The sequence below is a fragment of the Microcaecilia unicolor genome, chromosome 8 (genome assembly GCF_901765095.1).
Source record: "Microcaecilia unicolor chromosome 8, aMicUni1.1, whole genome shotgun sequence".
Lineage (NCBI taxonomy): Eukaryota > Metazoa > Chordata > Amphibia > Gymnophiona > Siphonopidae > Microcaecilia > Microcaecilia unicolor.
Window position 1 is genome coordinate 197,998,127 of NC_044038.1, and position 72,089 is coordinate 198,070,215.

General features: G+C 44.4%; 1 protein-coding gene across 2 annotated transcripts; it reads left to right on the forward strand.

The window, feature by feature from the left end:
• The first annotated feature begins 2,573 nt into the window (after nucleotides 1-2,573).
• Nucleotides 2,574-58,752, forward strand: PTK6 (protein tyrosine kinase 6). Of its 2 annotated transcripts, XM_030212172.1 has the most exons (9): nucleotides 2,574-3,223; nucleotides 24,834-24,955; nucleotides 26,451-26,614; nucleotides 30,218-30,377; nucleotides 33,214-33,372; nucleotides 34,685-34,866; nucleotides 34,991-35,144; nucleotides 43,431-43,595; nucleotides 58,532-58,752. In XM_030212172.1, exons 1-9 carry the CDS (start codon nucleotides 2,877-2,879, stop codon nucleotides 58,537-58,539), a joined length of 1,461 nt encoding a protein of 486 aa, XP_030068032.1. In that variant the 5' UTR covers nucleotides 2,574-2,876; the 3' UTR covers nucleotides 58,540-58,752. The 2 variants fall into 2 exon arrangements, with proteins under 2 accessions (XP_030068032.1, XP_030068031.1); XM_030212171.1 differs by lacking the exon at nucleotides 58,532-58,752 and having other exon boundaries at nucleotides 43,431-44,238.
• Nucleotides 58,753-72,089: the final 13,337 nt, after the last annotated feature.

Below are 72,089 nucleotides of genomic sequence, written 5' to 3' on the forward strand. Positions count from 1 at the left end.
TCCAGTGGTCATCTGGTCATTTAGGGCACTTTTTTGTGGCTTGTTTATTAAAACAGGTCTAGTTGAAAATGACTTGGTTTTAGTCTTGGATGTTTTCATTTTGTTCCATTATAGCTGAAAAAGGTTCAGGTCTTAGGAACGCGCAAATCCCTCTCTTGATGCACCTCCATGAGATTTGGACACTGCAGATGAACAGCGTAGAAAGAAGTCTGGAAAATGGGTTTCAAAAATACCAATGTGGATGTTTTGGTGAGAAAAATATCCAAATGCTGTTTTATGCCACTTTTTAGACTTTTTTTCTCTCTTGAAAATGAGCCCCTTGATCTACTAATGCTCCACTTCTGTGGTGTATCTGAAGTAGATTACTAAATATTCCTAACAATTTCACTGTTATATTCCTTGGCCATTTTCTTCTAACTTAAACTTACATGTTATGGTGTCTACTTTTATTGGACAGTTTTATAAATCATACCATTAACATTTGTTTTCATTAATAGTAAAACACACAAAACAACATAAAATTTACAGGAATGTAAAAATAGTCCAAAGAGTGAAGGAGAAACTCAAATTACATAGTCGTAAGACTGTTTTCATGGAGAATGTGGTAAAAGCAGTTAGCCTAGCAGGGTTTTAAAAAGGTTTGGATAACTTCCTAAAAGAAAAGTCCATAAACCATTATTAAGATGGACTTGGTGAAAATCCACTGCCTATTTTTAGAATAAGCAGCATAAAATGTATTATACTGTTTGGGGATCTTGACAGGTACTTGTAACCTGGATTGGCCACTGTTTGAAATAAGATGCTGGGCTTGATGGATCTTTGGTCTGTCCCAATATGGCAATGCTTATGTGCTTAGGAAGGGAACCTGGTGGATAGGTAAACTAGAGAGACAGCTGGGAGTAGGAAGATAACTTAGGGGAGGGATTGAAAGGAGAGGAGAGTGGAAGTGAGTCTGGGAGAGGGGATGAAGGAAGAAGAGACACAGAGAGGGAAAGCCTGGTGGGATAGTAAGCCCAGGGGGGAGGATGGGAGAATAACAGCCAGCATGGGATGGACAGGGTGGGTGGAAAGATCCTGATGGGGATAGACTGAGAGAGAGCAGGGAGAGAGACAAAGAAACTGGTGGGGACTTCCTGATGAAGGGGGGTGGGGGTGGAGGAATGAGATAGAGAGAGAGTGCGGTCTGAATGAGGTTAGTGTCAGGGGAACAGAGCAGTGGGGAGAGGCTGGAGATAGAAAGTGAATGAAGGGGATGTGGACTAGGGGTTCCTAAAGCTTTTGGAGGTTGAGAAGTGCTCCACCTACATAAAAAGGTTGGGAACCCCATTCTAAATGTTCAACTGGTTTCTCAGATTTTAACAATGTGCCAACAGCACACTACCTGAGACACAAAAATAAGGAAACCTTTTGCATGTCACATCTGTGTGTGGGTATGATAGATTTCTAAACCATACCAAGTATATTTGTGCCCCATAATAATCTCCTGGAAAAGTCCCTGTGCAACTACCGTCACGAGTGTCTCAGTATGCACTCACAGGAAGGGGATGGAGCATGTTGAAAGGGTGAATTGGCCACAAATCATAGAAGTCATTTCTAATGAGAATGAGGCTGCTTATTATAGAATATTTGAGATTTGCACAGGGACTTTTGTATCACCTGTCAAGCACCAGCTGTACTTCCAATCGAGGGCAGCTGTGGTAGGAATCCAGCAGTGAATGATGTTGGCACTGACTGCTGATCAGAACGTCCTTTGAACCCGGAAGCAAGGAGGGCCAATGAAGGGGGTTCAGCAAGCCCAACCCTCATCATTTAAGTTTTTTGCATAAGGGCACACGTTTTCCAAAAGGAAGATTCACTGGGAGCAGTAGGTGGTGACTGCAAGTTGACGTGGCACATTACTGGCATGCTCCACATTCATTCGCCCATTAACACGTCCCCATTCTATTTGGGATTTGTATTAGTACATTACTGTACATAAGAGGTTGGGATTTATTAGAGCAGAACAGGTTCAACCAGTCCCTTCCTGCTTGATCCTGTGTTGAGAAACCATATTCGGTAAATAAAGAGAGAAAAACAGCACAGTCCTCTGATCTGGACAGCAATCTGTGCCAAGGACAAGTGACCATGCAGATATTACCGAATTACACCTGTTCTGCAGTTTTCAAGGCTTTTGGCTGGCTTTTATTTATTTATTTTATACAGAGGGCTATCCTCCTTCCAAAGAACTCAGGAAAAGTCCTGTCCGTAGTACTCAGTCTGAGAATGATTAATGTTAGCAGTTTTCCTTGATCTTTGTTATTCAGCACTGTACAAATAACATATCGCTTTAAAATTACTGCCAATATCAGGGGACTGTCTTCCAATGAGAAGCTATTCCTACACTCTGCAGCACAACCAATGCACTTTTGTAATCTGGATTCAGCCTGGGGTAGGAGAGGAGGCAGTGAATTTCTTCCACACCTTCACTCCACCCAGGTTGAGACACCCAGTCCCTTGTATGACTGGAACCAGTAACAATCACCCGTCTTTATAACCTGTACTTTCACTTTACTTTTCCTTTGGTTGACTTCTGCCCCGTCTTGCTTACGTGGTGAAGGTGGCTTGTGCAGAAATCTTTTCATCCCAAACCAGTTTTTCCTAAGGTGAATAATTCTGCACTTCCTCCTTTGATAGAGGTGCGTCAGGAGGCACTGCAGGTGAATTAAGGAAGTTTAGTGTTTGTTACCTGCACCATCCAGACTGCAGCGGGGCACACCACCCAGCTCTTTTAGCTTCCTTAGCAGGAGAAGAGGAGTCGATCCCCAGACTCTGTCTTGTGATTTAAAAAAAAACCCTGTCAGTGCTCAGCTATGTGTTGCCAAAGATATGTGAACTAGATGGCAGAGAGGCTTCAGAAAGCCTGCCCCTGCTTGACATGCTGCTGGAACAAGTGTTTTAAGAGCAAAGAAACTAACTTTCCTGATTCAACTCATTCGTCAATGGGTAGCCAAGATTCCGCAGCAAGGAGCCACAAGCAGATCAACCTACACTACGTCGGCCTCTGGGACTTCAGCGCCAGAACAGAAGAAGAAATTAGTTTTATAAAGGGAGACCTGTTCCAAGTGTCAGAAACATGTGGAGACTGGCTGAAGGCATGTAAACTAGACTCATTTGGGAGAGTTATAGGGGAAGGTTTTATTCCCTATAACTATGTGGCACAGAGGGAGGCAGTAGAGGCCCAATCGTAAGTACATCTCGTTTTGTATATCTTGCCTAGTGATTGCAGTGCTGTGATTGATAAGCTTTCTTGTTCTGAGCACAGTCACCAAGGCCATCCTTGAGGGCTGGGGGTGAATCGGAGTTCACTCCAGGTGATTAACTGTGGGACCACCATGACTCTAAGGTCAACACTGATCATTACGCATCTTGTAAGCTAACGCTCATGGAAAATATTTACCACAAGAAAGGACTGCACTGACTGTCCAGAAATGTCACCAAACTCAGTGCTTTGGAATGCCATCTCAACCTGGTTTATTCATGTACACATTACATTCCACTTCCACTGGTTGGCTGGCGGGGGTCCCCAACCCCTGCCAGCTGAAGACTTCATCCAGCGCTGATCTGTGGTAGCACCACCGCTTTTTTGCCTGCCCTGCTCTCTCTTCCCCTCGTGTCCGGCACGGACACGAGGGGAAGAGAGAGCAGGGCAGGCAATGCGGCAGTGCTGGACAAAGTGTTCAGCTGGTGGAGGTTGGGGACCTCCACCAGCCAAGATGTTACAGCGGCAGCAGTGGGTGGCAGAGGGGAGGCAGCGACGGCAGAGGGGGCAGTGGTGGAGCAGTAACCAAAATGTGCTCCCCCACACCTTGAGCTCTGGCCCCCCTCCCACCTCAAGGTCTGGCTACGCCCCTAGTTCTAAGTGGAATACAAAGAAACTTTACCACATCTTAAAGTCACAAGAGCCCTGGATTGCTGTGTTTGAAAATACTTGGGCCACTGTAAAACAGATGACAGCTGATGAACCCCTGCACCTTTAAGGGATTGGCCTGGTGCATTTAATGCTGCTACTGTGTCACCAGTAACACATCTTTGGAGAGGGACAAGGAGATACCCCTGAATTACTGCTCTCAGACTTTTCAAAGCAAATCTCCTCTTCCTCTACCTGCCCCTGACTCCCAAACCAGAAACTTTCAAATTTACAGCAATTAGTGTAGCTCTACTTTTTTTTTTTAGGAAAATCTGACTATAGGCAGAACTGGATGGTTCACCCTAGTGAGCAATGCATGCCCACATGTCACCAGTTTTCGTCCTCTGCATCCTACTTTCCAGCTGAACGGATAATATCCGCCACTGTTTCTAATGGAGATTTCTAGGAGGTCTGCAGGAATCCAGTGTTTATCGTGTTCTTATTCTGTTTATATCCTTGCACACTGAATGTCAGACATTTGTTGTGCTTGGCTCTGATTAGTTTCTCTGTGTAGGTAGCACTTCTGTACCTGATATCCAGCTGATTATGGGAACTGATAGAATTGAGAACAATGCCAGCAGAAGTCAGGAATCTTTAAATCTGTGGCTGTGATCAGCAGACTGTAACCAGGGAAGGTACTTCCTCTCTGTTCCATGATGGGAGAGCAAGACACTTCTCATTCAGAGCCTCTTCCATCTTGTGTCTGGGGAACCCCGTTAGCGAACCAGGCCCCATGTGTGGTTGTTTATATTTATTGACTATTTGATATACCGCAATTACATTAACCCATTAGTTCCCAACGTTCCCATATGGGATTTTATTATGGGAACATTGGGCACTAATGGGTTAAATAGTTCAAAGTGGTGTACAAAACAATTAAAATAAAAAAAAAATGAGAAGGGAACTCCAGATAAAAATAGGACAGTAAAACCAGTCACACAAGAAGGCACTCGGCCAGGTAGAGGAATACTAGGATAGTCCAGAATTGTATGTGCTCAGGGTCTCCGCCAGGTCACTCAGTCACTGGGGGCTATCTAAGGGAACATTGAAAGGCAAGGAAAAGAAGTGACTTTTCTAAAAGGATTTGAATCTGGGGAGGAAATATTCTGATCTAAGAGGGGGGAGGACATCATTCCTCAGTTTGGGGGCAAGAAAGTAAAATGTGGAGGATCTGGTGATTTCGTAGTGAGCAGATTTTGGGGAAGGAAGAGCTAATCAGTTGGCATCTAATGAGTGTAAGGAACAGGTAGGCATGTAGAGGATGATAACAGATGCTGGATAGGAAGGGGACCCAAATGTAGGGTTTTATAAGCAAGGATCAGAATTTTAAACCATGATCTATAAGGAAAAGGCAGACAGTGAAGCTGCAGATACAAAGGAGTGATGTGATCACACTTTTTGGCTTTCAAAAAAAATCATGCAGCAGAGTTCTACAGAGATTGGAGGCAACGGAGTTGGCTATGAGGAATCCCGGCACAGACAGAATTACAATAGTCAAAGCATGAAATGACAAATGAGTGAATAAGCATGTGCAAAGAAGGAAAATCCAACAACTAATCAAAGGAAACCGATTTTAACAACTTGGGAAATCTGTTGTTCAAATGAGAGCCATGAGTCAAAAATGACCCCAGGGTAACGGAAGGATAAGACAGAAGTCACAGAGTGATTGAGAGGGTTGGGTGCAAGCCTATCACCCAACAAGCAGTAGTCTTGGCTGATTTAGGGCTAATTTATGAGTGTTTAACCAACCAGACAAGGCCTGTAGAGCAGCATTCAGGGGGCCAAGATCAGGGGCTGAAAAAGAAGTGGGAAAGATGAACAGGATGTTGTCTGCATAGAAGTAAAAATGGATGTTGAAGTCCTGAAAGAGAGTTGCTAGGGGACTAAGAAAAATATTGAATAGCAGGGGAGAGAGGACAGAACCCTGGGGTACTCCACATTGAAGGGAAAAACTTTGGGACTGAGAGCAGGATGTAGAGACAGTGAATGAATAGTTGGAAAGGTAGGAGGTGAACCAGGCTAAGACAGCACCTTTAATCCCAATGGCTTGTAAACGTGCGAATAAAGGGGAGTGATCCACAAGGCCAAAGGCCACAGATAGGACAATGGAAACTAAGAGAGCAATATGACCTTTATCTAGGGTGGCATAGAATTCACTGAGTAGGGAAGTGATAGTAGTTTCAGTGCTGTGGCGTGCCCGAACCCCAGTTTGTCTGGGATGCAAGACTGAGAGGCCACTGATAAAGGAGATTAACTGATCGAGGACAAGTTTTTCCGTAATTTTGGAAGCAATGCACTAATTGGAGATAGGGCTGTAGGAACCCAGGAAAGAGGAGTCAACTGAGGGGCTCTTTAAGACCGGTGTGATAATAGCTTTTTTCCAGATGAAGGGGAAAGATCCAGAAGTAAGACTCACAGGCTCATTTTCGAAAGAGGAAGCCCATTTTTGACACAAATCGAAAGATGGGCGTCCTCACAGGGTCGCCCAAATCGGTATAATCGAAAGCCGATTTTGGGCGTCCCCAACTGCTTTCCATCGCGGGGATGACCAAAGTTCATGGGGGAGTGTTGGAGGCGTAGTGAAGGTGGGACTTGGGCGTGCCTAACACATGGGCGTCCTCGACCCATAATGGAAAAAAAATGGTGTCCGTAATGAGCACTTGGATGGCTTTATCTGGTCCTGTTTTTCTTACACAAAAAGGTGCCCAAATTGACCAGATGACCACTGGAGAAAATCGGGGATCACCTCCCCTTACTCCCCCAGTGGTCACTAACCCCCTCCCACCCTCAAAAAACATCTTTAAAAATATTTTGTGCCAGCCTCAAATGTCATACTCAGGTCCATCACAGCACTATGCAGGTCCCTGGAGCAGTTTTAGTGGGTGCAGTGCACTTCAGGCAGGCAGACCCAGGCCCATCTCCCCCACCTGTTACACTTGTGGTAGTAAATGTGAGCCTTCCAAAACCCACCACAAACCCACTGTACCCACATCTAGGTGCCCCATAGGCACCCCATATAAGAGGCTTGGGGAGGCTAAGCCTCCCCAGCCAGCCGTCCTCCCACGTGAGTCTTGCACCCAGGGCCGGCCCAACAACACGGTAACCATGGCAGGGGGGCACTGACCTCTGGAGGGCGCCGCCACGCCATGCATACCTCGCCCTCCGCTCCCATGTCCTAACTGCCCGCCCTCTTCTCTCCCTCAAGATCCCTTTCCTTTTTTTTTTCTTTTAAATTTTACCTCCGAGTCCGGCAGCACAGCAACAGCGTCAGTGAAAGCACTCTCAGTGAAAGCGCTTCCCTTCGCTCAGTGTCCCGCCTTCTTATGACATCATGACGTCAGAAGAAGGCGGGACACTGAGCGAAGAGAAGCGCTTTCACTGACGCTGCGCTGCCGGACTCGGAGGTAAATTTAAAAGAAAAAAAAAAGCAAAGGGATCTTGGGGGGAGAAGAAGGTGGGCAGTTGGGGCAGGGGAGAGAGGGAGATGGATGGGATGACAGGGCTCAGGGAGAGAGGGGAATTGCTGGATATGGGTGAATGGAGGGGGCAGGGGAGAGAGGAGCATGGATGAACATGGATGGGAGGGCAGGGCAGGGCTCAAGGAGAGAGGGGAATTGCTGGATATGGATGAATGGAGGGGGCAGGGGAGAGAGGAGCATGGATGGGAGGGCAGGGCCCAGGGAGAGAGGGGAATTGCTGGATATGGATGAATGGAGAGGGCAGGGGAGAGAGGAGCATGGATGGACATGGATGGGAGGGCTGGGCCCAGGGAGAGAGGAGAAATTGCTGGACATAGAGGGGAGGGGAGGGGAGGGAAGAGAGAGGAAGGAGATGAGATGAGGGAAAAGGAAGAGAGGAGAAAAACTGCACATGGATGGAGAAAATAGGCAGAAGCTGGATCCACTGGACAGTCAAGTCTGCGGAGGACTCAGCTTTTACTTACGGATGTAGGACAAGAAATGAAGAAGAAAGGCGGAAAGTAAAGAAATAAATGGAAAAGAAGCCCTGGAAACGGAGTTAAGAGGACAGATAGCAGCAGAGTCGGATACTGGACCAGCTTGATCAGAAAAACAAAGTCACCAGACAACAAAGGTAGAAAAGATCATTTTATTTTCATTATAGTGTTTGGAATATGTCCACTTTGAGAATCAGGTGCTCAACATTAAAAGTTTATATTTATTTACTTATTTATGGCATTTTATCCCACATTAAACATGAATTAGGGTGTTTTGTGCCTGTACATGAGAATTGTGATATTATAATCCCTTGTTTCATATTGTTGACGGTCTGCATTTTCCATATGGGTGGTGTATTGGTGTATTAGGTTCTGCCCAGTGTAATATTTATGGTACAGTAAGGTTCTGAGTGTGTTTTTGCACAAAGTTGTGCATAATGTTTTGCAGTTGAGCGATTGTGGTTAGTATATGCTTTGAGCAACCACTTTATTCTTTGACATATGATACATATCTAATATCTAAATTTAATAAAAGGTATTAATTGAGACTTTTATTTTTATTTTTTTTTCTGTGTGTTATCAGACAATTATGGATTTAAGCTCCACCCCTGGCCCCACCCCTAACCCCACCCCCTTTAGCCTCCCCAAACAGTTGGGCCACCGACCACCTATGAGGTGCCCCCTTCACCCGTAAGGGCTATGGTAGTGGTGTACAGTTGTGGGTAGTGGGTTTTTGGGGGGGTGGGGGGCTCAGCAAACAAGGTAAGGGAGCTATGTACCTGGGAGCAATTTCTGAAGTCCACTGCAGTGCCCCCTAGGGTGCCTGGTTGGTGCCCTGGCATGTCAGGGGGACCAGTGCACTATGAATGCTGCACTATGAATGCTGGCTCCTCCCACAACCAAAGGGCTTGCATTTGGTCGTTTCTGAGATGGGCGTCCTTGGTTTCCATTATCGCTGAAAATCAGAAACGACCAAGTCTAGGGATGACCATCTCTAAGGACGACCTAAATGTTGAGATTTGGGCGTCCCTGACTGTATTATCGAAACGAAAGATGGACGTCCATCTTGTTTCGATAATATGGGCTTCCCCGCCCTCCACTGGGACATTTTGTGAGGACATCCTCAGCAAAAAATTGGGCGTCCCTTTCGATTATGCCCCTCCACGTGAAACAAGATGGAGGAGTAGGGGTTCAAGACTGTGGCGAACCGTATTGTTGATGACAAAACCAGAAACAGGGATTGGAAAACTAGCAGAAAGAACAAAATGCAAAACACCCACTGTGACCTTGTTAGCATGCTGCACCAATCAGGGCAGAATGGCCTGGATATCCACAGATGTGGGGGCTGTAACATAGGCAAGATCACTTGCTGGGCTGATTAGCACGGTGGGCAGCTCCACAACTAGTACTGATGTGCTTGAATTTGCAGTCCACAAAAGAACAGGTGGACTTATTATAGTGCCAGCATAGGTCTAATGGCCACTCTCCACCGGAAGCACTCTGGATGCTGACCGAGGAATGAAAAGGACAAGAACCCCCTATTCACAAAGTATCTGAGGCCTTAAAGGGGAAGGAGGAACTGGAAGAATTGTGCATTCTGGGTCCCCCAGGACAAGTGGAGATTTTCCACCATCTTGTCCCTGAATTTCTCATCATAACCGAGCCAACACCAACCACAGTAGCACTGGTAAACGTCTAAGATGGTGTTGGCATAACGCAGCAGTAAACCATACTGAGTCGATTTCTCGTTCCCCCAAATGTTCACCAATGCAAGAAAAAGCAGACCCAGTTCACTATGTTTTTTGATACATTCCTATTCTTGGAAGCAGCTACATCTGTCTTACTTCTTTTTGGCCCTAGCCTTCCTTCTCTCTCTCATCCATCAATTTAAAGATGTTAACACACATGCGCTTTTTGATATTTTTGTGCGTAGACTTAGGAACTGATTCCCACAGTTCGGTTAAGGCCACTAAAGTTGGAGGACCCCTGTCAGCCCCATCTGAAACCACAAAATGAACTCTACGCTCAAGAGATCTATCTGAATCAGATGAGGGAGAAGAAGAAGTGCTAGAACTAGAAGAAGAAGAGGATGAAACCCTGCTCTTTCTGCCTTCCCTTTTTTGGATTTTGCAACAGACCTACTTTTTATTTTTTGATTTATTGACAGACAAACGAATAGAAGTAGGCCCAACAGGAATGGCAGTAGGTGCCACCCCCACCTCACCCGAAACATTAGCTGTTACAAGAATTGCACTGCAGACTGACCCGCGGTCAGAGAAGATATATCCTGCAGGTGATGGATGCCATACTGATGCAGAAGGACCCAGAGCAAAATGTTCAGCAAAGGCTCCACCAAATCGCTGAACAACACCTTGGCCTACTTCTGTCTCAGACTGACCTGTAAGGAAAAAGGAGAAGCGGGAGCAATATCCCAAGAAGGGTGATGCTGTTGCCTAGCCCTACCATTCCAACCCCATCCACGTGTACCAAAACCCTCCCGAGGAGAAGGAGGATAGTCCTACTCACCACAATCCCACCACTACTGAGAACAAGGGTAGTCAAGCTATGAAGGAGGAGAACCCTGTACAGAAGGACGTCACAGGGTCATCCTCCCTCTCCGGAGGGAAAAGCAGACACATTAACATAGTAAATGAAATGACAGTCCATCCAGTCTGCCCAACAAGATAAACTCATTTTACATGGTATGTGATACTTTATATGTATACCCGAGTTTGATTTGTCCGTGCCTTTCTCAGGGCACAGACCATAGAAGTCTGCCCAGTACTGTTCTTGTACTAAGTTCTGAAGCTAACATGGAAGCCCCTTAAAATTTACACTCCAGCCCATCCCTATCTATTCAGTCACAATCAGGGCGTAGACCGTAGATGTCTGCCCAGCTCCCATTTTGTTTCCCAATTACCGGCTTCACCACCCAATCTCCGCTAAGATTCCACAGAACCATTCCTTCTAAACAGGATTCTTTTGTGTTTATCCCACGCATGTTTGAATTCCATTACCGTTTTCATCTCCACCACCTCCCGCGAGAAGGCATTCCACATATCCACTACCCTCTCTGTGAAAAAATACTTCCTGACATTAGTCCTGAGTCTGCCCCCCTGCAACCTCAATTCATGTCGTCTAGTTCTACCGCCTTCCCATCTCCAGAAAAGGTTCATTTGCAGATTAATACCTTTCAAATATTTGAATGTCTGTATCATGTCACCCCTGTTTCTCCTTTCCTCCAAGGTATATATGTTCAGGTCAGCAAGTATCTCCTCGTATGGTTTGCAACGCAATTCCCATACCATTTTTGTAGCTTTTCTTTGCACCGCTTCCAGTCTTTTTACATCTTTAGCAAGATATGAACACAATACTCCAAGTGGGGCCTCACCAACGACTTGTAGAGGGGCATCAACACCTCCTTTCTTCTGCTGGTTATGCCCCTCTCTACGCAGCTTGGCATCCTTCTGGCCATGGCCATCGCCTTGTTGCATTGTTTCTTCACCTTCAGATCCTCCAACACCAACACTCCAAGGTCTCTCTCCTGAGCCAAGCTTACTAATCTCTCCCTTCCTATCTAGTATCTCTCTTTTGGGTTTCAACACCCCAAGTGCATTACTCTACACTTCTTGGCATTAAATTTTAACTATAACTTATGAAAACCACCAACATTCATTAGTAATCAAACAATCTATAAATGATAATATTGTGCTATATTTTTTTCTTTTTTTTTTTTTAAATATGCAATAGTGCTCAGTGAAAAAGGGCTGTCCTGCAGGACCTGTGCACAGTAAAACTGTGTTAAACTGCCCAATATAACATCATAGCACTCCAACCTCCCTCTCTATGTATCATTAATCAAGTTTGCTGATTGCAATATCATATTTCATTAGCATCTACTTTAGAGGTAGAAGAGCAAAAGGGCACTCTACTTATCTTGAGGTGTGATACGATGTGCCCAACAGGAGTAAGGATATTGCAATCAGCAAACTTGATTAATGATACATAGAGAGGGAGGTTGGAGTGCTATGATGTTATATTGGGCAGTTTAACACAGTTTATACTGTGCACAAGTCCTGCAGGACAGCCCTTTTTCACTGAGCACTATTGCATATTTAAAAAAAAAGAAAAAAAATACAGCACAATAGTATCACATATAGATTGTTGGTTTACTAATGAATGTTGGTGGTTTTCATAAGTTCTAATTAACAAATACAAGTAAAACCAGATGAAAATACATACCCCAGAGACTGTCACTATTAAATTTTAACTGCCAGACTTGACCATTCTTCTAACATTCGGAGACCCCTTATCATCATTTCTACTCCCTCCAGGGTATCCACTTTATTGGCTATTTTCATGTCATCCGCAAAAAGGCACACCTTTCCTTCCAACCCTTCAGCAATATCTCCCACAAATATATTAAACAGAACAGACCCCAGTACCGACCCCTGAGGAACTCCACTGCTCACCTTCCTTTCCTCCGAGCGGATTCCATTTACCACCAACCTCTGCCACCTGTCAGTCAACCAGTTTCTTATCCAGTTCACCACTTTCAGTCATAAATTCAACCCTTTCAGCTTATTCACAAGTCTTCTTTGGGGGACGGTATCAAAGGCTTTGCTGAAGTCCAAGTAGATTACATCTAGCGCATATCCCTCATCCAGTTCTTTGGTCACCCAGTCAAAAAAGTCAATAAGATTCATTTGGCAGGATTTTCCTTTGGTAAAGCCATGTTGCCTCGGGTCCTGTAACCCGTCGGCTTCTAGAAAGTTAACTATCCTTTCTTTCAGCAGCGACTCCATTATTTTTCCTACCACCGACTTGAGACTTACAGGTCTGTAGTTTCCCACTTCTTCCCTGTCTCCACTTTCGTGAAGAGGGACCACATCTGCTCATCTCCAATCTCGCAGAACCTCTCCTGTCTCTAAAGATCTATTAAATAAATCTTTAAGAGGTCCTGCCAGGACCTCTCTGAGCTCCTTCAGTATCCTGGAATGTATCCCATCTGGCCCCATAGCTTTATCAACCTTCAGATTTTCCAGCTGTTTAGTACACCTTCAGATTCTCCAGCTGTTTATAAACTCTTTCTTCCGTAAACGGCGCAGTATCTACTCCATTCCCAGATGTTCCCTCGGCAGCCAACCGTGGTCCTTCTCCAGGATTTTCCTCTGTGAACACCGAAGAGGAATAATTGTTCAGCACGTTCGCTATCAGGCTTATTTTCAAAAGAGAAGGGCACCCATCTTTTGACACAAATCGGGAGATGGGCGTCCTTCTCCCAGGGTCACCCAAATTGGCATAATTGAAAGCCGATTTTGGGCGGCCTCAACTGCTTTCCGTCGCGGGGATGACCAAAGTTCATGGGGGCATGTCGGAAGCATAGCAAAGGCGGGACTGGGGCATGCTTAACACATGGGCGTCCTCGGCCGATAATGGAAAAAAGAAGGGCGTCCCTGATGAACACTTGGCCGACTTTACGTGGTCCTTTTTTTTTTACGACCATGCCACAAAAATGTGCTCTAAATGACCAGGTGACCACCAGAGGGAATCGGGGATTACCTCCCCTTACTCCCCCAGTAGTCACTAACCCCCTCTCACCATTAAAAAAAAAATTAAAGTATTTTTTCCAGCCCCTATGCCAGCCTCAGATATCATACCCAGCTCCATGACAGCAGTATGCAGGTCCCTGGAGCAGTTTTAGTGGGTACTGCAGTGCACTTCAGGCAGGCGGACCCAGCGCCACCCCCCTACCTGTTATACTTGTGGTGGTAAATGTGAGCCCTCCAAAATCCACCACAAACCCACTGTACCCATTGGAGCCGACTCTGTGGGTGCTATGGGTGCTTGAGCACCCCCAATATTGGAAAATTTCCTTGTATGTGTCCAGGGAGGGATTATTTCCATTGGGCTTAGCACCCCCAATAATTTTGAAAAGTTGGCTCCTATGACTGTACCCACATCTAGGTGCCCCCCTTCATCCCTAAGGGCTATGGTAGTGGTGTACAATTGTGGGGAGTGGGATTTGGGGGGCTCAGCACACAAGGTAAGGGAGCTATGCACCTGGGAGCTTTTTCTGAAGTCCACTGCAGTGCCCCCTAGGGTGCCCGGTTGGTGTCCTGGCATGTGAGGGGGACCAGTGCACTACGAATGCTGGGTCCTCCCATGACCAAATGACTTGCATTTGGTTGTTTCTGAGATGGGCGTCCTTGGTTTCCACTATTGCCGAAAATCGGGGACGACCATCTCTAAGGTCGACCTAAATGTTGAGATTTGGGCGTCCCTGATCGTATTATCAAAACGAAAGACGCCCATCTTGTTTCAATAATTCGGGTTTCCCCGCCCCTTTGCGGGGACGTCCTGCGAGGATGTCCTCAGGAAAACTTGGGCGCCCTGTTCGATTATGCCCCTCTTTATCTTCATTACTTTCCACATAGCCATTCTCATTATCTTGCAGTCTCGCAATTCCATTCCTCTCTTCTCCTTTCTCCTATATATCTGAAAAAGGTCTTGTCACCTCTCTTTACATCTTTAGCTATATTTTCTTCCGCTCGCGCTTTCACTAGCCTTATTTCCCTCTTTGTTTCTTTGAGTTTAATCTGATAATCTTTTCCGTGATCCTCTCATTGCGTTCTTTTGTATTTATTTTATTTTTGTTACATTTTATTATTTATTTTATTTTTGTTACATTTGTACCCCGCGCTTTCCCACTCATGGCAGGCTCAATGCGGCTTACATGGGGCAATGGAGGGTTAAGTGACTTGCCCAGAGTATTTCTTGAACAAAGCCTCTTTTGTGTGGGGAAATCTTGCCTGACCAATTTACTTCAATTCTTTGAAGGAGTAAACAAACACGTGGACAAAGGGGAACCGGTTGATATTGTGTATCTGGATTTTCAAAAGGCGTTTGACAAGGTACCTCATGAAAGGCTACAGAGGAAATTGGAGGGTCATGGGATAGGAGGAAATGTCCTATTGTGGATTAAAAACTGGTTGAAGGATAGGAAACAGAGAGTGGGGTTAAATGGGCAGTACTCACAATAGAGAAGGGTAGTTAGTGGGGTTCCTCAGGGGTCTGTGCTAGGACCGCTGCTTTTTAATATATTTATAAATGATTTAGAGATGGGAGTAACTAGCAAGGTAATTAAATTTGCTGATGACACAAAGTTATTCAAAGTTGTTAAATCGCGACAGGATTGTGAAAAATTACAAGAGGACCTTACGAGACTGGGCGGCTAAATGGCAGATGATGTTTAATGTGAGCAAGTGCAAAGTGATGCATGTGGGAAAAAAGAACCCGAATTATAGCTACGTCATGCAAGGTTCCACGTTAGGAGTTACGGACCAAGAAAGGGATCTGGGTGTCGTCGTCGATAATACACTGAAACCTTCTGCTCAGTGTGCTGCTGCAGCTAGGAAAGTGAATAGAATGTTGGGTATTATTAGGAAAGGTATGGAAAACAGGTGTGAGGATGTTATAATGCCGTTGTATCGCTCCATGGTGCAACCGCACCTTGAGTATTGTGTTCAATTCTGGTCGCCTCTTCTCAAGAAAGATATAGTAGAATTGGAAAAGGTGCAGCGAAGGGCAACTAAAATGATAGCGGGGATGGGACGACTTCCCTATGAAGAAAGATTAAGGAGGTTAGGGCTATTCAGCTTGGAGAAGAGACGGCTGAGGGGAGACATGATAGAGGTATATAAAATAATGAGTGGAGTGGAACAGGTGGATGTGAAGCGTCTGTTCACGCTTTCCAAAAATACTAGGACTAGGGGGCATGCGATGAAACTACAGTGTAGTAAATTTAAAACAAATCGTAGAAACCTTTTCTTCACCCAACGTATAATTAAACTCTGGAATTCGTTGCTGGAGAAAGTGGTGAAGGCGGTTAGCTTAGCAGAGTTTAAAAAGGGGTTGGATGGTTTCCTAAAGGACAAGTCCATAAACCGCTACTAAATGGACTTGGGAAAAATCCACAATTCCGGGAATAACATGTATAGAATGTTTGTACGTTGGGAAGCTTGCCAGGTGCCCTTGGCCTGGATTGGCTGCTGTCGTGGACAGGATGCTGGGCTCGATGGACCCTTGGTCTTTTCCCAGTATGGCATTACTTATGTACTTATGCTCTTATTTTTTCAGCTACTTGTTTGGAGAACCATATAGGCTTCCTGCTTCTCTTGTTTTTGTTTACTTTGCTCACAAAAAGATCAGTTGCCATATTTATAGCAGCCTTTAGCTTGGACCACTGTTTTTCCACTTCTCCTGTGCCTTCCCACGCCAACAGCTCCTTCTTCAGCTATTCCCTCATTTTGTCAAAATCAGTACGTCTGAAATCCAGTACTTTGAGTTTTGTGGGTGCGCACTCCGCCTTCGCCCGTATATCAAACCATACGGTGTGATGATCACTATTACATAGGTGGGCCCATTGCACAGGGAGGGCTGATTGACAAGTGCAGCAGCACCAGCAGTATGAGAGGGAAAGGGAGATGGAGAGACAGAGGCAGAGACAGAGAACACATGTGTGGGCACAGTCGTGGAGGCCTTTTTTGATTTTATTGTAAGGCAAGTGGGGATGGAGTCAGCTGCAAGTGCCACACATGCCACCTCTTTGGAGTGGTGGAAGGTCAATGCAAAATTGGAAACCAAGAAAATAGCCATATCAGAGGGAGGAGAAGCCCTTACCTGGTTGGATGACTCTTCATCAAAAGAGTCATCTGCCGCTAGAGAGAACTCTGCTGTGTTTTGTACAGCACCACCTGACATGAAGACAGTTGTAGAAAGCTGGTGTGCAAGCCTCCTCTGAGGAGCAGGAAGGAATCCTGTGTCTCAGAGGTCCTGAGTTTTATATATCCTGACTAAACTCATCCCCAAAGACAAAGGGAAATGCTTCCATTATGGGGAGACTTTTCTGCTGACCATTTTAAAATTAGCTTGGCCCAATCAGGCCATGACTCCATCCTAGCTTCAGGCACTTGCCAGACCCTGAAAACCCTACCCCCCCCCCCCCCCCCCACCATGTGGCCTTGGTGAGCTAGGCCCAACAAAGCCCGCTATAGCCACCAAGGCCCATCCTTCAGGAGAGAGTTCATACCCCCTGTCAGGAAACACCTAGCACCTACCTGGGGTCAGCCCTACAGCCATCTAAAGGGTCTGTCCCACACTGCTCAGGCCTACCTGCACCTGTGCACGTGCCCCACACTGGCATACCCTCCACACCACCGCACTGGGTTTCTCTTGCCTCTGGGTGAGTCTCTCACCCACAGGTTAGTCCCCATTGGTTTCTAAGGACACTGGGGCCACAATCCCAGGGGTTCCACAGTTCCTAGAAAACACCCACAGACCGAAAATACAAACCACCAGGATTCTTAAACAGTCCTGGACAATAAAGCTAATAAACTAATAGGTTTATAATGAGAAACGTGGAACAGTGAAAAAAACAGGTGTAAATACAGTGGCGTACCAAGGGTGGGGCAGTCCATCCCGAGTGCGCGCTGCAAGAGGGGTGCAGGGAGCAGCTGCCCAGCTGTCAGCTCCACTGTTTCCCTGCTCCTTCTACTGTTACTTTCTGCTGTTACTGTTGCCACCCCTCTCGGCTGGACTGTAGTGATGTGCTCCCAGATACCTGTTGATTGTAGTCGTGGCCAGTGGCGTACCTAGGGTAGCTGACACCCGGGACCGGTCATTTTTTAACACCCCCCCCCCCCCCCCCCAAATCCAGTACTAGGCATGCCGAGAATACAAAACACTCAGGACCTATAGAGCAATTCTACCATACCATAAGCAGTCATTTCTACGAGTCACACAAGGAAAAGGAAAGCATCTTAAACACTACAGTGAGCACTAGAACATCAATTTACCTATTGTAAAACTAAACCAGACAGAATAGTACAGATCGTAGATCCTGCACAGTCAATGCCAACTGAAAGCCATGTCTTTTTCACAAACACAGATACACCCTAATCCACTATAGAATAAGTAATCATAAACTTTCTATTTAGACAAAAATTAAACTGAACCCCCAATGCCAGACTCTGCATACAATGCAACACCACAGAAACAGAAACTGTCCCCTAGTACTGTGCAAAATATAAAGACAGCAGATGTAAATTTGAAAAAAAACCCTAACAAGTACCAATCACCACTTTACAAATTAACAAATAGAAATAAAACAAATATAGAAAGTAAAATAATACCATTTTATTGGACTAATACATTTAGCTTTCAGAGGCCAAAACCTCCGTCCTCGGGTCAGTACAATATAGTGCTGTTACAGTATCCTATCCTGACCTGAGGAAGGGGGTTTTGTTCTCCGAAAGTTAGTCAAAATGTATTAAAATTAGTCCAATAAAATGATTACCTTATTTACATGTTCTATTATAAACATTTAACACATCTACAATACTTTATCCTAAAGCAAAAAAAATAAAAAAATATATTTTATTTACAGTTTGTTGTCTCTGGTTTCTGCTTTCCTCATCTTCTTTCCATCCAGCATCTGTCTTCACTCTCTCTCTCTCTCTCTCTCTGCCATCCAGTGTCTGCCCTCTCTGCCGTCCCTTCCATCCACTGCCTGCCCTTTCTCTTTGCCCCTTCAATCCACCATTTGCCCTCCCTCTCCCATCCATCCAGGGTCTGCCCTCCCTCTCGCTCCCCCTTCCATCTAGGATCTGTCCCCTCTCTCTCTCTGCCCCTTTTTTCAGCCCCCAGTTCCAGCCCCCTTCTCCCCTCTGAACACCCCCACCCCAGTCCCCTTCTCCCCTCCCCTTCTCCTGTCTGAGACCCCCACCACAGTCCCCTTCTCCACTCCCCTGTCTGAGACCCCCACCCCAGTCCCCTTCTCTCCTCTGAACACCCCCATCCCAGTCCCCTTCTCCCCTCCCCTTCTCCCCTCTGAGATCCCCACCCCAGTCCCCTTCTCCCCTCCCCCTCCCCTGTCTGAGATCCCCACCCCAGTCCCCTTCTCCCCTCCCCTTTTCCCCACTGAGACCCCCACCCCAGTCCCCTTCTCCCCTCTGAACACCCCCACCCCAGTCCCCTTCTCCCCTCCCCTTCCCTTCTCCCCTCTGAGATCCCCACCCCAGTCCCCTTCTCCCCTCCCCCTCCCCTGTCTGAGATCCCCACCCCAGTCCCCTTCTCCGAGACCCCCACCCCAGTCCCCTTCTCCCCTCTGAACACCCCCACCCCAGTCCCCTTCTCCCCTCCCCTTCTCCCCTCTGAGATCCCCACACCAGTCCCCTTCTCCCCTCCCCTGTCTGAGACCCTCCACCTCAGTCCCCTTCTCCCCTCTGAACACCCCCACCCCTATCCCGCTCTCTGTTGGAGTTCCCCACCCCAGTCCCCTTCTCCCCTCCCCTCCCCTTCCCTTCTCCCCTCTGAGATCCCCACCCCAGTCCCCTTCTCCCCTCCCCTGTCTGAGACCCCCACCCCAGTCCCCTTCTCCCCTCTGAACACCCCCACCCCTATCCCGCTCTCTGTTGGAGTTCCCCAGGGTTCTGTCCTTGGGCCCCTTCTTTTTTCAATCTACACCTCTTCCTTAGGCTCCCTAATCTCTTCTCATGGTTTCCACTATCATCTTTATGCCGACGACACCCAGCTTTATCTCTCCACACCAGAAATCACTGCGGAAACCCAGGCCAAAGTACTGGCCTGCCTATCCGACATTGCTGCCTGGATGTCCAACCGTCACCTGAAACTAAACATGGCCAAGACGGAACTTATTGTGTTCCCACCCAAACCCACTTCTCCTCTCCCTTCACTCTCTATCTCAATTGATAACACCCTCATCGTCCCTGTCTCATCTGCCCGCAACCTTGGTGTCATCTTCGACTCCTCCCTCTCCTTCTCTGCGCATATCCAGCAGATAGCCAAGACCTGTCGCTTCTTCCTCTATAACATTAGCAAAATTCGCCCCCTCCTCTCCGAGCACACCACTCAAACTCTCATCCACTCTCTCATTACCTCTCGCCTTGACTACTGCAACCTACTCCTCACCGGCCTCCCACTTAGCCATCTATCCCCCCTTCAGTCCATCCAGAACTCGGCCGCATGTCTTATCTTCCGCCTCAACCGATATACTCATATCACCCCTCTCCTCAAGTCACTTCACTGGCTTCCGATCAGTTACCGCATACAGTTCAAGCTTCTCCTACTCACCTACAAATGCACTCGATCTGCAGCCCCTCCTTATCTCTCTACTCTCATCTCCCCTTATGTCCCCACCCGTAACCTCCGCTCTCTTGACAAATCCCTCCTTTCAGTACCCTTCTCCACCACCGCCAACTCTAGGCTTCGCCCTTTCTGCCTCGCTTCACCCCATGTTTGGAACAAACTCCCTGAGCCCATACGCCGGGCCCCCTCCCTACCCATCTTCAAATCACTGCTCAAAGCCCACCTCTTCAATGTCGCCTTCAGCACCTAATCACTACACCTTTTCTCAGGAAATCTAAACTACCCCAACTTGACATTTCGTCCTTTAGATTGTAAGCTCTTCTGAGCAGGGACCGTCCTTATTTGTTAATTTGTACAGCGCTGCGTAACCCTAGTAGCGCTCTAGAAATGTTAAGTAGTAGTAGTAGTAGTAGTCCCCTCCTCCCCTCCCTTTCCCTTCTCCCCTCTGAGATCCCCACCCCAGTCCCCTTCTCCCCTCCCCTGTCTGAGACCCCTACCCCAGTCCCCTTCTCCCCTCTGAACACCCCCACCCGAGTCCCTTTCGCCCCTCTCCTTCCCCACCTCAGTCCCGTTAAAACCGGCGAAGCAGCGTCGCAGGCAGCGCCTCGTGCCCTGCTTGTAAAAAAAAAAAATCAAATCTCCTTCCTTCTCCTCATCTTGACGTCTTGACGTCGACTCGGGCCTTCCAATCAAATTGATTGGAAGGCCCGAGTCGACATCAAGACGTCAAGACGAGGAGAAGGAAGGAGATTTGATTTTTTTTTTTACAAGCAGGGCACGAGGCGCTGCCTGCGACGCTGCTTCGCCGGTTTTTTAAATTTGCGGCGCCGCGGGAACGGCCACGGGAGGCGGCGGGAGCGGAGCACCCCCCACCCACTGGCACCCGGGGCGGACCGCCCCCACCGCCCCCCCCCCCTTGGTACGCCACTAGTCGTGGCGAATATCCAGGGAACACACACTCACAGCCGAGGGAGTGGAACAAATAAACTAACCTTGTCCTTTACTCTCAAAGAATAAAGGAGGAAAAGTATCTAAATTTAGGATTTGTTCCTGAAATGGAAGAACCACACCTTCAGATATGCAAATTATCTTTTTCTTTATTGGATACAAATGCAAGCAAATTTTCATTCAAATAAACTCAAATTCACAATTAATGTGTGGCTTAATAGAACTGCAATAACATATTCAACATTCAAATGTAGAACTACATGTATACCCTTAACTTTGTCTGTTTCACCTAAAAAGGCAGAAAAGAACCTTTTCAGATAAGTATTTAAATTGTCTTTTTAATCAAAATCAGATATTTGTTGTTATACTCTTTCCTTGCTATTGATGTCAGAATTTGAATCTTTATGGGTATTATGGATGTTTGTGCAAGGATCTCACTTGAACCCAGAACACTTAAGCATGTCAGGAAAACATGGATTTTTTATATTTGATGTTGTTCTGTTCTTTAGTTTTCCCTTAAAATGTTGTAAACCAAAAAAAAACAAAAACGTATATCTCCTTCAACACCCTTTGCAAATTGTCACTTAGCTGTGGTTGAATTTATTTAGGTGAGGTCTTTCTTGCGTTGGAGCTCAGCCGGACATTCTGAAGAGGAATATTTCACCAATCTCTTCTCCCTAAACCTCACTTATAAAGAAAATAATTCGGGAAGCAAAACCTTAGAACTGCCTGAGCTGGATCAGGAACGGACTCTACTCTGGTGACAATTAATCAGTTCTCAATACTGTGGCCACACTCTCTAATTGAAATAAAATAAGTTAAAGGTTTTCTCACTACAAAACCTATTTCTCACTGTTAATTCCCTATTATAAACTGTTGCAGAAGAAGACTTTTGCACTGCCTTCAGATCTCACACAGTAACCCATTCCATATTCAAATGGTGATACAACATTCCATCTCACAGACTTCACATAAAAACATAACATTTCCCTTCACAGCTACCGGATCTATCTGAAAAATACAGCACACTCATACAAAAGCAGTGCTGGATTTTCTTTAATCTGCAGTCTGATTCCAAACCCTGTACTGAACTCAGAACTCTCACCAACAACACACCTTTCCCACAGACACAGCTTAATGGCTTCTTTTTCCAAATATCAACTTCACTTCTCAGTCCCTGTGTCATACTTAAAATCCTTACACACTTTTTCCTGACACCCTTATAGGCTTTCTCAAGTAGTACAATTCCCACCACAAATCAAAGCCTCTCTCACCCTAAAATGCTATACTGGAACATTCACACTCACCTCAGCTCACTTTCAATATCAAAGTACCCTTTTTCAATGTCCCTGATTTCACTTTAAACTCATAAAATATACTTTACTTTTCTTAGATTTCACACACCAAGCAAACGTTTTATTCTTTCTCACTCTCCATGTTCACAGCCCTGGTCAGGGTTGCCATATAAAAAAAAAAAAAAACCCACACAAAACTGCTCAAAACCCGCCCAAAAACCGCACACACCCCACCCCCGATGTCATCAACCCTGCCCCTTCCGTCATCACCCCACCCCCGCCGTAATCAACCCCGCCCCTTCCGTCATCACTCCCGCCCCCGCCGTCATCAGCCCCACCCCTTCCGTCATCACCCCCACCCCCACTGTCATCGCCCCGCCCAATACGTCAACAAACCCCGCCCAATACGTCACAAACCCCGCCTCTGTCGCCATTAGCCCCACCCCCTGCCAGCCGAAAAACTGCCCAAAACCCGCACAGAAAAAAGAAAACGAGCCCAAAAAACCGCAACCCGCTGCGGGCAAAAGTTTCCAATTGGGCGGGAAAACTGCCCATCTAACAACCCTGGCCCTGGTCTCTCTGCTCACTGCAGTCTCCCTAGCAACTCACCCCCCCTAGAGGAACACCTGACATCACTCAACCAATCAGCTTGTCAGCTAAAGACTGTTTTTTTTTCCTCTGATCTGTTTAGAATCTCCCTTCCCCATAGAAGTAAATGCAAAACTTCCTATACAGAGAATTTCAAAGTCAATTTTAACCTGACTTGTACCCAAAACAGAAAGGAACATTTTAAAGTACAATCCCCACCTAATCCTGGTTTATTTCTTGAAAAATAAAACCACATTTAAGAAACATCTCACACTTTCTTCAGCTAACTCCATTAACAATTCCCAAACTAAACTTTAAACCTTTTCCAGCCAGCACCATCCACCAAAACCATGGAACATCCCCCCCCCCCCCCCCCAGAGCCCCAGGAAAAAAAACATTTAATATATGTTACCATATATTACATTACTTCCTGTTCTGGGGCAGAGGGAGCAGGGAATCAGCGGAGCCACAAGCTGCGTGGCTACTCCCAGCACCCCAGCAGTTAGGAAGAATGCACCTGGGGGGGGGGGGGGGCTTGGAGGTGATGCGCGGGGGGATGACGATGGTGATGCGCCAGGGGGACGCTGCACCTGGGGGGGGGGGGGGTCGTGCTGCCCCCCGGGGGGAATGGACGACACTACACCCGGGGGAGGGGGGTGCGCAGCGGAGATCCGCTCCGGGTGGCAGCTGACCAAGGAACACCACTGTATAAATAGCAAACAATAACAGGTAAATTAACAGGTATCAACATTAAACTAACTAGACACTTGGAAAATAACTGTTCACAGGTTTTGAACAGGGTCTCAGTTGACAGATCTTTGCCCTCCACACTCCCTCTCTGAGACTGGGGATTTCCAGCATATACTGGTTGGATTTTGAACTTCAGGGCCAATTAGAGCCCAGAGCATTAACACTGAGGTGTATTTGGCCAATAGAGTGCAAATTACTTTCCCTCAGGTCTTCCTCTCCTCAGGGAAGGCAAGCTGAGAAATAAACACTCTGCTACTGCTAAAATGCAAAGGTCAGACACCACCTGCTGGCCAAACAAGAAAAATGCACTGAGGAAAAAAGGTGTTATAAAAGAAGATAATGAATCACAGACATAAATCCCCTGTTTCACCACACCCCCATTAAATGTTGGGCTCTGGATGTGCCGTTTGCCCTGGTGACTTACTACATCCTCTGGCAACAAGTTCCAGAACTTAGCTATGTATTGAATGAAAAAATATCCTATATAATAATTTGCACCTCCAACGTTCCATCTCTGTCTGGCTGCCTGGGTTCGTAACATCTCATGACGTCAGCCAGCCTCCAGCGTTCCATTCCATCTCACTGCCCTGCCCTTGCGTCAAAACGTTATGACATCAGAGGGCGGAACAGTGAGAGGGAAGGGAACGCTGGAGGTGAGCTGACGTCAGGATGTTACCAACGGAAGGGAAGCCAGCCAGGCCAGCCAGAAAATTATGAGGTACAAAGGAAGAGAGAATCATGGCACACAAAGGGGAGGGCAGGGCAGAGCAGAATCGATGGACATGGATGGGATGGGAGGCGAGGACAGGAGAGAATCGCGGGACACGGATGGGAGGGCAGGGAAGAGGAGAATCGCTGGACATGGAGGGGAGGGGAGGGCAAGGGAGAGACAAAAATATTGCTTACAAGAGAGCCTTCCTAGGGCCCGTTTAATTGTTGAGGAAACAGGCTGGGTTCCACTAGTTTTCTATGATTTGTTTTTGGTTGCTTACTCATTGGTATTCTATTATGTAAAAATGTCCACAATTAAGTGGGTTTGAATCCCATCTCTGGCTTTTGCTCAGAAGCTGAGGAGCAGGTCTTACTGTGGGGAACATTGTGCTCAGTTGCCCACCTGTACTTAACAAGTGGAATGGTTGTATTGTTTAAATGCATAACTACTGAATTCTCCATCTCTTTCCAGATGGTTCTTTGAAAATTTATCCCGCTCAGAAGCTGTGAAAAAACTCATGTCACCCACCAACAGGACTGGAGCCTTCCTGATCCGAGTGAGTGAGAAGCAGGGCTTCAAATATGTGCTTTCAGGTAGGAAGCTGAGCCTGGTTAGCAGTCAGTTGTGGGTGCCAATCTCATCCTACTGTACACTTGACATGGGGTGGTCCCTGTGCAGCTGCTTATCCCAGCTCCAAAATGCACTAGATGGGAGTTTCATAACATAGGAGTGGGGTTAACAGATAACCGATTGCAGCCTCACTCCATTCCATCGGATCTGGATTCCATCCTGTTGTCTAAGTTTCAACTCAATGCATTTCAGCCACTTTCACCAGTCATGTTTGTTCTAACAAGCTACACAGGGTTTTGGATATTCATGCAAAGCATTTGAAATCTTGTGGAATTTAGGAATTTGACTGGCATAAAGGAAAGGGTGAGGTAAGCATATTGGGATTTGATATACCACCTTTCTGTGGTACAATTAAAGTGGTTTACAATTATCATATACAGGTACTTTCTCTCCCTGGACAGTGGAGGGTTAAGTGACTTGCCCAGAGTCACAAGGAAGAAGCATGGAAACTGAATCCAGTTCCCCAGGTTCTCAGTCCACTACATTAACCATTAGGCTTCTTTTCCACCTTATTTCAGGGTTACTTAGGTATTAAAAATCCTAGGGCTCAGAGCCAAGAACTGAGCAGGTAGACTCTGGCATGATGCAAGGATGTGGATACGCCTTCAGTGACACTTTACAGATACTGTGTGGGTGTGTGACAATCCCAGAAAGAAGCCTATTCCAGAGTATCTGGTTCTGTATTCCCTCCCTCTGCTGAGTGAGTCAGACCTCAGGATACTGAATTGACCGAGGCTTAACAGGATCCAAACCCAGATTCTTTCTGCAAGTGTGCTGACCGAAGTGACCAGCAGGGAGATTTTAGAGAAAGCTCCCCTTCAATCCCCACCAAAGTCTCTAAGGCAGGACAGTTTACATTTTGCATTTGATTGGGGGGGGGGGGGGGGGGGAGGGGATGAGAAAATATAACCTGACAGTGAGGCCAAAGAGGCAGAGTAGATGTAGAAACCCCAATATTGAAGGTCTCTCTTACTTTCTCCTCTCAGATGGATGAGACATCACATCTTTAGTTCCTGCAGAATGTCATAATGTCATAGTAATGAATATTTTAGACAGAAGCTTGGTGCACTCTGGGTTGATGTAATAAAGTAGGCTAATCATTGTGCTCTCCAGCAGAACTGGAGGTACTGGAAATCCTCTGGTGTGTTGTGTGTAATGAGTATCCTCATAACACACAACACACAAGCCCTGGCTTGAAGGAAGCCTTCCCTGTGTCTTCCAGGATAAGATGTCTTGACCTTTCCAGTCTGTTGTAAAATACTTTGTTAGCAATGGTAGGAACAATGATATTTCATGGTGTTTAATGGAAGAGGAAGTAGCCAGTCTTCTTTAACTAGAGAGAAGCCTGACACAAGAAATAAAGATGTTTTTCTTAGAAGAGACATTTAAATATATGCAGAGTGGCCAATGGGGATATGACTAATTTTCTTATTCTCATTTATGCCTTGGAACTCCTAGTTCGAAATGAGGAATCTGTGAAACACTTTAAGATCTTTCAGAACAGCCAAGGAGAATTCCACTTGAACACCAAGTCCAAGTTTAAAAAGTTGGAGGACCTTATTGAGTATTATAAGAGCACAAACCTTTCTGATGGACTGATTTTGACAACGCCTTGTTTGAAGGTAACGTGGAGGGGCATAATTGAACAGGGCACCCAAGTTTTCCTGAGGGCATCCTCCCCGGACATCGCTGCGAAGGGGCGGGGAAACCTGTATTATCGAAACAAGATGGGCAGCCATCTTTTGTTTCGATAATACGGTCAGGGATGCCCAAATCTCAACATTTAGGTCGACCTTAGAGATGGTCGTTCCCAATTTTTGGCGATAATGGAAACCGAGGACGCCCATCTCAGAAATGACCAAATCCAAGCCATTAGGTCATGGGAGGAGCCAGCATTCGTAGTGCACTGGGCCCCCTCACATGCCAGGACACCAACCAGGCACTCCAGGGGGCACTGCAGTGGACTTCAGAAAAAGCTCCCAGGTGCATAGCTCCCTTACCTTGTGTGCTGAGCCCCCCAAACCCCACTCCCCACAACTGTACACCACTACCATAGCCCTTAGGGATGAAGGGAGGCACCTAGATGTGGGTACAGTGGTGGGTTTTGAAGGGCTCACATTTACCACCACAAGTTTAACAGGTAGGGGGGGATGGGGCTGGGTCCACCTGCCTGAAGTGCACTGCAGTACCCACTATAACTGTTCCAGGGACCTGCATACTGCTGTCATGAAGCTGGGTATGATATTTGAGGCTGGCATAGAGGCTGGAAAAATATTTTAAATTTTTTTTTGTGGGAGGGGGTTAGTGACCTCTGAGGGAGTAGGGGGAGGTCATCCCCGATTCCCTCTGGTGATCATCTGGTCATTTAGGGCACATTTTTGTGGCTTGGTCGTTAAAAAAAATGGACCAAGTAAAGTCGGCCAAGAGTTAGTCAGGGACGCCCTTCTTTTTTCCATTATCGGCCGAGGACGCCCATGTGTTAAGCACGCCCCAGTCCCGCCTTTGCTATGCTTCTGACATGCTCCTGTGAACTTTGGTCGTCCCTGCGATGGAAAGCAGTTCAGGATGCCCAAAATCGGCTTTCGATTATGCCAATTTGGGCGACCCTGGGAGAAGGACGCCCATCTTCCGATTTGTGTCGAAAGATGGGTCCCCTTCTCTTTCGAAAATAAGCCTGTTAGTGTCAACCACACATTGCTTTGCATGAGTGGCTTTACTGACAGGCAGAGTAGGCAAGTGCCTATAGGCAGTCCATCCTGCTGTCATCATTCCCATCTTGTGGGAGGGTGCAGATGGGGGTATAAATCCACTACTACATCTATTATGAAGGAGATGTCTTTGCAGTCTGTTGAGATGAATGGTATAGGGAGATGCCACTGAAATCTATGAAGATGGATAAACTACTTAGGAGAGTGAGACCACTGAAGTCTAATAAAGTGCATGATATGGTTAAGAAAGTTATTGTTTCCTATTGGTAGATTGCCCTGGCATGAGGGGGAGTTATGATGCGCCATGATGAATCACAGCCATTAATTACAAGACAAAAGTCCTGCTTTATAATGTGACCTCAAAACTTTCACCAGAGCCTATAAATTTATGTATGCATGTATTTATTTTGACATTTAGACCCCTTATTATCCTGAACATACTCAAGTTCAATGTGGTTAACAATAAATCAACAACAGACAAGGTTTACAAAGCCATAAACAAAAATATCAAATATAGACCATTGATGGCAAGTTGCAATCGAAGATACTCCATCAATGAAGAAACCTCTCAAAGAGGAGTTATCAGTCTTTTACGAAATACCAAGTAATCAGGCTGACCCTTGATTACCATTGGCAGTGAATTCCACCACTTAGCACCCTGGTATCTAAAGTTAGCAGAATGAACTGACTTATAATGCAATCTCTTGCAATGTGGAAGATGAAGGTAGTCCCTAGAACCTGAGGTTATATTGTGTAGAGGAACAGTTATTAAGGGCTGCATATAATCTGGTGTCATGTCATATAATATTTGAAAGACAAAAATACATAATTTAACAGTAATCCTGGCTTTAATGGGCAAACAGTGCAGCTTGCACAATAATGGAGTGGCTCTATCAAAACACGATACCTTGCGGACAAGCCTAGCTGCAGTATTTTGGGCTATTTGTAGCCTTTTTAGGACACCCTCCTTACATCCAGCATAGATGGAATTGCAGTAATCAAACTGAGTTAAAACCAAGGATTGAACTGTCTTAAAATGTCTAGCAAGAAATATGATCTGATTCACCTCAGCTTCCAAAGAGACCTGAAGGATTATTTCATTACTGAGGAAACCTGAGGCTCGAACGTGAGGTGGCTGTAAATTAATACACCAGTATCCTAAGCGTAGAGTCTAGGGGGTACGACATGTCAATAGTAAAATTATTATATGCGGTATGATCAAAGGTGTTGGTTACCACAAGAAATTTAGTCTTATCTCTATTTAACTTAAACTTAAATTCGGAAGCCCAGGATTCCAACAAATCCAGACCAAGCCTAATCTTAGGGACAATTTCTGGAAGACCAGTGTTGAAAGGGATATAATTGGAAACAATTATAAACTGATTATTAATTGATTAGTTAATAATTGTCAATTATAAATGGAATAGTTCTACTACAGAACTTTGTGAAAGTACTTTAAAGCACATTACAGCTGTGGAACCCAGTCATGTGGCAGAGGGTGGTATGGGATGGCTCTGACAAACAGAGAAAATGCTGATGGGAATCAGGAGAGAAGTACTGGAGCTGATCATGATAATGGGGCCAGAGTTCCAGTAAGGAACCTCATGGGCTTTGAAGACTATAGAGGGAAGATCTACTGTACAATATTCAGGATGTGTCAGACTTAAATTAATCTATTTATGTATTTATTAGAAGTGGGCATTTAGCACATTAATTAATTCATTTATTTCAAACATTTATATTCCATACTATCTTGCCAATTCTAGGCGGAGTATATCAGTACATATATAGTTATAAGATAACGTTGTTAAAACATATATAAGACATCATAAAAGAAAAATACAGTAACAAATTCTACAATCAATACATTTCATCAGATTATAACTATCAAAAGGTAGAGCTGCCTGCGGCAGACCCAGGGTCCTTTAACTAAATGGTGGCAAGAAAGCACTAACGTGTGCTTCCCATGCACCAAAATGCACTAATCGTCCAGAAGTAGTTCAGATATCTGCACATGCTTCCCCGGCGCTAAAAAATACTTAGTATTTTTTTAATGCTGGGGTGTGTTTGGGGGGCAGAGAGCAGGCGTGCCCAGCTCTAATCAGTTAGCGAAGCTACTCTGGCACATGCCAACTGATTAGTGCATGATTAGCGTGTGAGCCCTTTCCACCTACTAAATAAGTGTTGGTAAGCTTACGCGCTAATTTGGAAATTAGCGCCTGGCTATTAATAGAAGACATGGACATGCGGCCATTTTACAGCCGTGCTAAAAGTGGCCTCAGCGTGTGGGGAACCTCGCCCTTTTAGCACAGCTTAGTAAAAGGGCCCCTAAGTTTGTGTCTGATGCAATGGGGGGAGGGGGGGGGTTATGTGACTTCTCCAAGATCACAAGGAGCACAGTGGGGATTTGAACCAGACCTCCCTGGTTCTCAGCCACCTGCATAAACCATTAGGCTACACAAAAATAATTACAGTGCTGTACTAAAATATGACTTCATTTATTTATTTTTAACATAGCAAGAGCCAGTAGTTTTGCCAATCTCCACAACAGATGACTGGGAAAGACCAAGAGAAGAATTTACCTTGATGAGGCACCTGGGAGAAGGGAACTTTGGGGAGGTTTTTGAAGGACTCTGGAGACAGCAGTTTAAAGTAGCCATTAAAGTCATCAAACGAGGTGAGCAAAGAACCAGACAGCACCACTGAAAATCTGAAAGTATTGTATCTGATAGTGGAAGTGACGTTTCCCACATTCTGAATGCATTTCTCAATCCAACATAGTGATTCCACTCATGGCTACAGAGGAGCTCATTTAATTTGGGGTGGATGAAGTAGGAAGGAAGAGGCATTCGGTGTACCTTCCAAGTGTTACTGTAAAATACTGAGAGATTGGATTTTCTTGTACTTTTCAGTTCCTTGTTTTCTATAGGGGATCTGGTTGTATAAAATCATATCTGTCCTTCCTACTAACATTTGAGTTCTCTATTCAGTTTCATTCACATTTCCAGACCTGCTAAGTCCCCGGCGTTCAGTGGGAGACTCCCACTTTGGCGGGTCATCTCTTGCACTCCCACCAAAGCGGGAAAGTCTCCCACTGAGACACAGTGTCGGGCCAGGAGGTCTACTGCCCCTGCTGCTGCTTCTCCCGATGAGCAGTAGCGGCCATGGCAAAAGAACAAGAAAAGCAAGTGTGGGGCCGCAGCAGCCTTCAGGCATGCATTGTCGGCTCTACTGGTCCTCTGCCTCCGGAACGGGAAGCTGACATCAGCAGGGGACAGAAGACTGACATGCATCGCATGCCTGAAGGCTGCTGCAGCCCTGCGCTTGCTTTTCTTGTTTTTTGCTACTACCACCGCTGCTCATCGGGAGAAGCAGCAGTGGCCAAGAAACACTGTGATAATGGATGGAAGAAGAAGGGAGAAAGGGTATGGAGAGGGAGGCAGGAGGTGCTGAATGGAGAGAGCAGAGGAGAGAAAATGAGTGGGGATGCTGGATGGAAGAGGGATACAGAGAGAAATGAGTGGAAAGGTGGGGAGAGAAAGCGGGTCATGGAAAAGGGCAGGAGAGAGACAGAGAGCAAAGCTGCTGGGGAGAAGGAAGGGCAGAAAGAGTGAGACCCTGGATGGTCAGATGAAGAGAGAAAGAGGAGAGATACTGGATGAAAGGAGAGAAAGAGGGAAGATGCTGGAAGGATGAGGGCAGAAAGAGGGAAGACACTGGATGGAAGGGTAGGGAGAGAAAGAGAAGAGACACTGGAAGGATGGGGAGAGAGGGGACATGCTGAATGAAAAAAGAAAGAAAGAGAGACTGGAGGAAAGGAACGGAAGAGAAGAGAGAGAGAGAGAGAGACTGGGTGGAAGGATTGGGAGAGAGGGTAGATGTTGGATGGAAGGATAGGGAGAGAAAGAGAGGAGATGCTGAATGGAAGGGTAGAGAGAGAAAGAGAGAAGCTACTGGATGGAAAGGGAGAGAGGATAGAGTTAGTGAAAGACAGAGAATATGAAGAAGGGCATAGGGAGAATAAGGGTGAGGAAAAGATGAAAAGCCATAGGTAGATGACGTAGAGGGAAAGAGAGAGGCAGAAAAATAAATTGAAGAAACAAAGAAAAAGGTGAGAGAAAAATGACAAATGGACAGGAAATCCTGGGAAGAGAGTTAAGAGAAGACGAAGGAAAGCAGAATCAGGATACCAGGACCAACACAATTAGAAAAAGTAAATGGCCAGACATCAAAGTACAGAAAACAATTTTATTTTATATTTAGGATAAAGTAATGTGGTAGCTGTGTTAATAATGGTTAATAAATGCAAATAAAATAGAAAATAAGGTGACACCTTTATATTGGACTGATTTTAATACATTTTTGAGTAGCCTTCCAAGACCAACACTCACTTCCTCAGGTCAGGAGAGGATACCATAACAGTATTGTCCTGACCTGACCTGGCCTCTGACAGCTAATTGAAAAAGGTATTAGGCTGATACATTAAAAATGTATCATCTTATTTTCCATTTTCAAGTGCCTGAACTGAGCATAAGCAGGAGGACTGGCATTAGCGGCTGAAGCATGTTGCCAACTGCTGCACTGCTCAAATAGCACAGTAGGAAGCTTATGCAGTGGACCTCTTCAACTAGTGGAGCTTGGCCGCTCCACCAGAGATTCAACCAGTGCCACAATTTTGGAGTGGGCTTAAGCTCAAAATGAGGGGGCCAAGGCCCCTTTGCATTATGTCCCTGGGGGGAATAAATGCTGGATAGGGGGTGTAATAGAGTGAACTGAAACACTCCTTACCCATCCCTGCTGCCACTGGTGTAAATAAAATATTTTCTGGAATGGCCATGGAACTGAGGTGTGCTGGGGGCAGAGCAATGAAGTAGACTGGGTGGAGCCAAGGCAGAACAGCTCTGCATTTCTGTCACAGAGGATAGTTCACCCAGTGACCATCAGTTCACACTTCTGTGCTCTTCATACCCTCCCCCCAACACTCTTTAATTTCCTCTGGGAATACAGACCAGGTCAGCTGAAATCTGAAATCTTGGGGGGGGTGGGGGTCAGAGTACAGTGTGATGTCATCAAAACTTTTGAAAGCTGTCTTGCCATTGGTTAGTGCCTGTGGTCAAAGAAGGATGCTGGACATCATGAAATGTCCATGTCTCTTTGATTTACACACAGTTGCTGTGGTCAGAAGAGAAGGATTCATGCTGTCTTACAGTCCATGATGCAGTCTGAAAATGAAAACTTGCAGTCATACCTGCCTCTGATTAGATAAAAGGTGTTGTGCAATGCTCAATGATGACAGCTCTGATTTTAAATCCATAAATGATCTGAATAGCAGAGTAAAACCCTTCCCTTGATGCCTCTTCAAACCCATGGCCATAAACAGAATGAGCTTGGATATGACAAGCCCTTGTTTGCATTGCGTTGGGATCCACTCCCAAATGATGTTTCCACAGGAATAAACATACATGTGGTTACAGCTAATCCTGTTTTACACTTGTATCATTCATGTCTTTTAGACTTTATGAAGGAAAAAGATTTCCAGGCAGAAATTCAGATCATGAAGACCCTGCGTCATAAACATATCCTGTCTCTCTATGCCACCTGCTCTGTGGGAGACCCCTATTACATCATCACAGAATTTATGACAAAAGGGAACCTTCTGGACTTAATGCGAAGTAAGAAAAACATCATGAACAACCTCTCAGGGACTTTTTCACTCCACAATGTAGCATATCAATATCTGAATACACTGCACTGAATGGAACTAATCATTTCCAAACTAAAGACGTTCTCTTGAGTTTAGAAGTCACAGTAATGATTAGCTCTGAAGCTTCAATGAACATTAATATCACCATTATTTCCATTTACCTGTGTTTGTACATTTTTGAAAGCAAGAGATAATTTAAACAGAATTAACAAAAGACCTGGTCATCTTAAGGGCATTAACAGCCTAGTAATTTAGTAGATGCTTGGGTCTGTAAAAGTTGGGGTTAATTCAGATTATGTTAACATGTCATGTTACTTGTGAGGTAGACAAATGAAATCTGTACCTCTTAGGACTTCGCCAACAGCACTCTAAACATTTCTAGAGTTTTTCTATATGATCTGAAAAAGATTCTCCATTAGCTAATTGTAGTACGGCTGATCATGTGGGTGAGATGTTTCATACAGAGGACCTGCTTTGTTAACTTAGCTGGCACAGCCTGTACAGTCTGGGGGGTGGGTGGGCAGGAACCTTCTTCTCTGCTTCTAAGACAGGGGTGGTCAGATGTGGTTGTCAAAAAAACCTGATATTCTAATCAAACCTATATGTGTTTTTAGAGGTCTGGAGATTACTCTCTGTTCTAGAAGAGCCAGTGTCTCCAAATGGGTTACTTTTGCAGATACTATGACAATAATGAACCTCACCCCTAAGCAGGGATACTTTGGGGTTGATCTCAGTCTCTCAAATGTCCCACATTGCCTTAATTGTATAGTGTCAAAAAAGTTTCCTTCTGGAGTTCATAGGATGTAACACATACGGGGAACATATCAGCATGTACTTTGGTTTATGGTTTATTCTAATTTACTATACCGCTTGGCTTATACAAAACACAGTACTTTGAAATTATCTGATTAAAAACAAGTGGCACATGATACAAGTTGAACGTACAAATAGTAGGTGATATTGGACAATTTCTGCTTTCTGCCACATTTTCTTGGTCTTTAATCACATTGTTTGACGCTCTAGGACCTTCTCTTTATCTATACAATGGCCATTGGCACTTCTATTATTAATGCTGTTCTTGTGTGTTACCCAGTTTCTTTGCAGTGAGGTTTTTATTAGTTGGAACTGGAATGTCCTAGGCAACTGTAACTTCTTCACTATGAGTGCCCCCATATCTCAGCATCTGCCAGCATTCTTTGAGATAGGTCAGGCATTGCTTATCTCCTCAGCATCCTGGTGGTTAAAAAGATCTTCTTATCTGCTTGTTCACATTTCATTAGGTGCTGAGGGGAGTTTGTTGCAGGTAAATGATCTCATTGACATGGCATATCAGGTAGCTGATGGGATGGAATTCCTAGAATCCAAAAACTACGTCCATCGAGACCTGGCTGCTAGGAACATTCTTGTGGGAGAAGATTACATCTGCAAAGTGGCAGATTTTGGGATGGCCAGACTTATTAAGGTACTAAAGCATGGATTAATCCCACTGGGGGGGGGGGGGGGGGGGGGGAAAGCATAGAAGGATGTCTCAATAGGGAGGACACGATATACTGGTTATATGATGCTGTTCTTCTATGTGTTTGTAGAATGAATTCTACAAGTCAACCTCCTGTCATATCCCCTATAAATGGACTGCACCAGAAGCTCTACAGTACAACCGTTTCTCCACCAGATCAGATGTTTGGTCATTTGGAATTCTTCTGTATGAGATTATAACCTGTGGACAAATACCATATGCAGGTAATTTCAAGAGTTTAACCAGTTAGCTCCTGCAGGTTTCAACATATCTGGAACATGCTTCTCACCTAGCTTACAACTATCCTATCCTAAATGTAAAGGCAGCCTAAAGACTTGGTGATTTTTCACCATTAGAGTAAGGTTTTTCAGTTTGGCAATTGTGGGGGACATTTTAGAGCCTTAGAGGACAAACAAATGGTGGGTGGAAGGTGGCATTTTATATTTATTTCTGGTTGACTTTGTTGTGGATTGTGTTTTTATGTGTTATGCTGTTGTCTCTGTTTATGTTTGTCTATGCTTTTGTTTTATTATGTGTTTATTTTTAATATTGTTCACTTAATAAAATCTTAATAAACATAAACAAAAGCAAGGAAATGGGGAAAACTGTCAAATGCTATCAGAAACAAACTCCCTTATTTTGGAAGAGAAGGCCATGCATTTTGTCAGGCTCTGTTCCCTCCCATACATGAGTATTCCTACATTTGCCACTCTCTGGTGGTCTCATCTCCACAGCACAAGTTTGAATGAGGCCTGGGAAAAACCTGATAAGCAGCACTAACCTAAGAGGCCACACTAGGGCTAGTGCTTGGAACCTAGCCCCATGCCATAAAGCAATCTGGATCCATTTCTGGTGCTATTTCCATCCCAATGCACATTGCTGACTGTTGCCCTGCCCCCACTGATCTTTTTTCTTAACAGTGTATGCTCAGCTGTATTTTGGAGGCATCAAGATGACCACCTTGCCTTGGCATTCTGCAAATTATTCTTGCTTATGGCGTTAATTTAATTTAGTTTAATATAGTATCTCTAGACTTCTTTAGCCAGTTGCATGGTGGAAGGCAGTGTTGAATAGCAAGAGTCCTAGACAACTACACTGGACACTCCCAAACAGGAAGATGTCCGTGACAGAGCCTCTGACTCCCTGAGTGCAGAGTAATTGGATGGGGCTGGAGAAGCTCTAACAACAAGGGGAATCAACCAGATATTAGAAGAAGGTGAGGAAATAGGAAGAGTTTTGTATAAGCCTACAAAGCAGAGCTTTTCATTTGCTCATTTAATGAACTAAAAAGGATTTTATATGGTACTGAATACGGCTGACAGCAGATAAGACCTATCTAGCAATGACTTGGTTAATGACTATCAATCTATAACTAGGGAATGAAAGAAGAGAATAGTATTGTAGTTAGATTATAATCAGAGGACAGTTCTATAACTGGGACTTACTAGAAGCCTATTCTATAAAGCAACATAGGCATCTACTTTTCTTTACAGAATACTAGCCTAACCATGTATATATATGCTTCAAAGTTAGGTGCCAGCACTTACACCAGCCACAGAGTTGGTATGTGTTAATGCTTAAATGCTGCAGATAAGTGCATAGCTTATAAAAGTGTTCTTCAGTGCAAAGCCTGGGGACCAATGGCGGCTTCATCATTCTGTTTTTTCCTTCATTACTCTTTGTGGATGGGAAGTAGATAGGGGAAGGGCTGCATGCTTGTAGGGTAATATATTTGGAAATATTCATCTCTTTGAAGATACTCCTAATGAAAAGTTTAAAAGTGGGCTGCTATGCAGTGTTACAGCCCTTCATGGGAAGATACTTGGCAGCTCTCCTTCAGCTCTTTTGGATCCAGTATGGTCCCCAACATAAAAATTTGTGAAAACCACAGACACAGTATTCTATAAGTTATGCATGTAAAGTATGAGTCTCCCCCAAGCTCCACCCAGGCCTACACTTCTCTTGCAACTATGCGCTATGTATGTTAAGCAGGTAGTAGAGCAAGAATACCACTAGGGGTGCCAGTTTGAGAGGGCAAGGGCAGGAGTGATTGGGGATTGCTTCTGCCCCATAACGGGCTGATGGGCCCCCATGGTAGGGAGGGGAAGAGTCCCGTTGGGGAGGTGGAGGTCTGATTGGAATGGGTTCTGAATGAGGGCAGGACGTTGTGATCAGGGATGGGGATCTTCTTGGGGTGGAGCCTAATTAGGGTGTGTGTGCAAGTACTAACTGGAGGGTGTGATTAGAGTACAGTGCGGATGCTGCACAGGGGAGAATTAGGGGTACAGCACCAAGGTCCCTTTAAGATGCAATCTGGGAGCACTGGGCCACATTTTGCTGGGGTTATTGTTCCAGCTATAATGCAACTTGTGGGTCACTGCAAGTAACATTATAGAATTTACATAGTAATGAGCTGCTTTAAATGCATTTGCATGGTTTGCATCTCATTAATATGTAGCTCATAATAACTTAATTATCACTGCATTATGGTAATTTAAGTAATGCTAGTGACCTTTAAGATAGGAGCCGGCTCTGTGGGTGTGGTGGGTGCTTGAGCATCCCCAGTATTGACAGAATTCCTTGCATGTTCCCAGGGGGGGTGGTTAGTGCCATTGGGCTTAGCACCCCCTATAATTCTGAAAAGTTGGCTTCTATGATTAATACACATTAATGGGCAAACAATGTGACTTAGGGGCCCTTTTACTAAAGCTTAGGACGTGCTAGCAGAATTAGTCTTTGCTAAATGCTAAGAAGCCCATAGGTATGAAATGGGCTTCTTAGTATTTAGTGCGTGGTAATTCCATTAGTGCATGCTAAAGCTTTAGTGAAAGGGTCCCTTAGAGACTTAATTCAGCTTGATAACTTCCCCCTTTAATGTCTTAGAGTGTGAATGGGTCTCTGAAAAGTAATATCTAAAATTTTATTTAGCCTGAAAAAGTTGACAACTACAGCCCTAAAGAGAGGCACAGAGGGAGTAACCAGTATAGAGAGTTAGCTACAACCCTAAACACAGACAGACTGGTTGGGCCACTTTGGTCTTTATGTGCGAATGTTCCAGAGGGTCTACCTCTGTGTACCCTTTACTAATGTATCCAGTTTAACATTAGTCTAAGTAAATTTGTCCAGGCATTTTCTTCAGAAAAGGGTCCTGTACTGCATAACCCACAGGTTGATTTTTCCACAGTATAAATATCCCAAATTCATCTACTGTAGCAGGAGGCTTAATTGTTCTTTTATTTTTTAATAAAGTTTTAGAGGCTGCGGTATCTCCTACTGATCCAAGAAAATGCATGTAAGAAAGAGGAACCTAAACTGTAGCTATATGTTGCACAGTTCCACATTAGGATTCACCACCCAAGAAAGGGATCTAGGCATCATCGTTCATGATACGTTGAAACCCTCTGCTCAGTGCTCAGCAGCAGTTAAGAAAGCAAGTAGAATGTTAAGAATTATTAAAAAGGAATGGAGAACAAAACTGAGAATATTACAATGCCTTTGTATCACTCCATGGTACGACTGCGCCTTGAACTAAGTGTGCAAGTTTGGTCATTGCATCTCAAAAAAGATATAGCAGAATTAGAAAAGGTACAGAGAAGGGTAATGAAAATGATAAAGGGGATGAGTTGACTTCCCTATGAGAAAAGGTTAAAGAGGATAGGTCTCCTCAGCTTGAAGAAAAATGGCTGAGGGGAAATATGATAGAGGTCTATAAAGTACTGAGTGGAATGGAATGGGTAGACGTGAATCACTTGTTTACTCTTTCCAAAAATACAAGGACTAGGGGGAGACATAATGAAGCTACTTAGAATAAACTGCCTGGTGCGAAGGTGGCGGACCTCACGTGTCACCTAGATAGGATTCTAGATAGTGCTGGGGAGGAGTCCGCTGTCTTGGTACATGTGGGTACCAATGACATAGGAAAATGTAGGAGAGAGGTTCTGGAAGCAAAATTTAGGCTCTTAGGTAGAAAGCTGAAATCCAGATCCTCCAGGGTAGCATTTTCTGAAATGCTACCTGTGCCACGCGCAGGGCCCAAGAGACAGGCAGAGCTCCAGAGTCTCAATGCGTGGATGAGACGATGGTGCAGGGAGGAGGGCTTTAGATTTGTTAGGAACTGGGCAACATTCTGGGGAAGGGGGAGCCTATTCCGAAAGGATGGGCTCCATCTTAACCAGAGTGGGACCAGGCTGCTGGCATCGGCGTTTAAGAAGGAGATAGAGCAGCTTTTAACCTAGAAATGGGGGGAAGGCCGACAGTTGCTCAAAAGAGCATGGTTCGGGATAAGGTATCTTTCAAAGATATCACCATAACAGGGAAGATAGAGTATCCTGATAGTGAGGTTGCAAAAGAGATTGTAGTAGATCGGGTATCTTTAAATAACAATAAAAATCAGACAAAAGATTGCCAGTTAATACTGTCAAGTACTAAGCATGATGTACTTAGGAACAACAAACATAGTTTGAAATGTCTATATGCGAATGCCAGGAGCCTAAGAAATAAGATGGGGGAGTTAGAATATATTGCACTAAATGAAAAATTAGATATAATAGGCATCTCTGAGACCTGGTGGAAGGAGGATAACCAGTGGGACACTGTCATACCGGGGTACAAATTATATCGTAGTGATAGGGTGAATCGGATTGGTGGAGGGGTAGCATTGTATATTAACGAGAGCCTTGAATCAAATAGATTGAAAATTCTGCAGGAAGCAAAACACTCCTTGGAATCACTGTGGATTGAAATTCCATGTGCAAAGGGGAAAAGGATAGTGATAGGAGTGTACTACCGTCCGCCTGGCCAGGACGAACAGACGGATGCGGAAATGTTAAAGGAAATCAGGGACGCAAACAAACTGGGCAACACAATAATAATGGGGGATTTCAATTACCCGCATATAGACTGGGTTAATGTAACATCTGTACACGTAAAGGACATAAGATTTCTTGATGAAATCAAGGACAGCTTCATGGAACAGCTAGTTCAGGAGCCGACAAGAGAAGGAAAAATACTAGACTTAGTCCTTAGTGGTGCTCATGATCTAGTGCAGGGGGGTAACGATACGAGGGCCGCTTGATAACAGTGATCATAATATGATCGGTTTTGATATTGGCATTGAAGGAAGTGAAACTAGGAAATCAAGTACGCTAGCGTTTAACTATAGAAAAGGTGATTACGACAAAATGAGAAAAATGGTGAAAAAAGACTGAAAGGAGCAGCTCGCAGAGTAAAAAACTTGCATCAGGCGTGGATGCTGTTTAAAAACACCATCCTGGAGGTTCAGGACAAATATATTCCACGTATTAGAAAAAAGGGAAAAAAGACTAAACGTCAGCCGGCGTGGCTAAACAGTAAGATAAAGGAAATCATTAGAGCCAAAAAACAATCCTTCAGAAAGTGGAGAAGAGAACCAACTGAAAGTAACAGGATAGATCATAAGGAATGCCAAGCCAAATGCAAAGCGGAGATAAGGAGGGCAAAAAAGGACTTTGAGAAGAAATTAGCGTTGGAAGCAAAAATACATAGTAAAAATTTTTTTAGATACATTAAAAGCAGGAAACCGGCCAAAGAGTCGGTTGGGCCGCTGGACGAAAATGGTGTTAAAGGGGCGATCAAGGAGGACAAAGCCGTAGCGGAGAAATTAAATGAATTCTTTGCTTCGGTCTTCACCGAGGAGGATTTGGGGGGGACACCGGTGCCGGAAAGAATATTTGAAGCGGGGGAGTCGGAGAAACTAAACAAATTCTCTGTAACCTTGGAGGATGTAATGGGTCAGTTCAGCAAGCTGAAGAGTAGTAAATCACCGGGACCTGATGGTATTCATCCCAGAGTATTAATAGAACTAAAAAATGAACTTGCGGAGCTACTGTTAGAAATATGCAATCTGTCCCTAAAATCGAGTGTAGTACCGGAAGACTGGAGGGTAGCCAATGTTACTCCGATTTTTAAGAAGGGTTCCAGAGGAGATCCGGGAAATTATAGACCGGCGAGTCTGACGTCGGTGCCGGGCAAGATGGTGGAGGCTATTATTAAGAATAAAATTGCAGAGCATATACAAAAACATGGACTGATGAGACAAAGTCAGCACGGATTTAGTGAAGGGAAGTCTTGCCTCACCAATCTAATGCATTTTTTGAGGGGGTAAGCAAACATGTGGACAATGGGGAGCCGGTTGATATTGTATATCTGGATTTTCAGAAGGCGTTTGACAAAGTGCCGCACGAAAGACTCCTGAAGAAATTGCAGAGTCATGGAATCGGAGGTAGGGTATTATTATGGATTAAGAACTGGTTGAAAGATAGGAAGCAGAGAGTAGGATTGCGTGGCCAGTATTCTCAGTGGAGGAGGGTAGTTAGTGGGGTCCCGCAGGGGTCTGTGCTGGGTCCGTTGCTTTTTAATGTATTTATAAATGACCTAGAGATGGGAATAACTAGTGAGGTAATTAAATTCGCCGATGACACAAAATTATTCAGGGTCGTCAAGTCGCAGGAGGAATGTGAACGATTACAGGAGGACCTTGCGAGACTGGGAGAATGGGCGTGCAAGTGGCAGATGAAGTTCAATGTTGACAAGTGCAAAGTGATGCATGTGGGTAAGAGGAACCCGAATTATAGCTACGTCTTGCAAGGTTCCGCGTTAGGAGTTACGGATCAAGAAAGGGATCTGGGTGTCGTCGTCGATGATACGCTGAAACCTTCTGCTCAGTGTGCTGCTGCGGCTAGGAAAGCGAATAGAATGTTGGGTGTTATTAGGAAGGGTATGGAGTCCAGGTGTGCGGATGTTATAATGCCGTTGTATCGCTCCATGGTGCGACCGCACCTGGAGTATTGTGTTCAGTACTGGTCTCCGTATCTCAAAAAAGATATAGTAGAATTGGAAAAGGTACAGCGAAGGGCGACGAAAATGATAGTGGGGATGGGATGACTTTCCTATGAAGAGAGGCTGAGAAGGCTAGGGCTTTTCAGCTTGGAGAAGAGACGGCTGAGGGGAGATATGATAGAAGTGTATAAAATAATGAGTGGAATGGATCGGGTGGATGTGAAGCGACTGTTCACGCTATCCAAAAATACTAGGACTAGAGGGCATGAGTTGAAGCTACAGTGTGGTAAATTTAAAACGAATCGGAGAAAATTTTTCTTCACCCAACGTGTAATTAGACTCTGGAATTCATTGCCGGAGAACGTGGTACGGGCGGTTAGCTTGACGGAGTTTAAAAAGGGGTTAGATAGATTCCTAAAGGACAAGTCCATAGACCGCTATTAAATGGACTTGGAAAAATTCCTCATTTTTAGGTATAACTTGTCTGGAATGTTTTTACGTTTGGGGAGCGTGCCAGGTGCCCTTGACCTGGATTGGCCACTGTCGGTGACAGGATGCTGGGCTAGATGGACCTTTGGTCTTTCCCAGTATGGCACTACTTATGTACTTATGTACTTAAAATATTTCTTTACTCAACATGTAATTAAACTCTGGAATTCATTGCCAGAGAATATGGTAAAAGCAGCTAGCTTAGCAGGGGTTTAAAAAGTTTGGATAATTTCCTAAAAGAAAAATCCATAAGCCATTATTAAGATGGGAAAAATTCACAATTTTTTTTTATAAGCAGCAAAAAATCTATTTCATTTTTATGGTATATTGCCAGATACTTGTGGCCTGGATTGGCCACTGTTTGAAACAGGATACTGGGCTTGATGGACCTTTGGTCTGACCCACTGTGGCAAGGTTTATATTCTTATGTAAGGAAATAGATATTGGAGAATGTGAAGAGGTCAGGTCTACCATCTTTCTATTGGCTGCTGTACAGTGTCACAACCTGCAAGTCCTCCTGCTTTCTCCAGAACCAGGACAACTACTAGAAAAATGTTAGCTAACAAATGGAACCAGTAGATACAATAACACAATATCATGAGAATACTTTTGCCACATTTGAATGTGATCTGAGATGTAATAAACTGATATGATGCAAATTACTACTACTACTACTATTTAGCATTTCTATAGCGCTACAAGGCGTACGCAGCGCTGCACAAACATAGAAGAAAGACAGTCCCTGCTCAAAGAGCTTACAATCTAATAGACAAAAAATAAAGTAAGCAAATCAAATCAATTAATGTGTACAGGAAGGAGGAGAGGAGAGGAGGGTAGGTGGAGGCGAGAGGTTACAAGTGGTTACGAGTCAAAAGCAATGTTAAAGAGGTGGGCTTTCAGTCTAGGTTTAAAGGTGGCCAAGGATGGGGCAAGACGTAGGGGCTCAGGAAGTTTATTCCAGGCATAGGGTGCAGCAAGACAGAAGGCGCGAAGTCTAGAGTTGGCAGTAGTGGAGAAGGGAACAGATAAAAAGGATTTATCCATGGAGCGGAGTGCACGGGAAGGGGTGTAGGGAATCTGTGATTGGATGCTATGACTCCAGAGGTGATCAATAAAATTTGAAAAATTATACTTAATGCACTAGTAAAGATGATTTTTCTTCCTACCATTTGCTTTCCTAATGTGCATTCCATATTATTTCATAGGGATGGACAATGCTGAGGCTTCAGCCGAAGTCTCACGAGGGTATCGGATGCCTCAACCTTCAAACTGCCCTAACATGATATACAAGATCATGAGTGAGTGCTGGAAAACAGAGCCAAGCAAAAGACCAACCTTCCAAAAAATTAAAAAAGAGCTCGGACAATTCGGCAAGTATGAAGCCACAGGGGACGCTGATTGACCTGTGCAACCTTTTGTGTCTTTCTGCCATCTGCTTCAAAACTCTGATTCCATTTCCAACAACAGCACTACTGAAAAAGGGCATGGGTTCTACTCTGTTATCAGGCACTTTGGGACAACAAAATGCCTCTGGTACTTACATAGAGCTGTCTGTGACTTTCAGCTTACATCTGCCCAATTTTGTGGTCAAAATTGCCAAACTAGTGGTTATTTCATGAAGATGGAACGGGGAGGTCAGGGGTTTCTTTTCTCTGCAGCAGTCGTTACCCAGAAAAGAGTAACAGTGTTTCAGTGTTTTAATAAAAGTGTTTTTTTCTTTTTGTTTTGTCTTGTTTAAAAACAGTATGACCCATTTTTTTCTTTGTGGTTCCAGTTGTGACAGCTTCCAAATTATTTTTTCTTTCCTGATTTTTCTCTGTTAAAGTACAATGAAATCTCCTATTATGTAATCAATCTCTCCACTATAAATCTGCAGAAATCAAGATCCTACTGTGCTGTTCTTCATCAGAACCTTTTCCAAATTACTCCTGCTAATTTAAGAGCTATCAAAATGCATAATTCTGTCTGTCCACCTTCTATTGGAATGAAGATAATAGTGTAACAGACTAAGAGGGGCGTAATCGAACAGGGCGCCCAAGTTTTCCTGAGGGCATCCTCGCAGGATGTCCCCGCGAAGGGGCTGGGAAACCTGTATTATCGAAACAAGATGGGCGTCCATCTTTCGTTTCGATAATACAGTCGGGGACGCCCAAATCTCAACATTTAGGTCAATCTTAGAGATGGTTGTCCCCGGTTTTTGACGATAATGGAAACCAATGCCTATCTTAAAAACGACCAAATCCAAGTCATTTGGTCATGGGAGGAGCCAGCATTCATAGTGCACTGGTCCCCCTGGCATGCCAGGACACCAACTGGGCACCCTAGGGGGCACTGCAGTGGACTAACTGATGCACTAACTGAACGGAAAAAGGCATTCAGTGGTCACTAACCACCTCCCACCCTGAAAAAAACAACTTTAAAAACTTTTGTCTTTTTTTTAGAGTATGGGTGAAGGACATCCTTCGCTATGCCTCCGTCCCTGCGATGGCAGTTGAGGATGTTCAAAATGTGGATTTTTCTGTGAGAAGGATGTCCATGCCTTTGCTATGCCTCTGACACCCCCTTTATTCACTTATTTGGATTTTGGATCACAAGTAGCAGCAGTGGATTTGAACCAGCCTGGATTGCAAGACCAGTGTTCTAACCACTAGGCCACTCCTCCACTCCCTTGAAATTTGGCTGTCCCTGTGTGGGGGGGGGGGGGGGGCAGTTGAGGACATCCAAAATGTTTGAAAGTAGGACGTCCATGCCTTCGTTATTCGTTATGCCTCCGCTGACACACACATACCTTCCCCCCCCCCCCCAAGGGACCTCCATACTGCCCCCCCCCACCCCACAGGGACAGCCAAATTTCAAGGGAGTGGAGTGGAGAGGAGTGGCCTAGTGGTTAGAGCACTGGTCTTGCAATCCAGAGGTGGACGGTGCAAATCACACTGCTGCTACTTGTGATCCAAAATCCAAATAAATAAATGGGGTGTCAGAGGAATAGCAAAGGCATGGATGTCCTTCTCATAGAAACATCCACATTTTGGACATCCTCAACTGCCATTGCAGGGATGGAGGCATAGCGAAGGACGTCCTTCACCCATACTCTAAAAAAAAGACAAAAGTTTTTAAAGTTGTTTTTTTCAGGGTGGGAGGTGGTTAGTGACCACTGGGGGAGTCAGGGGAGGTCATCCCCAATTCCCTCCGGTGGTCATCTGGTCATTTAGGGCACATTTTTGTGGCTTGGTCGTTAAAAAAAAAAAGGACCAAGTGAAGTCGGCCAAGTGTTCGTCAGGGATGCCCTTCTTTTTTCCACTATTGTTTGAGGACGCCCATCTGTTAGGCACGCCCCAGTCTCGCCTTCGCTACGCCTCCGACACGCCCCCAGGAACTTTGGTCGTCCCCGCGATGGGAAGCAGTTGGGAATGTCCAAAATCGGCTTTTGATTTTGCTGATTTGGGCGACCCTGAAAGAAGGACGCCCATCTCCTGATGTGTGTCGAAAGATGGGCGCCCTTCTCTTTCGAAAATAAGCCTGATAGGGACTCATTTTCAAAGCACTTAGACTTACAATGTTCCATAGATTACTATGAGGGGCATTTTCGATATCATGTCTAAGACCAACTTTGAATGTTTTGCTAAAAATGTCCAAAATTCAAGTGGGGAATATAGCCATTTTCAAAACAGAAAAACACGTATCTTTTTTTTTTTTGAAAATGGTTATTTGCTAGATGTTTTTGTGCTCTGTGTATTTATCCATTTATCTATTTTTGAAAAAAAAGAAAGAAAAAGCCCTTCCAAGTGAAAAATGCACAAAATCAAGCCATTAGGATGTACGAGGAGCCAGCATTCATAACAGACTGGCCACAGGGACATCCCAGGAGAGCAGTGGGGCACCCTAGGGATTCTGCAGTGAACTTCAAACAAATGCCTCCAGGTACACACCTCACCATTGCTTGCTTATCATGTCTGCTGAGCCCACCCAAACCTCCTCAAAACCCACTACCCCCAACTTGACATCACTACAATAGTCCTTATGGGTGAAAAGGCACCTACATGTGGGTACATTGGGTTTATGATGAGTTTTGGAGGGCTCAGTTTCCACCACAAGTGTAACAAGTAGGGGAATGTATGGGTCTGTGTCCACCTGTCTACACCCACTGTAGACTACTCCAGGGACCTGCTTGCTGTTGTAATGGACCTGAGGTTGGCATAGAGGCTGGTAAGTAATGTTTTTAATCACATTTTTGGGGGGTGGGAGGGGATTAGTTACCACTGGGGGAGGAATGGGAGGTGATCCCTGATTCTCTCCAGTGGTCATTTAAGGACACTTTTTTGTGGCTTATTCATTAATAAAACAGGTCTAGACCAAAACATCCAACTTATAGCCCTGGATGTTTTCGTTTTGTTCCATTATGGCAGAAAAACATTCAAGTGTTAGGAACGCCCAGATCCTGCCCTTAACACACCCCTGACATGCCCCCTTGTGACGGACTTCATAGAAAAAAAAATCTAATAATTGGTTCAAAAATACCAATTTGGATATTTTTGTGAGAAATATATGATTTATGCCACATTTTGGATGTTTTTCTCTTTTGAAAATGAGCCCCTATGTTATTTAATAAGTCTAAGTGCTTTGAAAATATGCCTCAATGTATAACTGTCAATGTTGAATCTGGTAAGTGCTTTGGAAAAGAGAGGGATCTGTTTTATGGTGAGCAAGAGGAAAAACTGCGGTTGAAGGGGAACATCGGGTCTGTGTTTTATGTGGATTTTAGGGAGAATGGGCAATGAAAAGCACTAGTTTCTCAGCCACCAGAGGGTGCTGATGTCCTTCAGCACAAAGCAGAAACCATAAACCATTAGCAGCACACAAAAAAAAAATAAAAACTTTAATACTTCCTTCCTTACACAACCCCCACAATGTCATGTGAACCCTTACTGTCTACAAAATGGGTGGCAGTAGGGGTTCATGTGCTAATGGGAAAATTAGCACTCCTGAGTGTATCCCTTTTCACTACATCCAGGGCCAGCCCAAGGGTATATGATGCCCTAGGCAAACTTTGAGCTATGTACCCCTCACCTCAGTTAGTCCAGTATCTCCCCTTCCCTTCCTTACACAACCCCCACAACGTCCAGCATCTCAAGTGCCCTTCCTAGCCACCCAGATGCCCCGCATCACCCCTTCAGAGGTATAGCTGGGGGAGGAGGGGTGCAAGGGTAGTGGCTGTTCCCCCATACTGATTTTGAATGAAACTGTGCCTATGCGGATCAGCCCTTCAGCCTCGCACTGGCACCTATTTTACGAAAGATCTGCTCCCCCAGACATCAAAACCTGGTTATGTTCTGCTCCTTTTCCCCTCCCTACCCCTCACTAGGTGCCCAGCATCTCCCCTTCTATTCACACCCCATGTCTAGCATCGGCCCTTCTCTTCACATGTCTTTGTGTCCAGCATCTCCCCTCCCTTTCCCTACCCCTCGCTAGGTGCCCAAAAGCTCCCATTCTCTTCCTATCCTCCTGTATCCAGAATCTCCACTTTTCTTCACTCCGCTCATGTCAAGCATCGTCCCTGTACTTTGTCACCCAAGGCCACCGGCACTTTACCTCAATACCTCTGCCTGGCTGCCTTGAAGTTCTATAAATCAGGATGCAGCGGACAAAGGCCCACAGTCACACACTCAAGCACTGCTGGATCCCTCCCCCTCCAGCAGGACATCAGAGGGGGGGGGGGGGAGGAGGCAGGTGTCTTAAGTATGCCAGCCTTGTGCTGTCTACACTGTTTTTCAGGGTTTCAGAGCTCACGGGCAGAGGTAGGGTGGTGGCAGCAACAGCAAAGGAGGGGCAAGAGCAGGTCCTGTCCTGCTGCACCGCCATCCTTTGAACTTTGTTGCCCTAAGTGGATGCCTATATGACTAGTGATAGGGCCAGCTGCCTTCTTCCTATGCTTTCTTGTTCCAGGATGAAACCAGTTCAGAAATTAGAGTGAAGTAACTGTTGGATACATTTGTCTCCATCACTCCAAATGATGTGTCTTCCATGTTACGGAAACTTTCTTCTTCACATTGTATATTTGATCATTTATTTTCTAATCCTCCAGTTTCAATTATTTCATGGTTAGTTCTGTTTTTAATAAACTCTTGGAGCTAATTATATAGCACTTACTCCCATACCTAAATCCGTGGGTTCAGATTTATCTTCTCCTTCTAATTTCAGACCAATTGCGGGCATACTATTATGCAATAACCTTTTGGGAACATGTATATGTACGAAATTATCTGAATGTATAGATAGATTATAGTGTTTATATAATTCACAATTTGGCTTTACAGTTAGACATAACAATGAAACCTTGCTACTGACAATGATTACAGAGATAAGGAAATCTTCAAGTGAGGATAAAACATCATTTTATAGCAGTATGACATTTGGGGACGTTTACTAAGCCGTGCTGTAGATACGCAAACCTTTTGTGCATGCTAGCGATAGAGACACCCATTCACATTAGCGTGCGCTAAAACGTTTGCACGCCTACAACACCCACCTCTTTAATTCCCTTACCTCTTAATTGTTCTGTCTGTTTGTCTGTCCTATTTAGATTGTAAGCTCTTTGAGAAGGGACTGTCTTTACGTGTATGGTGTACAGCGCTGCGTATGCCTTGTAGCGCTATAGAAGTGTTAAGTAGTAGTAGTATATGGGATTAAATTCTATGCGCTTTACAAAACTCCAGCCGATATAAAAAACAGTTCAGTTGATTTTCTGGGTCAAGAAATAAGATAACATTTCTGGGTACCTTCACATTGGCTTCTCTTAAAATCTCAAACTATCTTTCAAAATTGCATGCACTTTTTTTCATATATTACATACTAATTTACTGGATCTCTTAGTCCAACTCTTCTTTCGTTCATTTTTTTAAATCTCAGGTATTTAACACATTTTACAAAGGTATCTTATTGTTAAAGCTTTATAATATAAATGTCAATTAGATCTAATGTTTTCTTTCCCTGATATCTCTATACGGAATTATTTACTGCAGTGTATCGGAACGGAATCTAATTAACTTCAGTTTTGAAGGAAATTGAAAACTTTTTATTTGATAAGGCCTAAAAATTTTATTTTAATTGTAATTCTATTAATTCTTGCTCTTTAGCTAATATATTGTGATTGCTATAATTCCCCATATGCTGTTTTTTGGGTCTCTTATATAGTAAACTGCCTAGAATCACCAGTTGGGATCTGTGCAGTGAACAAGTACCACATTAGATTAGATCAGATTTCATGTTCCTCCCCCTTTAGCTGGGATTTTTTCCTTAGAACTTATTTTCAATTGAACTTTTAAACTTTAAATAACAAGTACAACACAGTACATTAACATATAAGGCTTTCAAGTTCCAAACAATCCTTCCCTCAGCTTTCCCCCAGACTTACCCTTCCATCACCATCCTTTCTTCCCTTCCCCCTTCCCCTACCAAGGTGCATAAATAACTCAACATAGGCACTTTCCATACAGTATTTTAGACACAGGCTTCCACTGATTCCCAGTCTTATCCTCAGTTCTTCTGCACTTTTGCTGGCAGTAACTCCATTTCCCTTAACTACCGTACCTCCACCCACTAATCACTCACACACAGTGGCATTCCTAGGGGGGGGTGGTGGGTGCGGTGCACCCCGGGTGCACGCCGCAGGGGGGGTGCCACGCACCTGTCGGCGCCGCTCTTTCTGTGCTCATTCTGCCCCGGAACAGGTTACTTCCTGTTCTGGGGCAGAAGGAGCATGGAACGAGCGAAGCCGACAAGCGCGCAGCACCCCCCCCCCCCCAGCAGGTAAAAATGCACCCGGGGGGTGTCCTTTCGCCGGGGGGGGGGCGCATTGGCGATCCGCCCTGGGTGTCAGCCGCCCTAGGAACGCCACTGATCACACATGGCATTTCCACCCAGGGCTTTTTTTGAGGGGGTACTTGGGGGTACCAGCACCTTTTTCATTGCCTGCTAAAATTGACCCATGGTCCCCAAGTTTTAATGAAAGAGCTCAGGCTATACACAACAATTCTGCCTTGTCATAGATTCTATGACTGGTTGCAGGGGGGCTGGCTATAGTGGGGTTGGTCCCTCAGTAATCACCCCAACCCTGAAGGGTGGCCTGACATTTGAGTACTGGCACATTTTTCGCTAGAAAAAATGCACTGCTTCCACCACTCTCCACCTAGCCACTAGCATCTGTAGCCCAGTAATCATTAGCTTCCTAAATATGCAGATTTCTGTCTCCTCCCCTGCTTCTTCTAGGGAAACCAAAAACAATCATATCTTCTCACTTAGCGGACCTGCATCCCAAGTCTATCCACTAGATATCACCATTGTGCAACAATGAATATTTATTAGGATTTATTTACCACCTTTTTGAAGGAATTCACTCAAGGATGTGTACAATAAGAATAAATCAAACAAGAGCAATAGACAATTATAGCAGTAAATATATTCAAATAACAATACAAAGCATGGCATGGTATACTACTTACAATGTCAACACAATACGTCATAGAACATTTTAGTTGACATTGTAGGGTATAAGCAAAGATGAAACATATAGATAGGTATGAGAGTAAGAGAAGTTAGAAAGTAACGTAACTAATTTAAACAAAGGTGCACATGAGGTCAGAGAGATGGTTAAATATTATCTCAGCTAGGGTAGGAGTAGATAAACATGTCCTGCTGCAGTATGTGGAGCCCCTGTCACTCCTTGTGTGTGTGAGAGAGACTAACAAGTTAGTTACTTCTTCCATTAAAGGCCTGGTTGACGAACCAAGCTTTCACCTGCTTCCTGAAGTAGAGATAGTCTTGTGTTAAGCGAAGCCTTTCAGGGAGTGCATTCTAGAGTGTGGGGGCTACTCTGGAGAAGGCTTGCTTGTGGGTATTACATTGTGTAATGTCTTTTGGAGAGGGTGTGGTTAGTGATAGTCCTTGAGAGGACCTTAGTGTCCTTGAAGGTGTGTAGAGGATCATCCTATTCTTCAAGTACTCAGGGCCATTTCCTTTAAGGGCCTTGAAGATCAGACATAGAGTTTTAAATTTAGCCCTCTATTGTACTGGTAGCCAGTGAAGTTTTTGCAAAAATGGTGTGATGTGGTCATGTCGCTTGCAACCTTCTATGAGTCTTGCTGCAGCATTCTAAATCAACTGGAGCTGGTGCAGGCCCTTTGTAGTCAGACCACTGTACAGTGGCCCTACCATATGCTTTCTGTGCAGCAACCCCAGCACCAACTAGTTGTAACTGATAGAAAATCTGGAGTCAGCAAGAGTCTGACTATTTTTAAAATGCCATATTGAATGTGCTGCACAGGGGTTGCTCTGTAACCCACAACTTTACCATGCACCAGGCACATCCTATGCCAGAGTGCTGACAGAACTGAAAAAAGAACTTGCAGAGCTATTGTTAGTAATATGTAATTCATCTTTAAAATAAAGCATGGTACCGGAAGATTAGACAGTGGCCAAACACCAATTTTTAAAAAGGGTTCCAAAGTTGATCCAGAAAATTATAGAATGGTAAGCATGATGTTGATGCTGAGCAAAATGGTAGATACTACTATAAAGAACAAAATTGCAGAGCATATATATAAACATGGATTAATGAGACAAAGAGGGGCATAATCGAAAGGGATACCCAAGTTTTGTTCAGGACGTCCTCGCAAAACGTCCCGATGGAGGGGCGGGGAAACCCGTATTATCGAAACAAGATGGACGTCCATCTTTCATTTCGATAATACAGTCGGGGACGCCCAAATCTTGAAATTTTGGTCATCCTTAGAGATGGTCATTTCTGATTTTCGGCGATAATGGAAACCGAGGATACCCATCTCAGAAACAACCAAATGCTCCTCATGGGAGAAGCCAGCATTTGTAGTGCTCTGGTCCCCCTCACATGCCAGGACACCAGCCGGGCACCCTAGGGGGCACTGCCGTGGACTTCATAAAATGCTCCCAGGAACATGTTCTATTGTGGATTAAAAACTGGTTAAAATATAGAAAAGAGAGAGTAGGATTAAATGGTCAGTAATCTCAATGGAGAAAAGTAAATAGTGGGGTTCCCCAGGGTTCTTTGCTGGGACCGCTGCTTTTTAACGTAATATTTATAAATGATCTAGAGATGAGAATAACTAGTGAGGTATTTGCTTAAGGGGTCCTTTTACAAAGGCGCACTGAAAACTGGCCTGCGGTAGTGTAGACGCGTGTTTTGGGCACGCGCAGAATCATTTTTAAATGCCTTTTTAAAATTTTTGCCAAAAATGGACGTGCGGCAAAATGAAAATTGCCGCATGTCCATTTTGGGTCTGAGACCTTACTGCCAGCCATTGACCTAGAAGTAAAGTCTCACGTGGTAACCAGGCGGTAATGACCTGCATGCATCAAATGCCACGTGGCACGCGACCAATACACGCATCCGAAAATAAAAATTATTTTTTGGACGTGCATTTCTGACATGCTCCAAAAATGAAATTACTGCAAGAGCCTTGCGGTAGCCAGATGGTAACTCTATTTTGGCACGCGTTGGGCATGCGTAGATGCTTAAGTGGCTTAGTAAAAAGGCACCTAAATTTGCTGATTTCACAAAGTTATTAAATCACAACAGGATTGTGAAAAATTGCAAGAGGACCTTAGGAGACTGGGCATCCAAATGGCAGATGACGTTTAATGTGAGCAAGTGCAAAGTGGGAAAGAGGAACCTAAACTATTCCACATTAGGAGTCACTGCCCAGAAAAAGGATCTAGGTGTCATCATTGATGATACGTTGAAGCCCCCTGCTCAGTGTGCAGCAGCGGCTATGAAAGCAAATAGAATATTAGGAATTATTAGGAAAGGAATGAAAAACTAAAATGAGAATGTTATAATACCATTGCATCGCTGCATGGTGCAACCCCACCTCAAATATTGTGTGTAATTCTGGTCATCGCATCTCAAAAAATATATGTAGCTGAATTTGAAAAGGTACAGAGATGGGTGATGAAAATAAATGAGATGGGATGACTTCCCTATGAGGAAAGGCTAAAGCAGCTAAGGCTCTTCAGCTTGGAGAAGAGCCGACTGAGAGGAGATATGATAGAGATCGATAAAATACTGAGTGGCATGCAATGAAGCTACAAAGTAGTAAATTTAATATGAATTGGAGAAAATATTTCTTCACTCAACGTGTAATTAAACTCTTGAATTCATTGCCAGAGAATGTAGTAAAGGCGGTTAGCTTAGCGGGGTTTAAAAGGGTCTGGATGGCTTCCTAAAGGAAAAGTCCATAAACCTTGTGTGACCTGGATTGGCCACTGTTGGAAACAGGATACTGGGCTTGATGGACCTTTGGTCTGCCCCAGTGTGGCAATACTTATGTACTTATATGAGTGGAATTGGTAGAGGTAAATCACTTGTTTACTGTTTCCAAAAATACTAAGAATAGGGGCATGTAATGAAGCTACTAAGTAGTAAATTTAAAATAAACCAGAGAAAATATTTCTTCACTCAACATGTAATTAAACTCTGGAATTCATTGCCAGAGAATGTGATAAAGCAGTTAGCTTATCAGGGTTTAAAAAAGGGTTGGATAATTTCCTAAAAGAAAATTCCAAAAACCATTATTAAGATGGACCTTGGGAAAATCCACTGTTTATTTCTAGGATAGGCAGTACAAAGTCTGTTTTATTGTTCTGAGATCTTGTCAAGTACTTGTGTCCTGGACTTGCCACTGTTAGAAACAGTATACTGGGCTTGATGGACCTTTGGTCTGTATAGCAACACTTTCTTATGCAATAAACCTTCCAGGGATCCGCTATTTCCTTGGTTGTGGAAGCTACTGCTTTAGTTCAGTGCTGGAGTTCCTGCTTTGCAGTTAAAGGGTTGCAAGCTCACATCCCCTCTCCTATGGTTGCTGGTCTCAGATGTGCAGAACTCTGGAAGCTTTGCATAGATCAGTGCTAGGGCTGTGACAAACTCCCAGGAAAAGGAAACAAGGTTAGCAACAGTCTGGACAAGAAAGAGTTACTGTGCAAAGAATGCCTGGCATGCCCAGCAGCTGAACACCCTACAAGTTGCTGACTTGCTCTCATCACTCAGTACAGGCTGCAAAGTCAGCTAATGCCATGAAAAACAGGCTAAGGCTATATCTATCTTATTTGAGGAAATGACTCACACAACTAGAGTGGGAAGCAAGTTACAATTAAACCCAACACAAACATAATAATTCCACCCCCATCTATCTAAATTATAAATAGCTTCAGTTGAATATATAAAGATCCGAGAGCTGGCTAAGCTTTAAGAGGACAATCCTCTAATATTTATTTATTGGGATTTGGGATTTTTAGTGCATCTACTTTCTTTTATAGAATATTAGAATAACCAGGTATGCACACATGTATGCGGTTAGGCATAAGCATTTAATGCCAGTCATGGAGCTGGTATAAATGCGCACACCTAAATGCTAGAGATACACATCTAGACTCTGCCATTTGTTTGTCTGCCTGTAAAATATGTGCTATGTATAGATATGTGCAAATTTACAGAACAAAGCTTAGGTGGAATGTTAGCATTTATATACACACATATGTGCCAGTAGTCTCATCCTTTACATGTGTATTTGGCATGTAAATGGTAGTGTCTTATTTATATGCCATCAGGGGGCATCTTATCGAGAAAAGTGCACACTCTTTTCTCAATACTGCACTCATGCACAATTTCCCTTTTGAAGCTCTGGGACATTGATCTATTCTTACTGTACACCGTCTTGAGTGAATTCCTTCAAAAAGGCGGTAAATAAATCCTAATAAAATAAATAAATAAAATAGATTGGGGCTGTCTTGGTAGGGATAGATGCCTAATTTGTAACCTTATCCTTTATGTGTACCTTTTTTTTTTTTTGCTCAAATGTCTAAAAGAAGACAAATTGATGTGCTATTCATTTCCCTTCTTGCTGTTTCTGTCACTGTTATGTTGTCCGATTTTGGTTACTGTCAAACCACTCATGTATCAGTTGCTAAATTTGTTTGCAAAGTGCTTTGATACTGTATTTTAAAAAATTCTTTATTTCTAAATTTTTTGAAGAAAATTTCAACAAGCATTAACTTATTTACAAAAACAGAGTATATAATAACAAGGTATAACTCCAACCAAGGGCGTAGCCAGACTTCGGCAGGAGGGAGGTCTAGAGCCCGATGTGAGGGGGCACATTTTAGCCCCCCCCCCCTCTGGTGCCGCCGCCGCCGCTGCCACCACCACCACCAACAACAACAACTTTGACCCCCCCCCCTGCCGATGACCCTCTCGACCCCCCTCCCACCGCCAACCCTCCCCATCCTGCAGGACGCCAGACTCAGAAACAGAACGAAGCCTTGCACTGGAAGAAGAGGACCTCGGCTGGCGGGGGTTGGGGTCCCCCGCCAGCAAAGGTAGGCGACGGCGGGTTGGTGGCGGGAGGGGGTGTCGAGAGGGTCGTCGGCAGGGGGATCCAGGGCCAAATCTACGGGGCCCCAGGCCCCCGTGGCCCCACTTAGCTACGCCACCGACTCCAACACTTGGAATTTGGATGATTCAGGGGTCCTTTTACAAAGATGTGGGAAGGCCTTTGTGCATACAGTGCACGCCACATTGGCACTACTTCCCAGCTAGCACATGAGCCGGGCGGTAATTCTGAATTTGGCATGCACCAAATCCTGCGGTAGAAAATAATTTTCTATTTTCTACTGCAGGCCGCTTACCTGGAGGTAAACAGCAGTTGGCGTGTGCTGCATGCTTACCACATGGGTAGTGCGTGAGATCTTACTACTAGGTTCATGGGTGGTGGTAAGGTCTCAGGTCAAAAATGGACACACGCTGGTTTCAATTTTAGTACACACCCATTTCCGACCCCTTAAAAAAGGCCCTTTTTCCTAGACATGGTAAAAAATGGCCCAGCATGTGCCCAAAAGATGCGCTTGAACTACCATAAGCCAGTTTTTACTGCATCTTAGTAAAAGGACCCCTCAATTTTATGCTTTATATGTAAGTGGTATATAAGGTTTAGAACACTGTAGTTGGGGGATATATGTTCTGTGTGATTGTTCTTTCCTATTTTATTAATTGCATTCCTTTCTATTTCCTGGATTTTTTTGTATATGTAAACTGCCTCAATTTGCTTGCAAGGTAGGCGGTATCTGAAATTAATAAACAATAAACGACTATACTTGAAACAAGAAGAAATTTATTTTTTCTCTTTATCAGACCACTAGCTATTTAGGTATGGATTAAAGAAAATATAGGAGTATCTCAGAAGATTAAGAAAAGGCTATTAACATGTTCTAAACTCTCTCATTTATCCTGGTCCTCAGAGGGCCAGCCTTGTATTGGCGTTGATAATCCTATGCCTTGGGAGTTGCATCTCCATAGGAAGACGATTCCTGCCAGCAAAGATTTTAAAACATAACAGCCCAATAAGGGCTAACCAGGCGCCCTTGCACTGGGAACACCCCAGGTGAAAGCTCACCTTCCCTTCCTGCCCACCAGAAGGCCCAGTCAGATCCAGAGTGCTGGAAAAAGGTGAGTTGGCTCATCCACCCATTAAGGGACGGGCTTCATACTCGCTATTCACCCTCCTAATTCTCTTCTTGTTTCAGTGCTAAAAAAGCTTTCCTCCTTTCTTATATGTCTGTAATGTCTGGAAATATCCAAACTTTCTGACCAAAAAACAACTCCTGAGATTTTCTAAAATACAACCGAAGAAGGGAGTTCAAATCTTGCTCAAACATAAATGCCACAAGTAAAGTATATCATTCTAGTACATCCATTGCGGTATTTTCCAAGAAAGCTGTTGAGTTGCTCACATTCACCTCATTATTCTCTATCTGTTCTTCCCTTTGAATCATTCCTTGCGAGGTTTTGCTCCCATTCTTATTTGAGGAAACAGGCAGGAAGTAAATCTTATTTATAGGAGGAATATGTTCTGAGAAATACTTCAAAACTTCAACCAAGAATTTCTTCAATATATCCAAAGAAGCTATACCTCCAGATTAGAAAAATGTAACAGAAGTAAATTTAATCTCCTAATGTAGTTTTCCAATTGTTCAATTTTTCTATGTATCATCACTTTATCCTTTACCAAAGCAGCAGTCACTTCTTGATATTTTTCACATTTTCCCTAACTTGTTGAATCTGTGTAATAAGCTCTACTTTAACATTTTCCATATTAGTAGTTAATGAGTTAGTTTTACTCACAAGAGTTGACACATCTGCTGAAGTCTTAGACAACATTGCCTCTACCTGGTCAGCATCTGTCAGATGCCATTTAGCGTCACGCCACTCAAGGCCAAAGATTGCATTAGGCCACTGAGGTCTCCAGCAACTCTATCACAAGGACAAACCTCCTCCTCCAGGTCACTGATAGCAATTTCCACAGTCGCAATACTGTTGCTCCTTCCTTTGCTCTTGCTGGGCATGATGGGGGTGGGGGGGGGGGTGTAGCAGGCAGGGGGAGAGAAAAAAATATTCCAGGCCCAAACTCTTGGATGCTCCTCTGTCTTTCTGCGTAGTAGGCTCTCTAACTCCAGGTTCATTCACAGAGGTGCCAAACACATACCGCTCGATGGTTTGCTGCATAGGGGTTGAAATTCGGTGGAGGACATGAACTTAACCACACCTTCCCTTTTCATATGCAGCATAACAGTTGAGGCATAACAGAAACAGCGTACAGCGCGACCCGCGATCAGTATGTGTAGCTATCTTAACTCCGCCCCCCTTGACACTGTATTTGAAAAGAGGTATATGAAGTAACTCATAATAAACAAAAACAATTGCATGCAGTATTCATGCATGTGCAGTAGTGTGATTTGAATGGGTGCATTATCGGGAAAAGAGTGCACATTATTATCATCAAATGCAAACATATGAAGTGTGTTTTTTCTGCTCATTTTCATTCATTAATGACATGCAATGACAGCTTGCCTTACTTTTTACACCTTCTATAGCTCTTAGTATGAGCAGAGTGACAGATCAATGTCACAGGGAATGATGTGGGGACTGGGTCTCACTGGCTTGAAATGCACCAGAAGTTGAGTTTCATAACAGAACTATAAGCTTTCTTGTGTAGGGAACTAACTAAACTATAGCACCTGCCATAACTTGCCTTTGGTCTGGAATGGTGAGTATTTAAATCCAATTGTGATGTCACTCTATTCATAGAATTCTTTGCTCTGAAACTAGATAACACTTTCCTTTACCAACATTTAATCAGACCACCTGATCCTGTTAAATTAATGCTTGCTAACATGGATTACAGAAACTCTAATGGGAATTTCTACTTTTTTGTCATCACAGATGATTAGGAAAAGAAATGGAAAGCCTCCAAAATCAAGCTGAGTTCCAGATGCGACTTCTGCCTTGGGGTTAACTGGCAGTTCCATCCATGCACAGAAACAAATAGAAGCTTGTGACAGTGAAGGATCACCATTTATTTCAAGTTTTTTCATGTATTTCAATTATGTTTGGTTTCTTTTATGAAATGTTTAGTGTAATTGCCTGTACAATGCAGAAAGAAAATACAGTATTAAATTAAATAAACTGCTGAATTTAGATTACACCCAGAGGCCCTGACCTCTTAGGATTTTGCAGCTATGGAAAAGAACAAAAAACTGGGCTCTTCCTATGCAATTTGCTGGTCCACACAGAATCACCTCAGTAGACCAAGGGACAGGGTTGGGCCAAACCAAACCAACTTAAGTGCCTGTAAAGCTCTCCAGGGTGCTGTGGTCCAATGACTTCCCCCTCCTATTTCCAAATTTTCAGAAGAAGATTTTGCAGGAGGAGGAGAGTAGTAGCAACAGGCAGAGATGCCAAGGGTGAATCAACCCAAAGAGTGACACAGAAAGCCAGAGTAAGATTTTCCAGACAGTACATCCAGGGTACGAGTAGGTGAAAAAAGCTGCATAAAATATTTGCTTTCCATTAAAGCCTATTAGTTGAACCACTAGATTTTTATGCTCTTGGGTTTGTTTCTCATGAAAGCAGTAATCAGGATCAGTGCACTTGCATTGGGGCTGTAATGAGTGAGAAAAGTAGCTCAAAGAATGTGAGAATGATAAAGCCTTCAAATGAGTAGGGCACATTCTAATGAGTGAGACTTGGCATCTGATCATGCTGAGTTGTTTTTTTCCCCTCTGTTCCTGAGCAGGGGAGGCCTCTGGGAGATGTGGAAGGATGCAGGCCATGTGCAGCTTCTCACTGTAGGGCCTAATTTGCAACTTTGCAACAGTCAGTAGGAGCTGAAAAAGTAGGGTACCCAGGATTGAGTTTTGTCGGGGCTTGAGGCTAATATACGTGGGAACTAGGTAGACATTGGCTTGTGTTGCTGCTGTGCCGCTTACAGGGTAGGCCTGATTTAAAAGTGGAGGGCCCATGAACCACCCATGGCTATACCATTGGCTGAAAAGTGGGACCGTGTAAAGAAAACACAGTTGCACATTGGTAAGGCTGCAGAGCTAGCCTGACCACATGATCACTTCCTAAGGGGGCACAATTTGGGGGGGGGGGGGGGGGTAGCACTGATACAGCAGTTAGTATGTCTATAAATCACTCATCATTGTTGCTGCAAAGCCTTGAGCATCCACGCATGTTCATGGCCTGCCTAGTCTCACCCCTCTGACTTCCTGTTCTGGAGGAAGAAGGATCTGAATGGCCTTGAATGTGTGCAGATGCTCAAGGCCCCGAGCTGGTGGCAATGAGTCTTTTGTAGACTCGCTGACCTCCACACTGGTGCTACCCAAGTGGATATGGAAGGGGAGGGAAACCACTGAACACCTCAGCAGGGGGAGGGAGAAGAGGAATCAGGAAATGCTGAACACCTTGACTGGGGGTGGGGGCGGGAAGAGGGACCAGATATTGAATATATTGGGGGGGGGGGGGGGGGTGATGGAAGAAGAAAGATGCTAGAAACCTCAGGGAGGGGAGGTAGGAAAGGACAGAGATGCTGTACACCTTGGGGAGGGAAGTAGGGAAGAGAGAGATGCTGGTAGAGATGTACATTCAATTTGAATTGGCATGGGATACTTCAACATTTCCCATGTTGTTTCATTCCTAAAATGACAGTAAAAAAAAACAAAAACAAAAAAAACCCTCTAAATTTTTTTGTATGTTGTTAATAGTGCAAACACTTTCAAAAGAGTGTACACTATTTCTTCAAAAAGTGTGCAGTATTTTCAAAGAAGGTACATTCTTTCAGAAAGTGTGCATTTTTCACTATTGCATGCATGCGCAAACCAAAGTGCATGTGCCCCTTGAAAAGTATGTACACTTTTAATAAAAGTGCACACTTCTAACAATATTGTTCCCATAATGAAAAAAAATCAGAAAAAATCCACAAACAAAATAAAAATTCCAGGAAATGACACAACACAAACATTTTTGGGCTGCACACCCCTAGATGCTAGAGACCTTGGGAAGGGGAGATACTGAACTATGGAGGGATGAGGAAGAGAAGGGCAGGGGAGATGCTGGACATGGGAGAAGGGCATAGGTGTCCGGTATAAGAGATTTGGGGAGGCTCATCCTCCCCAGCTGCAAACAGTCCTGACAAGCCTCCACACAGTACCATGCAGCGCTGTGCAGTACAACACAACAGGAAAGACGGAGCAAGAATTCATTAGTGCTGCAGCCTGCGGGACACGTCATCTTCTTTGGATTTCTGCACTGCCGCATTCCTCCCTCCACCGACTCTCACACACTGTAGCAGTCGGAACTCTAAGATTGTGGAAGGTCTGCCTAGGAGACTCGACCTTTCTCCCATGACATGTCCCACCTCCTCTGATGCAACCTCCTGCAAGGGCAGGACATTTCAGAAGCTGAGTCCTTGAGGCAGGTCTACTGTGATCACTAGAGCGCAAACCGCTACCAGTAGCACTGAACATTGCCGCAGAAAGATATCCAAGGCAAATGTGGGACTGCTTCTTTAGGGAAAAGGAGGGGAAGAGTGGGACTAGGGAGAAACTAGAACCAGGAGGCCCAGGGGGAGGGGAAGAGAAAAGACAGGAAAAGATGCTGAATGGAATGAACACTGACATTGGGTGGTGGGGGGGGGGGGGGGGGAAGAGGCATGCAAGTGCTGCTTTGACAAACTGGGGTAGGGAAGGGACAGGGAAAAATGGATGGAGTAGGGGAGAAGAGACAGGGAAAGATGCTGGATGGAATAGAAGAGAGAGGGACAGAATAGGGGAACGGACAGATGGGAAGAGGCGCTGAAATTAGGAGGGAGAGTGGAGTCAGGTGGACGAGCAGGGGAGGGGAGAGAGAGAGAAACTGGACTGGGCAGGGGAAAAGATGTTGGATGGAAAAGAGGGGGAGAGACGCTAGACGCAGGAGGGAGAAATACTGGACTGTGAAGGGGTGGTGGGAATTGAGATGGAGAGATATTGGCCCCAGAACAGGGGATGCAGGAGGAAGAGTAGAGTGACAGAGATAAAAAAGAAATGCTGGGCATGGAGGGAGAAAAGGGACAGGAACACAGAAGGGCAATGCTGGTCAGAGAGGGGATAGGGACACACAGGGCCAATGCTGGATATGGGGGCAATAGGTACACAGGAGCAAATTGCTGATGACAGGGAGAGGGACACAGGGGAAATGCAGGACAGGCCAAGGTAGGCACACAGAGGGGGAATGCTGAACATAGGAGAAGATAGGGAGACTAAGAGGGCAGATTCTGAACATGGAGACAGGGATAGGAACAGGGACACACAGGGGAGATACTGGACAGGACAGATAGGCATGCAGAGGGAAAATGAATGGTTGATATGGCAAGAAAGGAAATGTCAAAAGGACAGAAGACCCTGCAAAAACAGGAAAAAACAAAGAAAAGCAGGAAAGAGACCCTGGGACTAAAGCGAATAGAAAAATGAAATGCTCAGACAACAAAGGTAGAAAAAGTATTCTATATATATATATATATATATATATATATATATATATATATATACAGTGGTGGAAATAAGTATTTGATCCCTTGCTGATTTTGTAAGTTTGCCCACTGACAAAGACATGAGCAGCCCATAATTGAAGGGTAGGTTATTGGTAACAGTGAGAGATAGCACATCACAAATTAAATCCGGAAAATCACATTGTGGAAAGTATATGAATTTATTTGCATTCTGCAGAGGGAAATAAGTATTTGATCCCCCACCAACCAGTAAGAGATCTGGCCCCTACAGACCAGGTAGATGCTCCAAATCAACTCGTTACCTGCATGACAGACAGCTGTCGGCAATGGTCACCTGTATGAAAGACACCTGTCCACAGACTCAGTGAATCAGTCAGACTCTAACCTCTACAAAATGGCCAAGACCAAGGAGCTGTCTAAGGATGTCAGGGACAAGATCATACACCTGCACAAGGCTGGAATGAGCTACAAAACCATCAGTAAGACGCTGGGCGAGAAGGAGACAACTGTTGGTGCCATAGTAAGAAAATGGAAGAAGTACAAAATGACTGTCAATCGACAAAGATCTGGGGCTCCACGCAAAATCTCACCTCGTGGGGTATCCTTGATCATGAGGAAGGTTAGAAATCAGCCTACAACTACAAGGGGGGAACTTGTCAATGATCTCAAGGCAGCTGGGACCACTGTCACCACGAAAACCATTGGTAACACATTACGACATAACGGATTGCAATCCTGCAGTGCCCGCAAGGTCCCCCTGCTCCGGAAGGCACATGTGACGGCCCGTCTGAAGTTTGCCAGTGAACACCTGGATGATGCCGAGAGTGATTGGGAGAAGGTGCTGTGGTCAGATGAGACAAAAATTGAGCTCTTTGGCATGAACTCAACTCGCCGTGTTTGGAGGAAGAGAAATGCTGCCTATGACCCAAAGAACACCGTCCCCACTGTCAAGCATGGAGGTGGAAATGTTATGTTTTGGGGGTGTTTCTCTGCTAAGGGCACAGGACTACTTCACCGCATCAATGGGAGAATGGATGGGGCCATGTACCGTACAATTCTAAGTGACAACCTCCTTCCCTCCGCCAGGGCCTTAAAAATGGGTCGTGGCTGGGTCTTCCAGCACGACAATGACCCAAAACATACAGCCAAGGCAACAAAGGAGTGGCTCAGGAAGAAGCACATTAGGGTCATGGAGTGGCCTAGCCAGTCACCAGACCTTAATCCCATTGAAAACTTATGGAGGGAGCTGAAGCTGCGAGTTGCCAAGCGACAGCCCAGAACTCTTAATGATTTAGAGATGATCTGCAAAGAGGAGTGGACCAAAATTCCTCCTGACATGTGTGCAAACCTCATCATCAACTACAGAAGACGTCTGACCGCTGTGCTTGCCAACAAGGGTTTTGCCACCAAGTATTAGGTCTTGTTTGCCAGAGGGATTAAATACTTATTTCCCTCTGCAGAATGCGAATAAATTCATATACTTTCCACAATGTGATTTTCCGGATTTAATTTGTGATGTGCTATCTCTCACTGTTACCAATAACCTACCCTTCAATTATGGGCTGCTCATGTCTTTGTCAGTGGGCAAACTTACAAAATCAGCAAGGGATCAAATACTTATTTCCACCACTGTATATATATATATATATATATATATATATATATATATATAAACAATCAGGATGATTTTGAGTCAGGGTAATCCAAGGATGAGTGCCAAAAATGTCTAGTTAAAAAAGTGGGATTTTATTAATGCACACAAGTCCATAAAGCCATAATCACATGGTCATAAAGTGCAAACACCCAAAGACTGCAGTACAGGGTCTCAACTGGAGATCAAAGACTTGACATGGCTGTATTTCAGCAAAAATATTAGCGTCAAGATTCATATAATCCAATTGCAAATCTCGGTGTCACACATACATTAAATTTAAAAGAGTAAATGAAGGTAATTGCTCTGTTTGGCAGCTGTCCCTGTGATGATGATGCTGGGCCCTGCCTCCTCCATGTTGAGTCTCTGCTCTCCTATTGAGACCACTGTTTTGCAATCATTGGGTATCTGCACGTTGAAATGTATTTCTAGTTGAAAAAATGTGCTTTATTAATGTCCACTACAATTTTTTTTGCACTCATCCTTGGACTACTCTAGCTCTTTTGAGGTCATCTTCTCTGTTTTTTATATTAGCTTTTGGAAATGTGCATTCTGATCTTTTGGATTTCAGTTTCTGTAGCATTGCTGTATGCAGAGTGTGATTTCATGAGGTTACCAGTTCAGTGTTTTTGCCTTCATATCTCTATTACTGATCTGTGAGCCCTTGATTCATATTGTTCAGGGTCTGTCTGTGTTTGTATGTGACCAAGGTGCAGTATTCTGGTAGAATGCATCTATGTAGAGCAGGGCCGAGAGGGGGTGGGCAAGTTTCCCCAGGGCTTGACCTCCAAGAGGGGCTCGCCCAGCGCCAGCATGGCTGAGATTGGTCTCCTGCTTCTGTGTGCCACAGTGCCAGGTTATCGTGTTATTGCATTAACTCTGCCAGCCACAAATCCTTCTTCCTGCCTCATCCCGCCTCCTGTGTGAAGTACTTCCTGTTTCCACAATCAGGAAGAAAGACCTGTGCAGCAGAGTTAGCATGGTCCCGGCATACAAGAGCAGGAGACAAGCAAATAAGAAGGCCCGGCTTTGTCTCTCGGTGGCCCTGATGTAGAGATCTTGTTGCAGTCCTGTTCTGTTTTCTCATTGGGTGATGTATTGGTGTATTAGGGCCCACCCAGTGTAATATTTACAGTGCTGCCTTTTCATGCAAAAGGTTGTTGCCCTGGGAGTTAGTGTTATGGTACAGTAAGGTTCTGAGTGTGTGTTTGCACAAGTTTGTGCATAGTGTGTTACAGTGAAGAGATTGTGTGTTGGCCTTCATTTGGAATACTCCAGTGGTCATTGGAAGTATATTACTTGACTCTTGGACTACAGCATTTGCTTTCTTTTTGGGCTAGACCTTGGAAACATCACATGACTCCCGAGGCAGGAACGTTGGCACTGAAACACGCCAGCTGTGTCGAGTCGCTTGGTGTTTCTCAGTAAAGACATAATATTACACATGCATCTCCCTTGTTGTTTTGAAAGAGCCAGCCTACCCTACTCCTTTTTTCGCCGGCCTTACTGAGGTGACATCAGTACTTTAATTTAATTTTAGTTTGGCATAACATCAGACATGGTCTTAGAATATTTTGCAGGATCTGTTGTCAATTGTTCCATTGATGTGTATGTGGTTCAATGTTGGTGTTTGAAATAATTAAGTTTAAAATGATATATCATTTATGATACATAAATCCATTTTTGCATGCACACAAAGGCATTACTTGTTAATAACCAACAGCCCTTCCTTAGGACTCAGTCTCTTCTCCACTATGACAAATTGTATACACCAAATGCACAGCAAGCCTTCAATTTCACTAATTAGGGTGGTACTTTTTACTGTTTGGGATGGACCACCCTTAGCATCTCTGCACTCTGGTCCAGCATCTTCCTTTCCTCCCCCTTTATTTACTCTTTTTCTGCGTGCTGTCAGACAATTATGGATATAGGATCTGCCCCTAGCCCCACCGCCTATGGGGAAGGGCCTTGATCAGCCCCATTGTTGGAGCATGTCCAAATGTTCGTCAGTTACCAAGGCAGACTTGCTTGGATCTAGGTAGCATATGTTCTGCATGTTTCAAAATAGCACTCTATAGCTGCATTTTTAATGATACAAAATACATTTTATATTAATATACAAAGTAATCTAAATAAATGCTAACTTGTCATGGAATTTCATTAACTTTGCCAGTGAATGTACCTCTGCTCTGCTGTAGGAAATGTGGGCTGTGATCATTACAACCATATCAATGCGATGTACTAATGAGGGCCAGCTGAACTACTAGGCAAACATCTAGGATACCAGAGTTTGGGGTGACGAAATGGGAGCCTGTCAGGTGGAGCAGCATGGCTGATGGGGATCCCCATCCTCCCAGACAAAAAAAAAAAAAGAAATGCGAGCGTGTTGTGCTGTGGCTCCCCTTTTTTCTTTCTCCTGTTCCTTATGGATTCAGCTTTCCCGCAGCTAATAAAACAATTGGTTCTTTGTTCTAAAGATCCAATGTTTCAAGCAGTCAGTTCTCCATTAGTATTCCACCAACCATGCACACTCCCTCCCACCCGCTTACCACTGTTCTAATCTGTTTCCTCATCAGGGAGGGGCGCGGGCACGATGAGTGACGCAGCAAAGCGCTCCTTCAGCGCGCGTGCGCCGCCTTCTTCCCACGCCTGACGTCACTGCTGTTCTTTCGGGTGCGGCGGCATGTTTGTGATTGGGTTGGGGTCCGAGTTGCATCAGCTGGAACCCGATTGGCAAGGCAGAGGGCGGCCATAGTCTACTCCCACCCACAATAGCCAGAGTCACATTTAATAATCTCGGGGACTGCCACGTATTTCTGGCTCTGAAATAACTGCAGACGTACAGATTACAAGGAGGGTCAGTGTGAGTTTGTTTCCCTGGGTCTCAGGCCACTACTACTTCTCCCCATTTTGAAGTTTCAGACCAGCTTCAGTTTATGCAAAAAAGGGAAGATGTCTTCAGTAAAGTTTGTATTCATAGTTTTAGTAAGGAGGGAGGGGGAAGACGGCAGGGAAGCAGTAACTCAGTTGACGATCTGGAGTCTGGACATCAAATGGCTTCACTACATAAAAATGTGTTAGTTTTTCTTGTATGTGATAGGAAGCAACCCAGGGAATTCACTGAGAACGAGGTGGGGCTTAACTTGGTGATTTTGGGTAACAGTGCCCCCTATCCTCCCCCCCAGGTCCCTCCAAATAACTGAATGAACCCCCACCCCAGATGTCTAGGTAGGCCCCTCAAACCTACCTGACTCCCTGGAGCCCCCTCACTCCTGCTCCCATGCGGCTGCCTCTTAAAATGGCTGCTGTGATCTTTTGCAAATACTGCAGTAAGTACTGTGAGCTGCTGTGAGAAGTCACAACAACCATTTTGACTTGCAGGAGCAAGGGGGCTGCACTTCGGTCCCAAAAGACCCCCGCTGGACCACCAGAGAGCCAGGGAGGCCTACCTAAACATTTTTTTTTGGGGGGGGGGGGGAGTTTGGATGGAAAGGGAGAGACAGCTGGAGGGGGGTAGGAGGGAGATGTTAGAGGGGCCAGATGGGGGATTGGGAGGGCGTTACAAAGACAAATTAGTTATGTGGGTGCCAACTCGATATTCAGTGCTGGCACCCGCATTACTCTCTTATGCGGGCCTGGTTGAATATCGGCCGGACCTGCATAAGCTCTGGGTGGCCAGGCCACCCAAAATTATCCCCTTATATTCAGTGCTGGTGCCCGGATATGGCAGCTTAGCTATGCAGGTGCCAGCACCCGCATAACCTCAGGCTCCTTCCTAGTGCCACCCCCAGCACAGGTTGGATTAAAAGGAATTGTTGAGCACACTTGGGAGAAATTGCCTATACATGTAGCATCTTATGAATCTCTTTAGCAGAATACAGTACTACAGTGAGCATTAGCAGTAAATTTGACAGACTGATCATACTCCACATACCCTGGCTTAGGAATGAGGTTCATTCCAGTCATAAAGCATATGGGGACAGACTTAATAACCTCAATATATATACTTTGGAAAAAAGGCGGGAGAGGTGAGATATGATAGAGATATCTAAATACCTATGTGGCACAAATGCACAGGAGGCGAATCTCTTTCAGTTGAAAAGAAGCTCTGGAACAAGGGGACATAGGATGAAGGTGAAAGGCGATAAACTCAGAAGTAACCTGAGGAAAAACTTCTTCACAGAAAGGGTGGTGAATTTGTGGAACAGCCTCCCAGTGAAAATGGTAGAGATGAAAATAGTATCTGAGTTCAAGAGAGCTTGGGACAAATACATAGGATCTCTAAGGGAGAAAAAGGGATAGCAGATGGCATGGATGGGCAGACTGGATAGGCCATATGGCGCGGCATTTTTGAAAGGGACGTCCACGTTTTGATTTGGACGTCCTTGCAAAACGTCCCGATCCAGGGGCGGGGAAACCCATATTTTTGAAACAAGGACGTCCATCTTTCGTTTTGAAAATAAGTTCAGGGATGTCCAAATCCTTAAATTTGGTCGTCCTTAGAGATGGACGTCCCTAGACATGGACGTTTCTGATTTTCAGCGATTTTCGAAACCAAAGACGTCCATGTCAGAAACAACCAAATGCAAGCCATTTGGTTGTGGGAGGAGCCAGCATTTGTAGTGACTGGTCCCCCTGACATGCCCGGACACCAACCGGGCACCGCAGTAGAATTCATAAATTGCTCCCAGGTACATAGCTCCCTTACCTTGTGTGCTGAGCCCCCAACCCCCCCCCCCCCCCCCCCACTACCTACAACTGTACACCACTACCATAGCCCTTACGGGTGAAATGGAGCACCTAGATGTGGGTACAGTGGGTTTCTGGTGGGTTTTGGAGGGCTCACTGTTTCCTCCACAAACTTAACAGGTGGGGGGGGGGGGGTGGGATGGTGCTGGGTCCACCTGTCTGAAGTGCACTCACCCACTAAAACTGCTCCAGGGACCTGCATACTGAGCATGATATCTGAGGCTGACACAAAATATTTTAAAGGATGTTTTTTGAGGGTGGGAGGAGGTTAGTGACCACTGGGGGAGTAACGGGAGGTCATCCCCGATTCTCTCCGGTGGTCATCTGGTCAGTTCGGACACCTTTTTGTGCCTTAATCGTAATAAAAACAGGTCCAGGTGAAAACATCCAAGTGTTCATCAGGGACATCCTTTTTTCCATTATGGGTCAAGGACGTCCAAGTCCCACCTTCGCTACACCTCCGACACACCCCCTTGAGCTTTAGCCATCCCTGTGACGGAGTGCAGTTGGGGACGTCCAAAATCGGCGTTCGATTATACCGATTTGGACGTTTCTGAGAGAAGGACATCCATCTTCCGATTTATGTTGAAAGATGGGCATCTTTCTCTTTCAAAAATGGTCTTTATCAGCCTACAGTTTTCTGTTTCATGGTAGGCACAAAACTAACAAAAATACCTAGATAGGGACCACTGGTGAACTATTCTAATTCTTATGTTGTATTACCATGTGGTGTTCAAAATATTCTGCTTCAAACAACTGCAGCTGGTTATAAATCACACTTATTTATTCTTACTTTTATTAAGAGGACCTCAAATCTTCCCAGCTTGGCTGTTCTATTCAGAACTCATTTGCATGATATTTTCTTACATGCGCTCAAGCTGTTTTCTGAAAGTATTTATTATCACTGGTCCTGTATTTACTATCAAAATCTTTCAGAGGTCAGGCACAAAACTAAGCAGTTGGAGACACTGCCCCCTGTATAAACAAGGCTGAATTATTTTCGGGCTATCTATATGCACAGACTCATTAGACTGTTTACTTATATTGACTATAAATATTTAAATATGTTCTTTAGTTATCTTTGTCTTAAACACTAAGCCATTGCCTGCTAGCACACACTCAGTGGCTGATGCACTTGTGGGCAAAGCTCATTCTTACTGGCTCCTGGTAGTTACAGCTGATAAAAGTTAAAGTCCTAACACAAAGGTTCTTTGTTTTCAGAGACCACGTGACTTTACTGCAGCTTGGCAGGTAGGCCAGTGTCTCTATTCTTGTCTGCAAAGGACATGTTCCTGGCAAGGGCATTTTACTGATCACAAAATAGGAGGAATTTTTATGGGAGCGGACAGCATCTGCCAGCACAGAAGGCCCATGCACCATTGAAGCTTGGGTTTGTAACCTGGACCAAAACTAGGTTTAAAAGGACAGAACAATAGCTCAGCCTGTAACATGCACACTTAAAGGAGAAACAGCAGCACTTTATTTTCTAATTAAATTTGGTCTATAAAACCTAATTAAACTCTAATTGAATACGCGGAGAGGCATTTTCAATATAATGTTTAAATCTGACTTTGGAAAACATCCAAAAATCCAATAGCGAACATGGCCGTTTTTGAACCTGAAAAATGTCTTTCTTTCTTTTTCCCAAAAATGGCCATTTGCTAAACGTTGTTGTACTCAGTAGTCTGTTTTTGGACCATTTTCAGGAAAAAAAAAGTCCAAGTGAAAAACGCACAAAATCAAGCCATTGGGATGTAGGAGGAGCCAGCATTTTTAGTAGACTGGCCACACAGACATCAGCAGAGCAGTGGGGCACTGCAGTGGACTTCAAATAAAAGGTCCCAAGTACATTTCTCACCATTACCCCCTTATATTGTATGGTGAGCCCTCCAAAACCTACCGTACCCAACTATACATTACAATGGCCCTTATGTCTGCAAATGTTACCTACATTTATTTATTTATTTATTGCATTTGTATCCCACATTACCTTTTTGCAGGCTCAATGTGGCTTACAATACATCATGAGTGATGGAAATATATTAGAAAATAGACATTTAGTGTTACAGAAAGCTCTTGGGCAACAAGATAATGATAAAACATAATATTTGAATAAACAAGCAGATATTGTTAGATAGTTCTGAATATATGTGTGTGTGTGTGTGTGTGGGTGGGGGGGGGGTTGTGTATATTCACATTGGTTGGTCTTTGTAGTATGCCTTGTTAAAGAGATGGGTCTTCAGTAGTTTGCGAAAGTTCATTAGTTCGTAGATCATTGCACGGCAGTGTGTTCCATAACTGTGTACTCAAGTAGGTAAAGTTTGACGCGTACATTAATTTGTATTTTAGACCTTTGCAGTTAGGGAAGTGCAGATCAAGGAATATATGTGGGTACACTACACTTTTCACCACAAGTGTAATAGAGTGGGTTATGGGCCTGGGTCCCCTTCTATACAGTGCACTGCGCTGACCATTAGGCTACTCCAGGGACCTGCTTGCTTCTCTAATAGGACTGACCATAACATCTGAAGCTGTCATAGAGCCTGGTATGTACTGTTTCTTTTACATCTTTGGGGGGGCTGGAAGGGGGCCAGTGAGCACTGGGGGAGTAAGGGGGGGGGGGGATCATGCCTTAATCCCTCCAGTGGTCATTTGGGGCACCTTTTTGTGGCTTAGTCATTATTAAAATAGGTCTAGCCCAAAATGTCTAGGTATTACCCCTGGACATTCTTGCTTTGTTCCATTATGGCAGAAAAACTTCCAAGTGTTAGGAACTCACAAATCCCACTTCCAACATGCCCTTGTGATTTGGATACACTTCAGATGATCTGCAAAGAAAAACATCTTAAAAATGTGTTTCGAAAATATTGATTTGCACGTTTTATGAAAAAAAGCACAAATGCTGCTTTGTGCTGCTTTCTGAACATTTTTCTGTTTTGAAAATGAACCCCCTAGTGTCCCTTAACAGGATTATGTCTGAGGTCACTGAGCAGCCAACTGACAGCATCTCATTCTTACTCAAATTCTACTGCAAGACTGAGTTCAACTGACAGCAACCCATTTATACTCAAACTATATTGCAAGACCAAGATCAGCCATCTTGTCCAATTCCTGCTGTACAACCAGTGTGAATCATACTGAATTGGAGAACCAGCTACCAGTTTTGTTATGCCATAACAAGAATATCCCTTACATCCTCATTAAAATAGAGACTTGATATTAATTCTTGTTGCATATAGCCTACAGCATAAAGAGATATGCTATATGAACAGCAAAATCAAAATATTCTTGTTGCTGGGTTTGCTTAATCTTGCAGGGATAAGTATGCATTGTGAATAACTTCCATGAAAGTTCAATGGTGCTGCATTCAAAGACTCAACTCCCTTCACATGGCACCAGAGCCCTGCAAAGCTTTGCTTCATTAGGCCTAGAGGTGGGTGTTTTCTTATAGTGGACCATCCTTATGGAACTCATGGTTGCAATGCTTTTCTGACTGCTTATCATAACTATCGGAAACTTTTGAAGATTCTTTTGTTTCACAATATTTTGGT

Coding starts and splice junctions, on each gene's coding strand:
- PTK6 (XM_030212171.1), top strand. CDS start 2,877: ATGGCAGAGAGGCTTCAGAAAGCCTGCCCCTGCTTGACATGCTGCTGG. Junction 30,378..33,213: donor CATTAAAGTCATCAAACGAG/GTGAGCAAAGAA, acceptor CATGTCTTTTAG/ACTTTATGAAGGAAAAAGAT. Junction 35,145..43,430: donor TGGACAAATACCATATGCAG/GTAATTTCAAGA, acceptor ATTATTTCATAG/GGATGGACAATGCTGAGGCT.